This window comes from Cyrtonyx montezumae, unplaced genomic scaffold (genome assembly GCF_038088225.1).
Source record: "Cyrtonyx montezumae isolate F1298 unplaced genomic scaffold, pur_monq_1.0 scaffold_4, whole genome shotgun sequence".
Classification (NCBI taxonomy): Eukaryota; Metazoa; Chordata; class Aves; order Galliformes; family Odontophoridae; genus Cyrtonyx; species Cyrtonyx montezumae.
Genome location: NW_027072045.1, coordinates 19932979 through 20004324, shown reverse-complemented (window position 1 = coordinate 20004324; position 71346 = coordinate 19932979). Strand labels below are relative to the sequence as shown.

General features: G+C 40.3%; 4 protein-coding genes across 6 annotated transcripts in view; 1 reads left to right on the top strand and 3 right to left on the bottom strand.

The window, feature by feature from the left end:
* Positions 1 to 13842, bottom strand: part of BMS1 (BMS1 ribosome biogenesis factor) — a 20618-nt gene extending 6776 nt beyond the window's left edge. The window contains exons 1-15 of one of the 2 annotated variants that reach the window (XM_065746989.1): positions 13807 to 13842; positions 13336 to 13572; positions 12598 to 12788; positions 11486 to 11565; positions 10203 to 10391; positions 9571 to 9713; positions 8727 to 8848; positions 7856 to 8052; positions 7322 to 7458; positions 5963 to 6771; positions 5038 to 5139; positions 3927 to 4084; positions 3324 to 3405; positions 2333 to 2409; positions 1172 to 1351 (exon numbers count right to left, since the gene is read on the bottom strand). In XM_065746989.1, coding sequence (XP_065603061.1) covers positions 1172 to 1351; positions 2333 to 2409; positions 3324 to 3405; positions 3927 to 4084; positions 5038 to 5139; positions 5963 to 6771; positions 7322 to 7458; positions 7856 to 8052; positions 8727 to 8848; positions 9571 to 9713; positions 10203 to 10391; positions 11486 to 11565; positions 12598 to 12788; positions 13336 to 13517 — 2649 coding nt within the window. In that variant the 5' untranslated portion in view covers positions 13518 to 13572; positions 13807 to 13842. The remainder of the gene's footprint in view (positions 1 to 1171; positions 1352 to 2332; positions 2410 to 3323; positions 3406 to 3926; positions 4085 to 5037; positions 5140 to 5962; positions 6772 to 7321; positions 7459 to 7855; positions 8053 to 8726; positions 8849 to 9570; positions 9714 to 10202; positions 10392 to 11485; positions 11566 to 12597; positions 12789 to 13335; positions 13573 to 13806) is intronic. The other variant, XM_065746990.1, reaches the window with a different exon arrangement.
* A 1657-nt stretch (positions 13843 to 15499) lies between these two features.
* LOC136055066 (protein gooseberry-neuro-like) lies at positions 15500 to 16856 on the bottom strand. The gene is made up of 2 exons (XM_065746672.1): positions 16530 to 16856; positions 15500 to 16396 (listed from the first exon to the last, which is right to left on the bottom strand). Exons 1-2 carry the CDS (start codon positions 16854 to 16856, stop codon positions 15500 to 15502), a joined length of 1224 nt encoding a protein of 407 aa, XP_065602744.1.
* Positions 16857 to 27416: 10560 nt separating this feature from the next.
* On the top strand, positions 27417 to 32245 carry TMEM254 (transmembrane protein 254). Its single transcript, XM_065746203.1, has 4 exons — positions 27417 to 27570; positions 27762 to 27865; positions 28886 to 28945; positions 31346 to 32245. The coding sequence occupies exons 1-4, from the start codon at positions 27463 to 27465 to the stop codon at positions 31464 to 31466; spliced, it is 393 nt and encodes a 130-aa protein (XP_065602275.1). The 5' UTR covers positions 27417 to 27462; the 3' UTR covers positions 31467 to 32245.
* A 5525-nt stretch (positions 32246 to 37770) lies between these two features.
* On the bottom strand, positions 37771 to 70324 carry LOC136055270 (L-threonine ammonia-lyase-like). 2 transcript variants are annotated; one of them, XM_065746994.1, is made up of 13 exons: positions 70238 to 70324; positions 66689 to 67230; positions 63240 to 63266; positions 59769 to 60111; positions 57201 to 57317; positions 56152 to 56393; positions 51391 to 51556; positions 50101 to 50197; positions 49142 to 49217; positions 48411 to 48536; positions 47086 to 47253; positions 46726 to 46783; positions 37771 to 39631 (listed from the first exon to the last, which is right to left on the bottom strand). In XM_065746994.1, exons 2-13 carry the CDS (start codon positions 66787 to 66789, stop codon positions 39533 to 39535), a joined length of 1620 nt encoding a protein of 539 aa, XP_065603066.1. In that variant the 5' UTR covers positions 66790 to 67230; positions 70238 to 70324; the 3' UTR covers positions 37771 to 39532. The 2 variants fall into 2 exon arrangements, with proteins under 2 accessions (XP_065603066.1, XP_065603067.1); XM_065746995.1 differs by lacking the exon at positions 70238 to 70324 and having other exon boundaries at positions 66497 to 66781.
* Between the last annotated feature and the right edge of the window lie 1022 nt (positions 70325 to 71346).

The following is a 71346-nucleotide window of genomic DNA, read 5'->3' as shown; positions in this document are numbered from 1 at the left end:
ATCACTGTAAGGAGATCAGGCCCCTATCTTACTTAGCAGCTTTAAAATACTTCTGTGTCCTCAAATACTCTCTATCCTCAAAAGGGTCTTTTAAAACTCTTCCGTGGCATATAAATGCAGATATTATGTAAATATTTAACAAGATATCCTTGTGAATAAGACAAGCTTTACCCTTTGCACTCCTACTCTATCTCCTCATGTTCAGCTACTTGTGATGCAAGATGTCATGCTTAAGCAAACCAATTTCATTCGTCAAGGTATTAAGATGTGGAACAAATCTTGTGGTCCAAGTTTATTGTTCAAGAAGTGTTTACACATCCCCAGTCTGAGACACTCGCCTTTCCATCCTGCTGTAGGAACACAGCTGACTGCTGGCATGCGTTTCTGTAACAGACTGCTAGTAAAGCAATTGCAAATAATCTCATAATCTTTTACTGCTATGTTTTTGTTTACATTCTAAGTGTTCTTAGAAAGTGTATCTGTATGTTATGACCACTTATGACAGAGATTAATACAAGAGGGTAGCAATAAATTTAATAACAATTTGGGACAAGGTTTTGTCATACAAGAAGAGAATGAAATTATTAGTAGCATAAGGCTATATTCTTACAAGCCAGCCAAAGAAATAAGCCACAAAATCAGCATCAAGAATTTTAGATGCAGGTATGCTGAAGACTCCTACTAAACATACAGAAGAATCAATTAATATTCTAAAAATAACTTGACAGTCTGGGGAAAAGATCACCATGTAGAGTTTAATCCTGCATTTTTAACAATGCAAAAGCCACTCCAAAAATAATACCACAAAAACATGTGATGCAAGTTAATATGAGTTGCATTTTCTCCTTCTTCCACATAAAAGAATGCCTTGACGTCTTCACGAAGGGGGACAGACTCCTCTCTCATGTTTTATTGTTTTGCTTTTTTAAGACCTTCCATCCTAGTCTACCAGTAAACGATAACATTCCTAACAACTTCTGAATAGTTGAATAAACATCATGTAAGCCTTACCTATTCAGTGAATTGTAGTATCATTAACTGATGACAGTTTAAATCAAGCTTTCAGTTGTTGGGTTTCTCACGCATGTCTCCAGAAAAACCTTTGAGCAAACATTGTTGGGTATTTCTGAAGACACACAGTCAGATAAAATGATAAATTAACAGCTTATACCTGGGCTTGCTTATGCATTTCTTCTTTAAGATCATCAAAGTACGTGCCATCCCCTTCATCATATTCTGCATCAAACATCTCTTTCAGTTTCCGTTTCTTGTCCAGGCGCTCCTTTTTTGCTTCTTCCTCCTCAGCTTCTGGTTTGGACGTTTTTCCATCATTCTCTTCTTCCTTTTCAGACTGATCAATGATAATTTATCAAATATGTGATGTAGTAGTGTTCATTGAAAAACAGCCATTCTGATTAACATTTTTAATATATATTACTAAGCATTATTTTGTCATGGTTCCAGTTATAAGACGCTTACTCATTCTTATCTAAAATGGGAGTATTTCTTCAGTCATTCATACAAAAAGATACTACTTCAGTAAGAACTGCAACATCCCATGATCTAATCATATTCCTTCTCATTAAACACACTTCTTGACTAAATTTTATTTTTAATGTCAGGGAATAGGTCCTATGATTGGTCTACTCTTCTACACATAAAATAAGCACACAAAGTTAAAGAGGAAATAAAGTAATTAACCTTGGTTAATATTGCTTTGCAAGTCAGCACTCTGGAGGCCTAAGTTTATAAACAAACCGAACACTGCCAAAATGATGCTGTTACTCCCATTCTATAACCTAATGTAAAAAAGCCAAGTTCTTTAGTATAAAAAAATTTTGATGACTGCTTCATCAGCAGTAGTCATCAAGAACAGAGAACTCCTCTGTTCTTAGAAGATATCCAAGTCATGGCATTGAAGTGCTTCCAACAACATCTCTTATGTAGACATGTGGAATGTCAGTTTCTGCTGCTTATTATGTTAAAACAGAGCTCTATAGTCTACCACATCTAATGACATGGTATAGTTACAATCACACTTGGTTTTAATATATTTCTCTTAAAACTCCATATCCGGACATCTACTGTTTAACAGTGAGGCGTGCTGTCTTACCTAATTAATTTTAAACAACATTTGAGCCTGAGACAAAAAAATATATGTTATTCTAGATACTTAAAGGTTCCAAAGTCATATATCTTCTCTTCCGCATTGATTTATTTCTTCCATATTGATTTCTTTTTTTTACCAAATCACAGAAATGAGATTTATTACATGGGATGTCTATCATCTGATCAGAAATGTGCTGCTCTAGGACAAAGACAGAGGTCATACCTCATCTTCTTCAGGAGTAGGCCTTCCTTTGTGCACAACACCTGTTTCAAGATCTTCAAAATCTCCATACAATTCTTCTGCAACAAAACATCTGACGGTTACTGTTCTGTTATTCTCATTTTCAAAATTGTGTATTTCTTAGTACTACTTTATAGATTAGTTTCAGCCTGAACTTATTTCCTTCCTATCATTAGCTTTAGATGTCTGCTGTCTTCTCTATATTCTCAGATGAAGTTCATTGGGTCTCCCTTTTCCCTTTCAATATCTAAACTTTATGATTTTGGTTATGTAGATAAAACTTACTTAAATCTCTCAAAATGACCACACACTGCCTCAAAAAGTTAACTTAATGAAGAACGCTCCTGTTAAGACTAATGACAAGGCATCATCAGAGCAATAGTTCCTTCATTCAAAAATAAAAATAAAAATGTCAATATAACAGACATCATTAAAGCTAAAAAAAAATCTTAAATAGATCTATCAAACCTCAATCCATTTACACAAAAGACATAGCCACATTATTCAAATTTTCTAACTTTTCCCAAACATTTCTAAAAACATAAACAAAAAATCCTCCCAAAGATCTCATTTTTCAGCCAACTGCAAATGACCAGTTTGTCTTTCCATAAATAAATAGTTTCCACTTATCTCTACCCACGCTATTGAAAATAATAAAATACATATATGCGTAAGTAGATAAATTAATAAACACAATGTGAAGTTAACAGGGTCAAGTATCAGCTAAGGATTTCATTTCTTAATTTAAATTATATGCCCTGTATTTCAGAGAGTACATTTAAAAATATTCTACTTGTACATTTTTAACAGCAACATTTAACTGTGTTAACAACTGTGTAATACTTTGCAGTATTTTACAGTTAAAAAAAGGTTTATATAGCTAGTGTAGGACATTCTGAATATACAACTGTGGAGTAATTCCTAGAACTCCTACATCCATTGATATATTCTTATTAGAAAGTCTCATACATACCGTCGTCTTCCAACAATTTTGCTGCATCTTTATCTTCTTCCCATTTTCCTGTAACAAAGCAATCCCTAATACTGCTCATAACCTGCAAAATAAAGTGTTATTGATTTGTACAGTTAAAGCTTCTCAACCACACAAGCATTCTATTACTCATTCCCCATTCCTCAATCATCTTCAGAACTTAAGAGATGATTTTATCTTTTCGCACACAGACCCAAATCAAGGTACCATTACCAAAACTGTGTAATTCCTCACTCAAAAGCAGGAATAAGGAGCCACCTCAAACCTTGCCCGAACTTCTTTACACTAACAAAATTTCTACATAACTATTTTCACTCATACTTTTTACTTTTGTATAAACAGAAAACTACAATTTACTAGACATTGAGAGCTGAGCATTCAACAGACCTTATCTTATTTTCTGCTGAATCTCTTGGCTAGTAAATATTCCTCATGACCGTGAATAGCAGAAGATATAACAATGACTTGTAGCTCCCATAGGTCTATTCCAATGACACTTCTCCACAGTAAGTTCGTAGTACTTTTGAAAACAGCCAGGACACCAAGAGTATAGGATTTGCAAATGCAATTATCTGACTGAATTACCTCTTCTAAGTCCCAGTCTTGAGGCTTTTCTACCACAAATTTGGAACAGTCGAGACCATTAGCCTTCTGTTTGGATTCTTTGTCTGGACGGCTGACATGAAACAGACCTCCAAGTTCATCACTCACATCCTCACTTTCATGGTCCTCATCCTCGACAACTAAATGAAACAAACTGATTATTTTCCCACAGTACGTGAACTACATTTGTCAACAACCTCTCCCCTGTCCTATGTTTCACAATATCTGCAGTAGATACAGCCAGGAAGATACTACATGGTATCAATTGTGCAGCATACTGAAATGTGTCAGTCACTACAAAATTCTACACTGTTCTTTGAACAACCTGCAGTCCAGTTCCTACTTGCATACCTGGAATTATCTCAAAGAACACTGTCCATTAAGCAAACAGCGTTCATTCAATACCATAAGCAGATAAAACACTGAACTAGTTTGTAAATCAAGAACACTGGACTTGAGGATCTACTAGTAGTCTTTCCACTTCCGCACTATTAAGTTTCATAGAAGCCAAATATTTCTTGTATTCTATCTAGGTTCTGCATGAAGAGGTTTACACAATCAGATAAATACTGGAAAAAAATGCAAACTAAATAGGACTAATTGCAAAAAGAAAGCAATCTTATCATCCTTCTAAGCCAGAATCCTTTTTTCTTGATGAACACCTTTGATACAATTATGCACTAAAGATGTGCCTAAAAGAATATTCCGCTCTCAGTCACTGTGAGAAAGAAACTGTTGAAAACAGACAAAAAAAAAAAAGTAGTCGTTTATGGAACACATAAAATACCAAAATGGATTTTTGCAATTGCTACTATACAAGCATATAAGAGACCAAAATTCAAATATCTGGGGAAAATACACCATAGAACAGGTAACAACCCAGTAGTCTCCCAAAAAAGCTCTAGACATTTTTTTTTAATTGGAAAACTAACAACTGTCTTTATAACAACAGTAAGTATTACAAGGTGAATATTGGCAATTAAGAAATTCAATTCGCTCTCCTCAAGCCTCTCACTAAAAGATCTCAAAGCTTCTGAGTTACAAAGTTACTATCAGCTAAAAACCTACCATATATTACGACATAAATCCGTACCTGTTCCATATACGAGTTTACGAAGATTTGGGACTGCCTGCTGCTGTCTTAGAAAGGCCTGAGCTGCCTTCTGTGTGAGGTCCTCTTTCCACTTAAGTGCACCTGAAAAGGGAAAAAATTAGCATCCATCTTCAAAGAAGGGCAGAACTTGGGAACCACATAAACTATTCAAGCAAGGACATAACCACAACACGCATTTGATCCGTTTTTTATACTCCATTTACACATAGAAACAAACAGTGGCTAACAAGCTAGATTTCTGATTTGTTTCTTCCTAACAAATCCTGATGTTAGAAGGATAAAAGTGTAAGAGATGATTAGCAATAATAACAGATGTTACCGTTTTCAAATTTAGAATTAAACACTTCCTTCCTGTTCCAATAATCACAGAATGGTTGAAGCTGAACCTCTAGAAGTTAACTTTTCCAGCTCTGCTGCTCAAGCAAGGTCACTGACAGCAGGCTGCCTCAGACAATACTCAGATAGTTTTTAGTGTCTCCAAGGATAGAAATTCCACAGCCCCTTATGAGCAACTTAATCAAATGCTCAGTCAATAGTTAAAACATTTTAGTAACATTCCCCCCAGAGTGGTTTAATCTAAATGAAATTAAGCATATTAATCTCTTTTACACACACATCCATAAAGACTATTCATTAAAGAAAGACTGAAAAAGATATGCAGAAACAACGAAGTATATAAAATGAATAATCTTCATTTTCGAGCAAGGAAACCTGATACTACACTATAAATGAAAGGCTTAAAAGTAAATAGTATCAGGTTTCCAAAGAGGAAGTTTGTCACCCAACAATTATACAAAGTTACAACTCAAATATATATAATATTTACTTGTTATAGTATCCTTTAACAGTCAACAATGAATTCAACTAAAAACAGGCACTGAAAAAACTAACATTTACAGTCTACCTGCAGTGTCAGCAGAGAAATCAATTTGTTCTTCATACTCCTCTTCCTCTTTCAGTAGATTTTCAACATCATCTTCGGCTTCTACAGCTTCAAGTTCAGCTTGCCTAGTCCTATCAGCTTTCTTTGGCTGAGGGCGCTGAAATCCCTTCCTATCTGATACTTCAGCTTCTAATTCATCATGAGATTTTTCTTCATCTTCTCCTTCACTGAGGGATTCAACCTCAGATTCTGATGCCTCTTCTGCTGTGCAATTTCCTGAATCTGTTGTGAGCAATGATTTTTTTTTCGAACTGCAAACTAATAATTGTGATCTGGTTTCTTGATCTTCATTCACTGTTTCATTTTGCGCGGATTCAACAATTCCTTTGCTTACAGCTTCAAATTCACTATCTGAGCTGTCATTTCCATACGTCCTTCGCTCATCATCTTCATCATCATCTTCCTCTGTCTCATTTTCTTCAAAGGCAGTTTTTCCATCTTCCTCAGAACTCATCTCAAGATCATCCTCACTATCAGCAAATGCTGGCAGTTCGCTCACAGGTTCTTCTGTAGCCACCTCTGTTTTCAGGCGCTTGGAACTCCCAGGAGCCATCTCTGCCTCCAAGAGCTCTTCATCACTTTCTTCCTCTGCATCATCTTCATCATCACCATCACTTCCACCCTCAGACATTGCTTCTTCCTCTAGGTCATCTTCCTCATCGCTAACTGCATCATCATTTTCTTTCTTTTCTTCATCATAGAATAATGCTTTCCGGCGCACTCTTCCAGTCTTCAAATCAATCTGCCTCTCTTCCTTTGGCATCACAATCCTGTTTGTTTACAAAGATGATGTATGGGGGAAGACAGCGAAGTACAAAGACCTTTTAGCAAACAATTAGGTTTCATGTCAACATTTTAAAAACATTTTCATGGAAGGAACATCAAAAACAGAGAGAAGTTATGGAAAATACTAAAAAGTTAAACTGTGAAGTAAGAAAAGCTTTTTGGTTCAAGAACATAGTCCATACTGTAGATGCAAACTACTCTGTGAATTTCTTCATTTTCTGTGGTATGAAAATAGGTTATATAATGAATTTTAATGAAGATTATGACTGCCACTCTCTAAAAACTCCAAAAACAAATGTACTACTTAAAGCTGTATCATCCAGGAAATTCTGGATGGTAGGACTACACTGCTTACAAAACTTTCTTAATAGCAATTATTCCTAGATCAAAGCATATATTCGGCATGAGTAGTCTAACCAAAAGGACTAAGTAATAAGCCGTTATGTTAACTGTTCACTACAGAGACATTTTTCTAAATTAGAACCTAGAATCAGAGATTCATTGTTCAAACATTGCTCAGAACTCAAAACTTACTCTGGTCCTACGTCTTCAGAACCTAATGGTCTAGAGTCCATGAAGAGAGAAACTTTGCTTGATGCCATCTTAGTATCTATGGCTGAGTGAGTGGAGATAAGGCTCTGAACTAGCTCATGATTTGGTCTCACTTCCTCCTGAAAAGCCAAAGTTTGTGACATTTTAATCAAGATGAATAAACAAACATCCAACAGTTAATAAATCATTAGTCTGACAAAAATAATAGAAATACGCATTTGTAAAAAAAATAATCTTCATTTCCTGCAATTACCCTACTTTGCAAAATAAGAATGATACTATTCTAGAATCAGAAGCTTCTAAAAACCAATAAAGCTTCTGAAACTAACTTGGAATACTTACTAACTGATCCTTCAAACGTTTTACACTATTTTTTACAAAGAGAAGTCACTAGAAAAAATAATACACGGGGATTATTTTTAAGAAGCTTATTATTAAATACTTATTTTGACTCTAAAGGTGAAAGCTACATTTTTTTTAAGACACAAGAAATGAAATCACTAACAGTTCTACTACCTCTTCATTTTCATGAGCATGGCTTCCTCCAAGGTCAATATAAACAGCATCCTTATCATACACAATACCCCCAACTCCTGAGAGAGGGGCATAGATTAGTTTTTCTTTCTCACTTAAAGAACGCTTCTTCTGCTGCTCGGGTAGAGCACAGGGGTCTGGTAGGAAACTCACATCACTCACAGTGAAATCTCCTACACCTAGGGAGACATACAAGAGGACAAATAAGGTTTTCATCGAGTTTCAATTCTAAACTGTGTACAATTTATCATGAAGAGAGAAAAACAAATGCCGTAGCATTCAACAATTCATCAGCTCTGTATCAATGATTAGTTTCTCCTGTTAAACCAATGAACTTAGAGGAGTTCACTGAAGTTCACCAAAACCCAGCTGTGGGTTTGTCTGATTGCATTTAATGAGGGAACTATTAACTCACTTTTCTGAATAGGTCTGTATATTTAATATTAAATGCTTTGGATAAGCTTTTTAAATCATGTGCTTAAAATACTGAATTTATCCAAGGAGTATGAGAAATTCTACAGAAGTCAAGTTTACATTTCACTGTTAGAGCTGGTATGCTGTACACTTAGAGCATCTCATAAAATGAAACACTGCTGAAGATCCTCAGATGCTGCTAACTGTGTGTTTATTTCTGCAGTTCTCTTGCAGTGTTTAAAAAGCTAAACTATTTACAAAGATATATTTTATAGAAATTGTAACACAGAAAATAATTTCCAAAAGCTAAATGTGTTTTTACAAAGGTGAAAAATATATCTTTAAATTATGAACTGTAAAATAGAAATCAAACTGCTATTAAAATACCAACAGCAACACAGATCAGCACAAACACAATTTTAGGAATACAATAACTTACCTGGCATATGAATTTGGCTTTTGTTTTTCAGATATGCTCCTCTTAAGTAACCGTAAAGTGAAATCTTCCTGTCACACTTGGGATTGATTCGTATATCTTCTGGGTTTGTCAAGTCTTCCATTCTACCAAACGTTTTTAAATATATATATTCATATATATACACAATAAAAAAGGAAGGAAAAAAGAAAAAAAAGAAAGTCAGACCATCCAAAAAAATATAATTTACAGAAACACAACCACAGCAGCACTGAGTCATGCTCTGCAGACACTAAAAATCAAAACAGCCAATAATATGAAACCTTTCAAAATATTTTAGCACTGCATTTTAAAACTCGTTGTTGAACACAAATGTACATATCTCTAGAAGAATAATGGACATTTCACAAAACATGTTCCTCTTTCTTAACACTCTCCTTAAATGCTGTCCGCACTAAACACTCCTTTTGTCACTAAGAGGGAAAACAGGTTAACACCATAGGACAGCTGAAAGATGCATCCCCCCAGACACACAATACCTTCTTTTCTTTAAGAATGCTAGTAAGCAACACAGGAACTACCATAGGAAAGAGGAGAAGGAAAGACTGGCTGTTTTCAGGGCAATCAGATGAAAATCCCTTCTAGAACCACCTTCTGTACTGCACAAAGGGGACACAAATATCGAGCCATGAAGGTGACACACATTCTGTAACAGTTACAGTAACCTAAAACAATGATACTGAAAGACTACAAAGTATTTTTTATCTTTTCCTGAGTTTTGCATTCACAGACACTCAATTATTTCTAGCTTTTTAAACATTAAAGACATTTTCTACGTTGAGACTGAAGAACAGAGCAAGGCACATACCTGTCTGCAAGGACATATGGGTGAGATGTTTGCCAAGTAAGAGGTCGGAATTTCATAACAGAGATAAAACGCCCCAAGTTGTGAATTTCCTGTTTTTGATATTCTCCATGAACCATCCCAGACAGATAAAACAGCTTAGCACCCTAAACAAACAAACAAACAAATAAATAAATAAATAAAAAAAAATTAAACATCAATGCAATACTTGCAAAACTGGAAAAACCTAATGCAATTCTACTTTGTGAAGCATAATTGTAAATGGCAATTGACAGCTGATTCCTAAGGTTCAAACTAATCAGCATAATTTAACATGAAAATTCTCCTCTAAATCTTAGTGAAAAACCATTCACAATCAGAAAATCAGTTGTAAAGACTTGGTTTGTCTCCCAGGCCTACACACATAACCCATGTAATCGACCTTCTAACTAGTATCACACTTAGTAGCTACGCACGCTCAGATAGAGAGGTAAGCATGTTAATAAAGATTATATTATCTGATACAATACCAAAATTGTCCACAGATGGTAATATTAAAAAGATTTTATGAATGCAATAAATATTAAGTGTTGCCACAGATTTTATTTAGCTTCTACAATGCAAAACACAAGGAAAATGAATGTTGGATGCCATACCGGATATACTTCAGTCCAGAATCTGTGCTTTAACCTCTTTTTCGTCTTCTTTAATTGTTTGTTGTTCTTGAAAGTATCCAGGTGGGTAAGAATTCCCATAATTTTGGGAAAGCCATGTACTTGACAAATGTTCAGGAATTCAAATGTTTCCATCTCAAATCCAAAGCTGGCATCAATGAGCATCAGAACCTGAAAACACAACATCAGCACTTCAACACCTCACAATAAACCAGTATGAAGTCCATACAAGCTAAATTCAAAGACTAAACCTTTAAAGTCATAAGCTTCTTAGAAACTAAAACCTTGCAGAAGTTCCGTTATTTATTTTCAAATAATTAAAAAGCCTAAGTTAATGTTCAGGTTATAACTTTCAGAAGTTAGTACGACTTGGGAAATCACATCTAATTTTCCACTCAATCACATCTCCTTTACACAGATCTTCCACCCATTCCCTCCAAAGGAACAGCAGAGAATATAACAATACAGAGTAACATACTAAAGCCTGAATGGGTATTTACTCAGTTAATTTTAAAACTGAAAAATTAATATCACCAGATTTTAGTATTTTTAATACATCTTACTTCCTCAAAAAGGAAGCATGCAGGTACAACAGGATCCTGGACTACTGCATGCATTTTAGCTTAGCTGACATTTAGCTAGGGATCCCAAGCCTGAATGAACATTCTACCCTAAGTCCATACACAAAGTAGAATTGCCAATAGATTCACAGATTAGACCCTCAAGACAAATAAATTTAATAAACAATAGTTAAAATTCAAAACAGAGATCACATTTCACTGAATATAGTAACCTTCAAAGAGACAGCAAAGTGTCAAACAAAACCAATCCAGTCTTCCACTTCACTATTTGAAATATTACTGAGCTAAATACTATTTTCAGATTTTACAAGGTTTGATCAAATCCCAAAATAAAAAGTCACTTTATTATTTTGGCTTGTTATAAAGTCTCCTGCTAACATCTGACCAATTCTATTATTAGCAGTAAAGTTGTTTAATTTCTCTTCATCCCTCCAAACCATCAAACCCACATTTCCCTTCCCCCTTCCCACCCCCGCCCCCCCCAGTTTAGAAAAGTCCTAGAGGTTGTTACAGGATATTAATTGTAGAGCTTAGACCTGTTATTTTGGAAAACAATGACAGCGTTGACTTGAACAGCAATGGGCAGAGAAAACAGACTACTTCTGCAGTCTGCTTCTGGTACTTGCAGGAAGAAGTACTTTCAACATAAATTATAGTAGAAGTCAAATGCTATTTGTAACTTACCAGATCAGCAACTTTAGCCAGGTCAATCATTGTATTAACATCGCATCCACATTCAATAATAGTTAGCCTGCGTTTTTTACCTGAAAACAAAATTAAGGAGCAAAAACTCAAAGAGGAAGCAAAGTAATTACACCACTGATTTCTTTTCAGGTTATATTCCAGAAGTCTAGCAAATGGGCTGTCAACAATGTGCAACTGTAGAAGTACTCATTTTCAAATGCTTGCAATTCTGTGAAATTTTAAACTCTTGATTTAAAATTACCAGGCTGAGCACCTGGCTTCCAAGAAGCTGCTCTGTCTTTTCCAAAAACAATGCAATAGCAAAAGATATGTTGTATTTTGAAGGAAACCTCTGTTGTGCCTTTTGTATCCCAGAATTGAGGACTTCATTTTACTACAAACTTTTTTTCTTCTTTTGACAATACACTCTGCTGCAGCTTCTCAAAAAGTACAATTAAAAAACACTATGTAGATAGTAAAGGAGATTTCTTAACACACAACTGAATTAGAACAAAGTACCCACAGTTAAGTTTGACTAACCTGAGCCAGATGACAAAACTTCACACAACAACAAGGACAACTTTACATAACTGTTGCCTAAAAGTTTTTTATTTTTTTTCCTTCACGCTAACAACTGCAAAGTTCAGTCCCCAAGTTCCAGGAGACCAAATAGGAAATCCAATTTAGCACATTTTTCCTTTTTTTGCTTTTCCATATTTGTCAATTACTCTTGACAAAAAGCAGATTTACTAGTTTAAACCTCTGGGTCCAAGCAAGATTTCGCTTACAATTTTTTTTCCTTTTGATGCTGTGAGCTGGGCTCCTCCTAGGACCTCAATGATCCAAGCAGTAATATGCAAGAAAAGTTAAAAAGGCAATGGCCAAGTGGAAACTGGGACTGAAAACATAACAGACAAAGGAACAAGTTTCCAAGGACAAAAGCCCAAACCTAACAATACTTTTGCAGTTAATAAGCATTCCTGATAACACAGCCAAATATCTTCTTAAACGTGACCAAGAATCAGGAAAACATGAACACGTCCTAGTTCTAAAAGCAAGACAACACAGGAGTGTAAAAGAGGCATTTATATTTCTCATATCTTCGTTCTCACCTGAAACAATAGTAACAGGGCCCCGGATTTCAACCAATTTTTGTCTTGTGAAGTTCTTGATGAGACATTTTATTAAGGTGCTCTTCCCAACCTTGGGAGGGCCAACTACAACCACCACCACTGGAGGTGGCTCCAAAGGAGTACGGTCAACCACAGGAATGTGATGTTTTTTAGTCTTCAAATCCTGAGTTCTGAGAAGAAATTAAAAAGCAATAACTTTTCTTTCAGAAAACCTTCAGTATCTGCAAACATTCAGATGCAAAGGCTCACCAAGTGCCCAGATGCTATCACACACAAGGAACTCTAACAAAACCTAAAGAGATCTACACTTTTTTTTTCCAAGGTAAGCCTAGCATAGTAGCACCAAGTAATACAGATGCAGGATGCACCACACTGCTGACACACACGGAAATTACAACACAGCCTTACAAACGATGAAAGTTCTGTGAAAGTTACACTGTGTACATTTACATACAAAATAACAAAGAAACAGCAGACAACATCTATTACAATGGAATGACAAAAGAGTTTGGGTTGGAAGAGACCTTAAAGTCCACCTGGTTCCAACCCCATGCTGTGGGCTGGCTGGCACACAGCAAAGCAGGACCCCAGGGCCCCATCCAGCCTGGCCTTGTGTGCTTGCAGGGACGGGGCACCCACAGCTGCAGGCAGCTATGCCAGGGCTTCACCTATTCACCCAACTGATTGCGTGCTCTGCAACTAATTCCTGCCGCTCACCTATGGAACGTCCTGGCCATCCGCACAGCAGACTGCACGGTGAAGGCTTTGGGGTTTCTCTTCCGTGCATCTTCCTCCTCTCCTATACCCAGATCATTGAGATAACGTTTCCTTTTTCTCTCTGCTTTTGGCCCACTGTGCTTGGCACGGTGCTTCTTCTTCTCCTTCTCCTTTTCCTCCATCTTACTCCTTCAACAGCCGACTACAACCAGCGTGGCATGGAAGACCTCCGTGTGACTGCGCACAACAGAGAAAAGACAAAACGCAGTGAGCCCGGGTGGCACACGCGTAACACCGCGACCACGCGAGACGGCGGCGCCGGGCCCGGGGAAGGCCGGGCCGCCCAGCGTCAGGCCTGGCGGCTTCCAGCCGGCCCGCACAGAGCTGTCGGGCCCTGCGCTGCCGAGAGGAGGATGCTCAGCCCAGCGCTGTGCCCTCCGCACCGCCACGACCCCGCGCCGCAGCACCCACCTGTCCGCCGCGTGGACCCGTCCCGCACCGCGGCCTCCCCCGGAAACAAGCGGCCGCTCCCAGCGTTCCGGGGGACGCGCTGCGGCGGAGCACTATGGCCGGCACACCGCCACAGGGCGAGGCGGTCCCGCCTCCCGGCTGCCTCAGTGCGCTGCCCCGTCTATGCTGGGGTCTTTTTAACACTTCGGCCTAACCTGTTCTTGTGAAGCAGTCACGTCCTGCAGTCTTCAGCTCCACATTCTTATCGTCACATATCTTTCTCATGGGGAAAACTTGTTGTTCTCCTTGTGCCTGGGAACAAGTCTCCCTTCTCACTAAGTCTATCTTAGGAAAGAGAGGGTTGATAGAAATTAGCCAATCTTACTACACAGCTTTAAATAACTGTGCTCACAGTGCCCGTAGCTGTTGTTGGGAATTATGTTTTTTTCCTAGTAAACAGGAGTCCCAGCTCTCCAGGCCAGGGTAGAAAAGTTCAGTGACTTCAATGGTCTGTGTTTAAGTTTCATTTTATTGTATTTATTTCATTCTATATAAAAGTAGTAAACAGTGTGTGTAATAGAATCTAGGTATATGCAAAATATTTCAGAGTCATATTTTAAGCATACAAACCCAGCAGGATTTGCGTGTATAGATTTCAGTATCCAAGGCCTGATAATGCTTTAACAATCCACCATGGAAGCGCCCTAGAGCTACACACCCCTCCAGCCCCACAGGCGTTTCATCAGAACATTGTCAAGATAGCACTGCTCTTCCAGGTGGCTGTGGAGCTCAAAAAAAGGCTAAAAAAAGGGCCCATGTGTCAAATGCAAAAAGGGAATACAATTATGCTTCACCACAACTGCAGTTCTACAAGTTCATTATCACCTTCCTTTTGTAAATTGAAAATTGCTAGTTTAGAGATGGTTTGTGTTTGTTTGTTTTTAATTAAATTAAATCTACACAATTCCTTTAAAATATTACCAAATATTTTTGGAAAGAAAAAAAAATAAAATAAACACAGGAAATCACAAAAAGTAAGCCTTCTAAAAGGCTATACATTTGGTCATTTTTAAATAAAGCACTATACATTAAATACCTAAGAAGACAACAGGAGTGTCCTTTATCAGGAGCACACCTAAAACACAAATACACCCAGTTGAGCCAGCCTGCTGCCACCATGGCTGCATTTCCCACGCTCCGACCAGCTTGCATTCATGCTTTCTCCGCTAGAGGCTCTAAATATAATGTCTGTTTTCTACATGCTTCTTAAGTTAAAGAAAGTGAATTCAGGCCTAAATACAATCAAAAATCTTGTGCAGTACGACTACAAAATCAGTTCCACAGTCCCAAGCTTCCTGGTAGAATTTAACACAATGCGAGCAACAGAAGGCAAAGTCTTTGGTACTGAGGTATCTGTACATGCAGGTTAATGTGAAGCTACTGAAAGCCAAATGCTCGCAGGAATACTGCAGACAGGTTGGTGACAATCCCAGTGGGGATGAGGATTGAAGGATGGGCAACACACCTTCAGTAGGTTACTCTCTTATACACCTTGCTGGCTTTGCTCATCTTCCTTTCCCTTCCACACACTGCAAGAAGCTCACAGCAAGCGCTCCATCCTTCCACCTGCAAAACTTCTAACCACTTTGAGATAACGCTGCCAATCGAACAAAATAAAACATGATTTTTTCATCAAGCAGCCTCACTGTCAGTTTCATGTATGACCCAAATGACAGGCTGAATTCTGGCCACCCAAAGGAAAAAGGTAGCTTTGAGGCCCACCCTGCTCCCCAGTTTGCTCCAACAGTGAGTCTAAACCACTTCCCAAAATCTCATTTCTCATACCCAGCCAATGAGGGTCATAGTCACCCACTGACCCCAGCAGCTGCTGTCCATACAGTGGGTCTGGAGCAGCACACATCCCCTGGTACCTCCCTTCGTGTTTTGCAGGTACTGAAGGAGGACTTGGCTCACAAGCTGCAAACTGAGGAGAGCTGTGCCTCATCTGCTTCACCTCAAGCATAGGCTCCCCCTCACCACAGCTCGGAATGGAACTGTTACTGAAGGGAGAGCTGTTTGGCTTGGTATATGAATAGGTCTCATCGACCAGTCCTTGGTCAGCATTTAAGTAGTTTAAGACAGGCTTGCTATACGTGTTCTCTTTAGCTGCTAGATAGAGGTAATCTTCTGTACATTGCTGGAAGACATCTGCATAGTAGTTTTCAGGGTAAGACTTCTTCAGGTACGGGTAGTCCTGCGCTTGCTGCACAGGGAGCGAGCGCTGAGGAGCACTCCCTACGGCTCCAGCGCCGAACTGCTCCCCTTTGCCCGCATAGTCCACGCCGAAGTGAGACGGGGCGTGACTGGGGACTCCAAAGCTCCTGAAATGAGTATCGAGCCTCGCGTACTGCGGCCCGGACCAGGGCAGCGGCTGGCCGGAGCAGCTCTGGTTCCCTCCCGGCTGCAGGTTGAGCTCGGAAGCCAGGAGCCGTGGCTGGCAGCCCCCGCCGCAGTGCCCCCGCTGCTCCTTGGCGGCCGCCGGCTGCGTGGGGAGCGCGCCTTCGCTCTTCTTGCGGTTCAGCTGCCGGGCCCTCCTGTTTTGAAACCAGACCTGCGAAGGGAAGCAGAGTTAAACACGACGTCCCGCTGCCAGTAAAGGCACTTTGATTTGGTCCTTCCAAAACGCGCTGACAAGGACAGGCAGCCCGACGAGGGACGCCCGTGGGGTCCGCCGCCGCTCCTACCTGGATCCTGGACTCGGGGATGTCAGTGAGGCCGGAGAGCTGCTCGCGCAGGGCGATGCCGGGGTACGGCTGCTTCTCGAAGGTGCGCACCAGCAGCTCCAGCTGCGCCTTGCTGAAGGACGTGCGCTTCCTCCGGCCGCCGTCCCGCGGGACCTGTCCCGGTGGGACCTGTGCTGTGGGGACGCTGCGGGGCTCCATGAGGGCTCTGACGGCCGCGGCCACTCCACACCTTATGAGCCCTCCGCCCGGCTCTCGGCGACCCCCACCCGCCCGGGCCTGCCCCGCCGATAGGGCCGGGTGACTCACAGCTGTCTCCCACACCTCCATTGTCATCCCATCACCAAAATACACACGGGCAGGTCTCGCCCCGCTGCAGGAGCCAAAGCGTCTCACGGCGAAGCGCCCGCCGCCGCCACCAACCCACCCAAATGGAGGGTCAGTAATTTAATGAGGGCTGCTCATTAAATTACTTCGGCCTTCTGAAAAACTGCCTCCACTCTCGGGCACCAACGCCGGTAAGAGCAAGGTTCTGTCCTACGTCACCCCTTCTCCAGAAGGGAAACCAACCCACTTCTTGCACATTACCGACCAGGTTACAGGTCCTTGTCTTCCCTGCCCAGTTACACAGCTACACTCCTATTCCCATTAGTGGGAGATTTCTCGCTGACTTTACCTGGATGAGCAAAACACTGGTGCCTTGGGCAGACACTGCATCAAAACCCACCATAGAACCCTGAAGCCTCCCTAAGCGTTCTCTGTGGTGAGCTGGGGGAAGTTTTCTCCCCTTTCTCAGCATAACCTATGCTTCAAGTGCTTCTTTTTCTCCTCCAGACAGCTATACTCACCAAGTCATGTATAGAACAAGAAAGCTCTGTTTCGTTTCAAGGTGAGATCATGAGTGATTAATTCAAAGCATTAATTCAAAAGGCAGGCCAGGAATATTCTTTCATGGAGCCAGGAGTGACATAAGGACTTAGAGGGAGCAACGGCTGCAATGCCAAAAGGGATTAGATGTTAAAAACAGGATTAGAACAGCAACAAATCAATTAGTTCATGTAATAATTTGTCACATTAGGCCATTAGAAGCTATCGCTGAAGGTGTTCAAGAACAGCAGCATCATTACTTCATGTGTCTTTTGCCTCAGCACATCTCATTTTCAGCCTTGGAACCTCTTACAGCTTGCTGTGAAACTTAAGGGTCCAAGAACAGTCTGTGCACTATTACATATCTGCATTCTACAGGGATCGTTGTGTCTGTGATCCAAGCAGACCCTTCTGGGTTGAGCAGGAAAAGGGTTTTAATGTTCCACGCTCCACCACACAAATTCACAATAAAGAGGAATGCAGTTCCAGATAGACATAACTGCCAGTCCCTGTGAGTCTGGTATTCCAGAGGCTGGATTTTTTCAGAAGCTGTGTCCCATAAGGCAAGGTAAATGCTGTCTGAAGCTGCTTCGCAATAATATAAATGTAAAAATTTAAGAGTTTAAATTTAGACATTTTTGAATTTAAAAACATTTCATTTTTAGTAATATATTCCAGCAGAAACGTATATGATGGCATTGAGATTTTCAGAGGGATGACTGCAGTCCAGAACATCTGGGAGCAACTGCTTGAAACAGTTTCTCACTTCTCTTTCCCATTCTTCTACCATATCACTCTTGACAGTCTGGGCTATCATAGCTCAGATTCATCCCACAAAAATTCTTTTCTCTCTCCAGTTTTAGGATGGTTTGGAGATTTTTCATTTCCATTTAAGCCGTACAGTCAAGAATTTTCATATGGGAGAAAGGGAAAGAACAATCAGGTAGCAAATGGTTCATCAATTCTAGGTACGGTCAAGCTAAGCTTTCGGTTTTAATTTGCCTATATTATTCAGATGCAGATGTAAGGATGACTCGATTAAGGTTCAGACACAATAAGCAAGTTTACAGAGCTTAATGGCACGGTTTTGTCGATGGCCTTCTCCACATCAAATCCAGCTTTAGCTACTCCTCATTCCAGTCACACAGGATGCAATTCTGTTCACATTTAAGCCCCTGAAAGGCTTTACACACAGTCCTGCACATACCAGTTCCAATGCACGAGAAAATGAGCCAAATCACAGATCTACTCCCTCCAAAAACTGATCGTTTGTTGCCCGGGTTAGTTCTTGGCCAGCTTAATTCAGGCACCAGCATGGGATAGGGGATGCATAGGCACAGAAAGAAGAAGAGCTGGGGAGCCCTGATTTAAATTGGCCCAAGAAAACATTAAATTGCGTACGACTTTTCCATCTCTGCATCAGCAATACAACCGTCCTTGGAGTGCACAGTAAACCAGGTCCAGGAAACCCATTTGCAGGTTACAAAGAGAGCTAACTCACTCAGTCTGGCCACAGTGAAAGTGATACCGAAGAAGGCTAGAAAAAGAAAAACAATAGAAAAGCTGTCATTTTTCCTTCGTAGCTTTCCAGTTTTCATGGCAGAAAAAAATATGAAACATCATGTCATGGGAATGACTGCAGCACAAAACCAACCCTTCATGCAGCTTGCAATATTGGTCCCAGAATGAGAGGGAACCCCCTCACCCTCAGAACACACATGCACGCCTTACAAACACAGCCTGCTCAGAAGAGATAAGGAAGGAGTCAGCAAAGGAGAACCTCTGGGGCTTGCAGAGACTTGCACTGCTTGCTAATAGCGAGTGTCCATCACTGCTGGCTAGGTCAAATAGACAGGCTTTTGTTAACATCCTCTGGCTATGGAGAGAGCAGTTCACACTTCCTGGAGTTATTGTTTCAGGCATTCTGCCAGGCAGCCTCTTTACACCCTTCATTTTGAGAGATTTTCTTTGCAATGCTAATTGATAGAGACTTAGATTGTGAGTTTGTTTTTAAGTGAGATTCCAGGAAACAAGATGGCAATCTTGTCCTCCCCCTCTTCTCCTCCCTCTTCTGCTGAGGCGTTTGGACTTGGCCTAACTTAAGAGCTAACCTCTGCTGCAGCTTGATCACACCTAGGGTGCAGGCATTGACCTGCCCTTGCTGACCACATTCCCTCAGCTGTTTTGCATCAGTCATAATTAAAGCAGCTTTCTGTGAGCCTCCTGATATCTTTAGTAAACCGTACCTGAGGGAATAGTCTTTTTTTTTTTCCCCATGTATTTTTTATTCATTTCATGAAGCACCATAAAATGAATGTCACCAGAAGTGAAACAAGGGAGCCTGGGCAGCCTGATCTAGTGGGTGGCAACCCTGCCCAATGCAGAGGTAGTGGAATTGGATGATTTTTAAGGTCACCTCCAACCTAAGCCATTCTGTGATTCTATGAGTGGGAGAAATGTGGAGGAAAAAAAATCAGAAATACTGAAAGCAGTTTACTTAAGAAAAAGAGTATCTCTTCATATCACAGGTTGTCTTCAGGTTCCCACCAAAATCCATGGAATTTTGCTGCAGATTTCAATAAGGTCCAAAAGTGTAAACTTCCTGTGTCTTTTGCCAATGTCCCTTTAAGTCAGGGAAATGGTATAAGTGCTTCTACGGAAGAATCCGAATTACATATGGAATATACTGAAGATGCAGGAAGAAAAAAAGGAAAAAAATAAAAAGAGAAGATATGTATGTAATGGACATTTAGAAGAGGCAGCAAAGTTGTTAGAAAAGGACTAGCCACAGTGTGCATTAAAATGGCTCTGAAAAAGGTTTGCATCTAGCGTAGTCCAGATCAGGGCATCAGGAACTCTTCTCCTCTCTCCCTCCTGAGCAGCCCCAGCATTAAGATATGCAGAGAATCATGCTAGCATGGATGGGATGCCAAATTACTCAGTGCCTCATGGCTCTGTTACCAGGCGCCTGCCTGGGGAGTCTGTGCTCAAGCACAGACCTCTAGAAATCCCCACATCAAACATTTTCTAAGGCAGCACAGCATTATTGATGTTTGACCAGATCTTTCATCCTGATGGAGGCAAGATCAATTTCACTAGTTGGTCTTCAGACATTAACACCTCATAAAAAGAATGTTCATGCCCCCTTATCTAGAGTGCATCTTTAATTATCTTCTGGTACACCTTTTGCAGCCCATTACTTACAAGTCAACACCACTTTAATTATGGGCTTGGCAGTAAAAGACAGCCCTTACATCACTGAAATAAAAACACAACAAAACAACCCTGGAGAACAACTGAGATGTCATGACCAAACATCGTGGAATTCAGCAGAATAGCATGAATTGTCTTCTACAAAGATTGCCCCGTGTGCTATCGTGTCATAGAAAACATGCCTAGGAACATCCCAAGGAACACACACAGCCAGGTAATGCTTGTGTTCCTGCCTGCTCTGCAGGGTACAATGCACTCACAATGGCATCTCTTATTTTGAAAATAGTTCAGTGGGCAGATGTGCACTTCCATAATGGGCCAAGGCAACCAGGGTGGTGACACATTTTGCACCTCGAGCAAAAAAAAAGATGAAATCATACAATCTAAGAATCATAGAATCATTAAGGTTGGAAAAGACCTCCAAGATCATCTAGACCAACAGCTCACCTACCACCAATATTGCCCACTAAACCAGGTTCCTTAGTACCACATCTGCAAAACTCTTGAACACCTCTTGTCCTATCACTATTACCTGGGAGAAGAGGCCAACCCCCACCTCACCACAATCCTCTTTCAGGGAGTTTTGTGTAGCATTTCCTTTGCCTCAGCTGTCACCTCCAACACAGAACTCTTAGCAATGGCAAACACCTTTCTTATGCCAGAATCTTGTTCTAAACTCTCCTCCTACCTGAAATGAATGTTGTTTCTAACAGCTGTAGTGGTGCAAAACAATACTACTGAGAACAAATGAAGTACTGAGGTATAGGGTGGTATCTGAAATCTAGGGTCACCCTTCAGAGACCAAATAAGTGTCTAGCCTGACATTTAGCTCTTCAGCAACGGCCAGAAATGGATACTTGGTTGAAGATTACAGGTACACATAACCAGCCCGCCCAACTACATAATGGTACTTTTATCCCATCCTTTGTCATTTTCAAATCATAGTCTTCCTAAAGTGGATTGCAGTTTCTAAGGGTACAGAAAACGTATTATACTTCTTTTTTGTGCATTTACCTAACTTTTTTTTTTTTTTCATCTATTTAAGGTTTTTAGCATCTGAAGTGTCCTCTGACTAAGGTTCCCACAGATTAACTGCTTGTTATATGAAATAACACTTTCATTTGTTCTTAATGTGTTACCCACTAGAATCATTTGGTCGCCTGTTGCCTGCCATACAAGAACTTAGAAAGCTGTACACTGCCTCCAGTGGTGCCTGCCCACTATTTCATCAGCTCCCATTACTTTCTCCCTTCATCACTCTTTTCCATTCTGAAGAATCCCTCCTCACTCACTGCAGCTGATCCACTATTACTCACCTTATGCTCCATGCCTCTGATAATTCATGTTGTCCTTTCATTTAAAGTACAGATAAATCATGGTGTTTTATGTATTAAGATTTAAACGTTTCTTCTCCATTGCTTTTCTAATAACTGTTAACATTTGTGGGGATTTTGTTGTTGCTGTTGTTTGTTTTGTTTGTTTTGTTGTGGTGGGTTTTTTTGGACGTCAGTGAGATAGCATTCTCATAGAACTGTTTCTGTTGAACTTCAAGACCTCATTTCTGAGTTACAATAATCATCTGTTGTCTGAACCTTAGACTGGTTCCTTAGTTGTACTGACATTATGTTGAGTTTTCAAGTCCTGTCTCAATGCTGAAAGAAATTGTCACCCTTTTCAAAGTGAAGACCGCATGAACTTCTAAGAGAAAGTAGACCCAAGTTAAATTTGAAAGAAAGCATTTGCAGACTTTGTGACTTACATTAAATAGAAGTATAGAATGGTTTTGGTTGGAAGGGACCTTTAAGAACATCTAGTTCAAATGCCCCTGCTATAGGCAGGGACACCTGCTCAGGTGGCTCAAAGCTTCATCCAGGTTGGCCTTAAAGGCTTTGAGGGAGGGGGCATTCACAGCATGCCCCCTCATGCCCACTTCATGCAGCCATGCAGAACGGTGATGTGGACTGAGCCTGAGTTTGCATAGAGTTAGGATGGCTACAACCTAATGATGGTGAATTGGTAGAGAAGAGTGGTTAGCAGTGCAGGATGGGCTGCTGGATTCCTACTTGTAAGAAGCCAAATGCTCAGAACATCACACACCTCGTGCATCTCTGAGTAGAAAAAACCTCACAGTAACCTCTGCAGTTGCAAATGTGGTTCACTAAAATCCTGGCTTGTGAATCATAAAAAAAAATTGTGCATATCCTCCCAAATCCAAAGCAGATCTTCAGAGCATTACCAGGCACAGTTATGCCTGGCAGGCCCTCACTTGCCCCATCTCCACCCAGTACCCCAGCTCCACCCAGACATGTACCATTTCATTTAAATGGCAGGTCTATTTGCACCCATCAGAGTCAAGCCTGCAGTCTGTATTACTGTATTGCAATCTTTTCCCTCATTGTCTCCTTCCCTGTCTCCTTCCCCTTTGTAAGGGAGGCTCCAGCAGCCTCCTCACCGTCTGTGTGACCAGCTGATGCCTTGAGACTGATCTGCTTCAGAAACACCTGTGGACTCATTGCATCTGAAGAGGCTCAGAGTTCTGAACTGCAGATCTTTTGGGATGGTATCTTTTTGAGTGTACGTGTGTTGACAGAAGTACACCTAGCACACCTACATGATGCTATAGGAATACTACAAATCACAACATCATAGTCTACCAAGCTTGATGACGATAACTAGTCCCCTAAAGATGAGTGAATGTGGCCTTAAGGCTAGTCTGCTGGGCCTGGAGACAAGCTGTCTGCAGTCTTCTCCTCCCTGTTCAAACAACTATCTTCTTACCTTCCCTTGTCAGCCCTATTCCTTCTCATCTCCTAAACACCATCCCCACCCATGTGGATGTCCTGAAGTGTGCTTCCCACCCACCTCACCCATAGTGACACTAGATCTTTGCTAGATTGGTGCTGGCTTCTTGTAGTGCAGCCAGTTTTTTCTTCACGAGACTCCCATCTCAGGCAGAAAGAAAAAAAAATATTGTCAATTGACGTGATGTTTTCATTAACTGAGGAGCACATTAAAATGCATTAGCTGGTCCCAGCAGACCCTCAAGATAACACACAAATTAGAAAACTTTCCTTTTCCCAACACTGCACTCCCTCATTTACTATCAGGCATGTGAAGAACTTGGAAACCAAAGGCTGTGGCTTTCAAAGTTGGAAATAGAAATGAAAAGATAGGAATTCCTCATGAAAGAAACAAGAACAGATACAAGATACCAACTAGTGTGTATTAAAATACTCCACCAGTGTCATCAGGTGGTTAAGGGACAGAACAAGGCACCAGAATGCTGGCGGTTTGTTGGAGATTTACTGCTTTGGACTGTTTCAATTGCTCAGCACATAACACTGCAGGATGCTGATGTGCACTCACAGCCCACTTTTTGAATAGTTTAAACTGGTCATGTTCAACACAACAATGTGAAGAGGGCTTCCTGGACACAAGTAATTCATCCTGGCAAGGTAGGTTCAGTATTAGCCTCTCCAGATGGTGTAAAATACTCTTTTTGTTCATTCACTTTTACAAATTCCAGTCAAATACTTCAGCATAAATCTAACCTAGAAGAATCCCATCAAACTATTCCACATTTTAAAGCTACGCCACATAATGAAAGAAATCCATCAGAACTGTTTGCAAAATATTTTAATAGGACTCAAGTTACTGACTTCCAACAGACACCAATAGAAGCAGCCATAGATCTGCAAAGTGCACACATGTGATCAAAACTGAAGCTATTTTTGCAACCAGCACTTCAAACTGGAGAGCTTTAGCTGGCTGTTTAGAAAGCCTACTAATGCAATGTTGGCTGGGGCAGGTCATGATAAAGAAGTCTGTTTCTTTTTAATAACAAAAAGCGGAGTGAAAGTATTACGATGGGCACACGGAACTTAATGTCAGTTGATCTTTAAAATGCACAAACCAAATCTGTTGTGTAATTCATAAGAAACACAATCCTCTACAGCTGAAAAGTAATACTTAGTTCTTAATGTTTGCAAAGACTAAAGAAGTAGGCTGGGGCCTTTACAGCCGGCAATTTCCGAGACTTGCATTATGCTCCTGGTTATATTCAAACTACAACAGGAGAGACCTAGCTTTATCAAGCACACACTGAATCTAATTACCTGTGAGAGGGATACATCAGGGACACATGTATTTACTTACAAGACAAAAAGAATTACAACCAGCAAAATGACCACACCTCATTGTTTCTCCTTATGTACTTCTCACTACTCTTTAAAAATTATTTGTAAGTATGTGAATCTGGTATAAATTTTGGCTATGAGCTGTGAAACTGCCGGGCTTGTCAAACAGCAACAGACAATATTTTAAAGACTGTACATTTTCTTAGATTCTTTAGTCCTAGACCTTAAAGAGTAAAGTGACATAATGGTCAGTACTCCACTAAAAATTAAGAATGACAGCGGAGCAATGTATGTTAATTGGTTAAATTCGCAATCAGACATTGCTTCCAGTAGCTTCATTACAGTACTGTGTCTTCTATTGATAATTTCATCTCCTTAGGTAACTTTCACTGTCCGCATCTCATCTCCTTTATACAAGCTCCAAATCCATTTTAAAATTGTCTGTGTGTCATTTTTATGTAACTTCCTAAAAGGAGCCCAATTCTGAAATCCTTACTAATACAGAATGTGGTTGTCACATCCCTGACTCCAGTAGGATGACTCAAGCAATAAATGTTGGTCTGGATTAGAGTAACCCCCCCCTCCCTCCTTCCACCTCCTCCCTCCTTTTCTTTTTTTTTTTTTTTCCATTTGGAAAGAATTTTAAAAGACACAGAAGAGCCAACATGTCTCTATCTAGTCTCCTCCGGCATCTACCAGGAACACAAAACAAAAGAGGCAGACTAGCTGGCAAATACCCTTTGTACTTCCCGATGAAAGTGAGATAGTCAATATCTCTAAGTTAGAGATAGCAAATGTTTCTAAACTGGGGGGGGTGGGGGAGAATGACAAGTTTTCTCCACTATTAGATACAACAAAAACTTCAGCATTTGAAAATCTAAGAAAGTGATATGCTGCTATAAACAATGTGTGAAATGAGCCAGATGCATCTTAGGGATTAGTCAGAAAGAATTCACTACTCCATTTTATTGTTTTCAGCAGAGCTGACCCATTCCAGTTACATACTCAGTCTCTGTGGAGACATCAGGACCCTCCAGACATAATTTCAGTGGGAAAAAAAAAACAAAACAAAACAAAAAACCCATCACATTACTTTTTTTTTTTTTTTTAAGTAGTGCATCTGTCTTTGAGATCTATGGGATAATCATTCTGCCATCATTTTCATGCTACTGTTCTGTTAGTAACCATCCTGTGCATGTGAAAGAGAAAAGCTTGTGCACAGTTATGAGAGTGCACACCTTTTTCCCCCTAACTTGTTTTTAAGACTGTGATTTCTCCCTCTTTCCTATGGCATTTACTACTGGAAAATAAAGGTCTTTTCCAACCTTACTGATTCTATGATTTCATGAAAATAGTTTCAGTGAGCAATTTGCATAGCCTGCCATATTGCTCAAGCTATACTGCTCACCTTTGAATACCTACAGAGCCCCATCATAGCTGATAGTTAGCTACAGCATCTGCATGTGCTCCAGCACGGGAAGCTGTTGTGTCATGACACACAGAGACACGTGTTACCAAGTGTGTACTAACCGTGTGACATGTGAGTGAGTGACATGCTGCTGGGAGCTGCCAGATCTCGTTCCATCATCGTGTGGTATGGGTTAGAGGAAGCAGTTGCAATCTCAGAGCTGGTGAAGCAAAGCAAGAAGAAATAACTGTTTCCTCTAACCTTGGCAAAGTGAGCTGGTTCATCATTTTTCATTACTTCACATAGTGCTGTTTGCATCTACACTTTCTAGTTCAGATTACATTTGCCAATAAATGCAGTTCACTGACAAATAAAACTTCCAGCACTGGAACTAGAAAGGTAGCTAAATATGAAAGCATACATACAAATCTTCTGCCAAAATATGACAGAATACATTTTTTCAGCTAGACTCAAAAAAACAACTACCCCTGTGTTATTTGACTGGGATGCTCTAACAAGTTCTAAGAAACAGCGAGAAGGACTGATCAGATCAACAGTCTTTTGACTTCAAAATCTGTCCTCAAAATAAGATGAAATGCCCCCTGAAGAGCATGCTTTGCATCAGCGCAAGTTACCAAGCTCAGTCCAAGAGAGACCCAGTAAACGGGGCTGTGATAGCTGAGCTGGGTGATGGTGGGACCCCTGGCAGAAGGAGTGGCCACCCCACACGGGCACATCAGTGCCTGGCATGCCGTTTGGCTCCCACCCCATGCACAGCAAACTCGATGCAGTGCTTAAGAACACCACCTTCGGGCCCACAGACAGAGAGAAACTGTGCGTTTGCCAGTAGCAAGAAGTTAAGCGATGAGCACAGCCATACACTAATTATCAGAGAGTTCTTCCAGCCAGCAGGGCCTGGCAGGTGGTGTGGGCAGCACTTCCCACACAGCAGCCAGCAGCCAGGGCTGCCACCCGTGGCCGTGGGGCTGCCAGCGGTGGAACGGTCTGCATTGGGGTGGAGGCAGACCTCCCCACAGCCGTGGCTGCAGACCGAGATTTCCCGCAGACCTTCTGGGGCCGCTGCTGCACCGCTGGTGTAGGGGGCGCCGCCAGGGGGCGCCGCGGGCTCAGCAGCGACATCCCGGCGGGCGGGCGCGAGGGCGGCCGAGCGGCGGGGAAGTGACGCGGCACAGCACCCGCCGTCACGGGGCGGCCCACGGGGGAACCTGCGGCCGCTCCGCCCCCGCCCCGCCCATCCCCGCTCCGCACCTTAGCTCCGGCGGCGGCTCCCGGCGCGGCGGTTGGCGGCGCGATGACGGCGGCGACGGGCGCGGAGAGGGTGCGCGATGGCAGCTGCCACTTTCAGCGCTCGCGGCTCATCTGGATGATCGCCATCATCTTCGGCATGATCCTGCTGGGCGTAAGGGCGGCGGGGCGCGGGCGGCCGGAGGGGACGGGAGTGGGGCGACCCCGAGTCACGCAGCCCTGTCGGTGTGGCTGCTGTGCCGTTGGACAGCCGGGCTCGGGCGGCACGCGTACGGGGCTGGGGGGATGAGGCTGCGGACACGAAGGTTACCCTGAACCCTAATCATACTTCTTTTCTTTTCACAGTGGGTCACGCTGTCCCCTTCAACTATCCCTTATAGCTATTTGGGACTGTTTGGTAACTTTCTTCGTTATTTAGTGGATAACCACCACAAATGGGTGTGCTATGGGTGAGTGCCATCTGGCTGTACGGAGCTGTCTGTCTGTCCCTGATGCCTCGTTAATAAGCTCTCCTGTAACCTAGCAGCTAATTATGCTTGCAGCTCTGCTGTCAGGATCATTGCAGCTAAGGGTGTGGGGCAGTGAGCATGTGGGAGATGAGGCAGGCTGTAAGGCCAGGCTGGAAGCATAAGAACTCAGCTTACAGCTCGGCAACTTTCTTACTATAGTGAGAAAGGAAAACATACAGGTAATACTTCAGGAGACAATTACCGGTCCATATGTAAACTCACATTTGGTTTATCTTCTAAAAACAGTGATTTTTGCACTTTCTTACTCAAATAGCCTAATCCTCAGAGCTGGAAAACACTTTTCTATAACCCAGCCTCTCACTTGCTGACTTCCCCTTAAGGGAAACCTCAGATTGCCTTGTTTATTTTACAACACATCACGTAGAGGATGGCCTTCATCTTCGCACAGAGCATCCCATGCTTTAGCAAGGTAATGAATTGATCCTAATTGGATATCTGCACAGCCTTCATATGAAAGTTAATAGATCAAGTTGAAGTAATTCTCACATTATATATTCTCAGTCTGTATACACAGTTGAACTATACCTATACATGTAGAAGTGTATCCTTAAAAGTTTCCTTAACACTGTAGGACCATTAAAATTACTTCTGTAGGTAAAATGACAGGTTTTGCACACTTAACTGTAACCCACTGCTTTCAGTAAGCACTTGGCTTAACCAAGTACTGAAACTTCTGGAAATGTGCAGTGGGTACTCAAGAGTGGCAAGTTCAGGTATATTGTATGAGTTTCAGTTATATTTTCTAGCTTTCAGGGCTCTAGGTTCTTTTAAGACAACAGTCTATTTTTCCTCTCTATGATAAGCAGTGCCTTGCTTTCCAGCTTAAAGTGTTGTGACTTTGCAGTGCTTACAGTTTGTCATTGTTTGCATAGTAGATCTTGAATACAATAGTCTTTCCTCTAATGTAAAAAAAAATAAAATGTGTTTTCTTTTTATTAGGTTCTATGTATCCTGGTTGATTCACATAGTAGAAGCCTTGTATGGTATAAAATTATGCCAGTAAGTTGATCTCTCCCCTACTTCTTACCTTAAATTCTCTGGAAAGGATTTTTGGTGCAAGTGACATAAGTTATAAACTGATTTTGGTGACTGTCAGGAGCAACATTAGTTCTGAGGGTGCTGATAAAATTATTGCTGGAGCGATACTTTGCTGTCTTCCACAAGTGGTTACTGCTGTGCTGGACAGCAAAAATAGGGAGTGGCAGCTTGCCAAACTGGTGGCAAGGTCTGCCGAAGCTTGTCTGGCTGCATCCAAATATGCTGTTCTGTGCAATTGTTTTTTGAGAATTGCTCTTTGCATAATGGGCATAGTTTCTTTTTCTTATTGTTGGTTCAGATGCTGGATGTCATAGCACTTCAGATAGTGGGGGAAAAAATAGGTAGGTGTTTAATCAGGTCTTACCTCATCAGCATTTTGAGACTCCTAGTTAGCTGTTGAAATAGATTGCATTTGTATTGTGAAAATACACTTGGATACCACCACTCGGGATTGCTTAAGATCTAGTTATATATGCAGGTCTGTGGAAGAGAGTATCTAATGCCTACCAAATCATAAGTTGGGATAACAGGTCATTTGGGAATCCTATTCCTTCTATTTTTGTTTGTAATTCAGAAGAATGCAGATATTAGTTTGCATGCTCATATTTTGTGTTGATTCTTGTCACTCTGCGGAGGAATGTCAAGAAGTTTTCACAGTGGCAAACTGACAACTTTTTCCAACTATAATTAAGACCCTCTCCCTGGCTTCTCAGATAACACCTCTTATTAGAAGCAAAGGGATTTTGTTCCACTAAAAGCTAGTTGAAGTGGTTCTCAAGCATAATTTCTGCCTTCTGAACGGTATCTAATGATTAACTGTTTACCAAAATCCAGTTTTAAGCTATAGCTTTAAATTAAAGCTTTAACTCTGGTTCTGCAGAAAGCTTTTTGATGTATTCACTTAAGGTCATGTTAAGAGTGAGGGAATTTCATTACTGTTGATAATACCAAGTGAATGTATTGCAAAAAAGCTAAGTAATGAAGTTTCTGTGGACAAGTGTTAAAGGTCGTAAGAAAGAGAACATGGATATCCTGCCCACGTCCTGTTGAGGCATGCTTCTGTAGGTAACTAAGTAGTTGTGGTTCTATTAGCACTAAACACTGTTTACTGATGAAAGAGATAATATCTACACATGAGCATCACAAAGAAGATGTGAGGAAGAACTAGAGAGCGAGGAGGTATAAATTCATTAATTAGCAGTAGTACTTTCATTGCGTTTTGGCCTATGTTTCTTCACACAGTCTCTTCATGCAAGCTTGCTTTATATACAAGCATGTAAAGTTCTTGAGACCTAGTTTTTCAGTTTCTGCACTCATTTGGAAACACTGTGTTAGGATTATAGAATTTTCCTACAGCTGGTAAGAAAAAAATCAAGAACTAAAATTGAGAAGTGCTGTGTTAATCAGTACTTACTACACATTCAGTTTGTCTGTGTAGGGACAACAGATAAATTGTTGCAGCAAAAGTCAGTAGAGGGAGCTCCCTTCTAAAATTATGCTTATGCTTGACATAATTCTCTGGAAGTGTGAAATCAGTTTTATCAGCTTTCATGTTTTTACTTTTTTCCTGTGAAAAATAATTCCCAACAACAACAAAATGCAAGGAAAAAAAGAAGTGTGACATTCTTGAGAATGACCTTACTAAAGGTATTTGTCTACGTGATTCGATTTTTAAGAGGTAAAATTATGGTACTGTGGGCTGAAGTTACTATTGCTTCACATCCCTAATGTACTTAGTGGAGCATAAGTCAGCTTGCAGACAGGTTCTTTATAGCACTACTAGTCCTTTCTCTATAACAAAGAAAACATTTGCATATACTAATTTAAAACTGACATAAATCAAGTCAGGCACCTGGAGTCCCCCCTTTTTCTAGCCACAAATTCAGGCAACAGCACTCTGCCATCCTATATTGCACAGTCCCACCTGAGCAGTTTTCAGCTTTGCCTTGGTAGTGCACAGACTACCTTTAGAATCTGTAGCTAGATGATACACATGGACTTGTGATAAAGAGCAAAGGTAGTATTAAGCTTGTCTAATTTATTGATTTTTGAGTTATGTAAACTTGTCTTCCAAAGTAACTTATTTCAAACAGCACAGACTGAAGCTGCAGACTGAATATTATTGAGGAAGTTTTATGCACAAGATCTCTAAAAGTTTGTTCTGTTGACAGCTCATACTCCATCAAAATCACAAGAACTAGCACTGTCTTTTAGGAAATAAGTTTCAGTTTGAAATGCATCTGAGATTAAATGTTCTAATCAAGTCTGAAGTATCAAGGTTAGGTAGAAATACCTTACCTCTTTAATTAGCATGCAAGACTAAGCTTTCTGATACATTTTATGCTTGTGTTATTGTTGCAGATCTAAAGGCATCACTGACCCAGCAGTTCAGTTTCACTGGTTCATTCAGACACTTCTGTTTGGGTATGCCTCCTTTGGTCTCCTGGTGTCTTACAAACCTCCAACCAAGAAGTACTACTAGAAGCCTGTGACAGAGGTCTCTCCTGACATTCTTCATCCTTACTTTTCAGGAAAGAACCTCATATGTTTAGAAGCTGTAATTAGCTAAGTTACATTCCTGCTACATGATGCAGTGCCCTTCTACCAAAGTAACTCTGTCTTACTAAAGAAACTCTGCTGTAATTTGCAGGGCCCTGTGGATGGTTTGGTAGAAATTCAGCCTGTCAGTCTTGGCACTGCCAAAGTTTAATTCTCTCTATTATGCAAGAGACAAAGGTTGCTCCCTTGCACTGTTTGACATAGATTGTATACTCCAGTTGTCATTGGTGAGAAAAGTCCCAGACATTAGTTAGTAGTGGTTCACACATGCCCTTTTCGTGGGGAGAATTTTTCTTCTACAACAGAAATAGTTATTTACAGCCACAAAGCAACTTACACCTCTTCTGAGGCAGGATATAAGCTTACCCTGCAGTTTTTCTACAGGACCTTTTACAAGCTTTTTCTGGATTTGTTGGATTCTGGTCTGTGAAATTTGTTTTGTCAGCTTACTTAAACAGTGGACAGACTACTTTATTGCTGCAGGCACATTAAAAAGACCAAGTCTTTTAAAAGACCAAGTTCAGGTTGAGGTGCAGCGATGAGCTGAGATACATAAAGCACTTTAACTTGGTTTAATACATGTGCCTTAGACTTCATGCAGCATGACCTCATCTTTCAAATGTAGATTTTAATCTTTGAGTTAGTGTAGTGTATACTCTCTGTAGAGCATAGTGAGAATCCTGCAGCTTTTATGAGAACTAATTTATTATAAAAAAAACATTCCAAAACGTAAATGTTTCAGATGATTGAATAAGAAGTAAACATAACAAGTCAGCACTCACTCTGTCTGCCAGATGTTCAGGTTCTGAAATCTTTGGTTTGTAGGCCATCTGAAGCATCTCTCGAAGTATTTTCAGTATGTCTTATGAGCCCTTTTATCTTACTGTCTGTTTCACACCTCTCAGTATTTAACCAGAATTGGCTTTTCTCCTTTTTAACACTTTTAGAAGTAATTAATATTTTAAATACTGTGATTTGGGGAGAGGTTTTACCACACTACCCATGGTGCTACTGTTCTGGAAAAAAAAGGACAAGAAAACATGGACTTTGTTCAAAAGAAAAGCTCCTTGAGGCAGTAAAGCAAGCATGTACCTTGTGTAGTATGTATGGACTGTGCTATACTATAAGAAGTCTGATACAGAAGTCTTAGTAAGTACAGGAGGTACTTGAGGTTTTTGCTTTTTAGCTTGTACTAAAAGCATAAAGAAATGAAGAGCATTAAATGGTGGAGCAGCTTTCATCTTTTTTTTTTTTTGCCCAATGACCATCTGATTCCAGTAACAGTTTTTAGAAAAGCAAAAGGTATATTTAGTGGTTAGTTAACCACAGGAATATTAATAACCTAAGTTTGATTTCCCTGTGTAACTTTTATTCTTATTCTGTGATCCTTTAATAAAGATGTAAAAAATATTGTTCTCTTTTTAGTCTATTGTGGAAGTATACGTATAAAGTACATTTCACGTAACTAGTCATTATCTTTACACTAATCTCAATACTTGGAGTACATAACATCAGCTTTTTCTTAACAGACAACTTTGTCTGTTTTTGTTTCCCATTACTCACTTTCCATCAGTAAAGCTATAAAGTTAGAACTATTCCTCTACCTTGCCCTGCCAGCAGCAGTCTGCAGAGCAAGCACTTGTGTTGCCAGCTGCCACAGCTGTCAGATCCTTTCAGGTGCGTTCTGGAATAAAAAGTGATCACAGCTTTGAGCAATTAGCAGCCTACTGTGGACTCCACTCAATTAGAAGGGCTTCCCTTTACAGAGAGGATGGGAAAAGCTTTCTCAATACAATGCAAGCTATAAAATAGGTAGTCGACAGACCACTGCCTCTATTACAAGCTATTTCCAAGCTGGAACAAATTTTTAGCAAAACAACAGCATCAGCTACGACCAGGGAGAAGCATTTCTCCAGGCTATCCTGATGAAGTATTACTCTTGATCATCCAGAGTAATTCTTTCCAATGCGATCAAAATACACTTTCTATAACAAATGGGAAAAGCAACAGAAATGTATGAAATGGATCCTTCTTTTCTTACAGCAGCACAAAGTTTAGGCTGCCACATCTGCAGTCAACCCATCCAGCCTTCCAGGAGGAAACACTTGCAAATGTTAGTCCTTTGTAAAGTCTCAAAGTGTTACTTCCTACCAAAAGGAAAACCATATGAAGCTTACAGGAAGGCACCACTAAAAGGGTAAACCACCAAGAAAATTAAGCTGACATTATGAAAGATTTTCAGGATGGATATTTCTGCCAAGCAAATGGATAATACTGCTGAATAGAAGTAAATGGACTTTAACCATTCCTTTACAATTGAAACTATAAGAAAAAATCCTTCCTATGAAAACCAGTGTGTGAAGCTATGTATACTTACACTAATAATACAGAGCAGAAAGAAAACACAAGGTAACAGTAACAGCTATTTGTAAGCATTTACTGAAATATTATTTATTTTACTTGCATGTTAAAAAAAACATTCACACAATCTACAACTAACATCACTTATAACAATGATCTTATGCTGTGATTGCTTAGTAACTTCACCTCAGAATAAAACTCTGAAACTACCCAGATTCTTTTTTCACCTTCTAAACATAACACGTGGAAGCATAGGGATATGAGTGCAATGCGCTTCTTAAAATACAGAGAGTAATCTCCAGGTCAGTATGCTTAAGAAATCACTGTTTAAAGTCTCATTCAATTGATGACACTAGGTAGGAGCTGCACTTTCTGCATGAGGACCCAGCTCAGACCTTTTCTTTAACCCGAAGACAGGACGGTGAGATCTGATCACAAGAGCTATTGCTGAAGTCTTCAGGGCTGTCGCTCATTTTGCAAGGAAGTTATGAAAAAAGCCTCAGAATCACAGGGTGTTTCCTTGGTCTGCTTCTCTTTCATACTGACCTAGATTCTTCTAAAGACAATGGAGGCAACTTTGGAAATCACCAAGTGGCAGTTCATTAAACACATTTAATTTGCCTGGGACTGTATAGCTGGTTTCCTGCATGGTAACATAGCCCAGTTAACACAGGGGAAGCAAGCAGCTGTAGAGAACAGGAAATCTGACTGCTGCAGTCAGGGTCTTCGAAGTGTTAGCACCTGTGATCACTGTGGCATACTCTTGGCTATGAGCTGCAGGGGTTGCAGACCCTCTGCAGACATACAGGAGATTTTAGAGGAACACCGTTTTAAAAAGCATCACCTCACTGATTTCAAGGCTTTCGTACATCTGAGATTGTCAAAGAAAGATGTAACAAATGCAGAAGTGTTTTTACAAGAGAGAATTCAAATTATGCATTCCTTCTTTATTTATACCTCCTGTGTGAATAATGAGAGGGAAACATCCATTCACACTTATTAATTACGTTGCCGTTGTAAACAAGCACTCATTAACGAGGCCATCAGTCTCACTTCACTGCTTACAACTAAGTAGCTTAAAAATACATATCACTTTTTTACTTCTTAAATACTGGGCTATAAATTTTTATCCTACTGCCTTCCAACAAACGAACTTCATCCTTAAAGTAAAGAGGTTTTTCTCCACGTGTATGCGACTCAGCTTGTTTCAAGACTTAATGAAATACTGACACATGGCCATAGGTCCATACATTCAGTTCATCTTGTCAGTAGGGTGCTTGTTCAGACCAGTGCCTGCAAGAACAGGTCAAGAGACTGCCATGGCTTGTTTTAAAAAACAGGAGAAAAAACCAAAACCCTCAGCGTTTCCTTTACTAGTGGTCATCAGAGAAGAGGCAGTTACAGCACAAACTGCTGCTGTACAAGAGCACACAGCCTGGCAAGTCCCCTGCAACACCAAATGTAATTACAGCACAGGAATGACGAGGGACAAGGAAGGGAGAGGCAAAAGAAATGTGGTTGTATCTTTTATCATAGTGTTCACAAACTTCTCTTTAAGAAAAGCCTCTTAGGTGTCTCTTGAGAAAGCAGACAGGGACACCAACTTACTGACTTCAGAAACAACACAAGTCAAAGTCTCTTTCTAAAGACACTCTAGACACAAAGAAAACAAAAAAGGAAAACTAACACTCACCTGCACAAAAGGTTTTAAACGTTCAGAGTTGCCACAAAACAAAGAATAATAATAACACACAACTTCACCAGAAATTCCTTTTTCCTCCTATGGGCAGGGCAGGCCCCTCATATCCTTTCTGTGGATGCACTCAGGTGTGCTTGATTCACCTCTGCCCTGCCCTCAGCTCTTCTTTAAAGAGACACAGATGAGTTGGGCATAGGGATCTTGTTATATATGTTTAATACTGAATTATTTCATTACATTCATATTTTATTAGGATGCTTCCAATCACTGGAAACTTTTTATTGCTGTAACTTTATTTACCTATGACAAAATAATAAAAATAAAAGTGTGTTTGACCAAAGAGAAAAAGACACGCCCAGGAGCGTGTGACATTCAGCAGAATTCGACTTCCACTGGAAGAAATAAGTTAGGAGCATGTGAAAGAAAGGTTTGTAGTCGAAAAAATCTGCAGACTTCAATATCCCATACGTAGCAATCCATTTATAGTTAAACTCATGGCAAAGAAGGTGACTGAAGATTCCAAGGCCATCAAATAAACGACAGTAATTTAAGCCCAACCCAGGAGTCTTGTTTGTTTTCTGATCACTAAATCACATGCCTACCTTTGGATCTGGCAAAAGTTTGATGTAGCATTTTGAATACAATTAGTGCATTTTGGAATGAGAAGACAACATGTTTCCAAATCTTCCATAAATAGGTTGAATGCAAGAGACTGCTTGTGAGGATACATGGGGTAATGGTTCCTCATGCTATGTGAACACGTACTGGCAAAGTTTTAGATATTAATGCTCAGAGGCCTTGGCTGAAGAAATTAGGAATCCATGTGGGAAGAGAGACTTCCAAGGGAAGATACACCTTGTTTGCCTCAGTCCTTGGAAGAAATTATGCTTTGGCCCTAACCAATCTTGCATCACAGAGCTGCTCCCAGCATTAAGCAGCTTAGCTCCAGCAGAATTAACCAGGTCAAGGCATTCCTCTCCGTTGGAGACCGGAACACATATTCTACCTGGCAGCATTTGCTACATCCTAAAACAGAAGGCCTGGTTTAGTTCAGTTGCAATACTTACGATGAGTATCTCTGAAGCCTGATTCACCTAAGAAACCAGATGACTTTTACAATTTCCTTCCAACTTGACAGATTCTATGATTCTAAACCAGATGTCATGGGCTTAATTCACCCACACAAGCTCAGCCCAGGGTACCTCTGCACATAGCCCAGGAATACAGACTGATAAAAGCAAGGCAGCAGTTGCAGCTGGCCAGCAGGTGAAGCAGAGATGCTCTCCAAGCCTGCCATGAGAGATGCTTGTGCAGCCATGCTCTCATGTAGGGCAGGAGGAGCCCTGCCCAACAGTCCTGCCAGGCTGGGCTCACCTCCCTGCAACCCTCAGCCTGCCTGAGATGCAGATCTCATGCCGATGTCAACAGCAGAGAAAGGGGAAAAAGGAGCCCTGACATTTTATGGCAATGCTGCTATCAGTACCATCTGATGAGAGGATGGCAAACGTTTCACTGCTGAGATGGCATAGTTTTATTTTACTAACTTTTCAAATAAATACAGTGCTTAAATTTTGTGGATTTAAGATCTCGCAGGTATTTTTACATAATCATAATCATTTGGCTTTTTTGGTTTATTTTTGTTTTTTGTTTTCCAAGGCATAGGAACACTCTCTATAAAAATTGTTTTTGAAATGAAACATTTTTAAATATATAAATAGATCTTTCATCACACTCCAGTTATATTTCATAATGCCAAAAGGTTAGCAGCAGATAATTCATTATCATTTCCAATTGCATACAGTTCTTTAAATGTTTGGTGGTTTGTTCATTTTTTGTTGTTGCTGTCGTTCCTTTGTTGTTGTTTTTTTTTTATTCCTTGGAAGTATTTCGTCTTAGCTTTAAAACCAATGGGCCTGCCGAGCAGCAGCATAGAATGGAGATCACTTCTGGTATCATTCTTTTAACGAGTTTGCTGCTGAAGAATAAGCTACAATTTATGGTCGTACCTAATACAAAAAAAAAAAAAAAAGGAAGAAAGAAAAAAAGAAAACAAAACTGTGTGTGTCACATGGGGCATATTAAATGACCTACAGATATTGCTTTCATTTTTTTTTACAAAGCAAAGTTTTGAGAACATGCAGGAATTCTCAAGTGCACTGAGTTTTGGTTGTGAATCTCTTATCTCTCTCATCCCAGTTAAGTGAATGTAGGAGAAATGCAGTTACCTGTGATTAGAAATGAGATCACTAATACTGAGTTTGTAGACAAGTAAAATCCAGGATGATGCATGAGAACAAACCAAGAATTCAGACAGCAAAAGCTGTTGGCCACTGTTGAGAACTTTGGTTATAAAGTCTCATTTTCTTCTTGTGTAGATACCCAGGACATCCTTGTAATTTTCCAGAGAAGATAAATGGGTAATTTGACCCTTATTTCTAGTGCTTGTATCTCCCCAATACTGTTCTTTCGGGACATGGTCCATCACCTGCTTCAATGGTAACAATGGTACACAATATGTATTCTGTCATCATGTGTTTCTATACAGATTTCTTAAACTCTTGTGACTAAAAGCAAGGACTTACCCTCTCTCTCACAGGCTGTAATTTACAGAACTTGTTCTGGTGGCCAAACACTGTACTTGCTGCTGGCAAGAAGGCAAAGAAAATAACCACTGGGGTATCAATAATTTCTTAGTTACGTGTACAAGTCAACATGATTCTTCCAAAAATAAACCTGAGCAGTGAATTTCTTTTAATTATCCACGAGCCACAATAAAAAAGGTCAAATAGTCTCTCATTCCTTAGAAAAAACGTCACTGGTTATAGACTAGAAAGGTGGCTGTAGTACACACACTTGGAGATGGGCATTCTAATGAATTTCACTTACATCTCTTGCCATCCCGTTATGTTACAGTATTAGTAGGTCTTGGTCTCTAGCAATAAAAATGGTATTTAGGTCAATGTGTTCTTTCTTAATTGCATTAGCCACATGCCTAAGACTAGGGCTTCCTCTACTTCCTAAGCTGCCTTTGCTTAGTAACATGTAGTCCTTAAATATATTTCACTCTTAACAGGGCACTTAATCTGTCAGGTGAGAAGGATCAAGTCTGCTTTAGGAAGACTAAGATGATCAGTGGGATTCTAATTATACAACTCAAAAGGGTGGAGAGATCCCTTTTTATAACGAAACATCACCATTTTATTGTCGAGTTTTAACAGTGAGTCTCCAAAAAGCAGGGAGGAGAACTCTTTCTGTATAGGTAGTCTCATTATATTCACAATTTTTTCTTTTTTCATTTTTTTTTTTTTTTAACTCTTGCAACATGTTCTGGAACTTTATAAATAAGGAAAAAGTACAGTATTGGCTTTTATCTTTCAAGAATTTCTTCATATTGCATTTTATTAGCATATTATTTTTCCATAATAGCAGAGTTCTTATGCAAACTTAAATACATTCGCACGCCCACACACATGTCCTCCCTGAAGCAGATTCAGCAAATAAAGAACTGCTTCTGGCTTGGAAATGGAAAAGATCATACTAGTAACATAGGAAAACCCAGCAGAAGGAGTTACATAACTTTAAGTGGTGGCATCATTATCAAAAGATCACCGAAGAGTTTGCATTCAAGTATCAAGAAAAATGCCTTCTGTTTATTTACTGGATGCCATAGGATTCTAGATTCTAACCAAAAAACAGTGAGCCAGCTGAGAATTCCAACACTAGCAGAAACTATTACGTGTTCTTCAGCAAAGCTAGATTTTCAAGTTTATTTCCAAGGACATGTGCTATATTTTGAGTAGGAAATAGATATCCTGAAACTATTTGCTAAGCATTCAGCCTTGAAATGTAATATTTGTTCTGAATGCCTCAAGATTAGTGCTCCACAAAATAGCTGTGTGAGGACCTCAGCCCTGTCCGTGTGCTGCTCGTCATCGCTCTGTCCATGTGGCTGTGGGGTAGCGTTCCAGCAGTGCGTTCCGCAGCTGAGCTGTGTGGATCTTGTCTCTGGTTTCCACAGTGCAGGTGACCTGCAAAAGGAATTAGGAGCATTCCTGATGACAGCATTCTCAGACAAAGGCATTTCCAACTAAGTCCTAAAATGCACACGTAAAAGCAAAAATGATCAGTTTGACATAGGGAATGCAAAACTCCGGAGTTTCTATCTACACATGTGAGAAAACTAACATTACAGAAACTCTGGAACTCTTTGAGCTCCAATGCATGATCTCAAAACCTTCCCGTTGCCCTATTCTGTTGCCTTCCAAGTTTGAAGTAGACAGGCTGATCTCCTCTGCTGGCTCCCAGGCAAATACTTCAGTATTCTTGGTCTCCATGAGGCAGAGGTTAACAGCAACTCTTGTCCATTCCCTGGGGTAGGCACCTGGTGCTACTGCTGCCTCCCACACCTCTGATGATTGCTTCCGTTATTGCCACGTTTCTAGGCAGCATCTGTTCCAGCACCTCTGTCTTTCACACTTTCCATATTCTCCTCTTCTTCTCTTGTGATCTTATCCCCAAATAATTCATCCCTGCAGCATTTTGACTGGTTTCTTCTATTCACACTTGTTGTTACTGTTTCATTCCAATTTTCTTTGCTTGCTTATTGCATCGTTTCTAGTTTTCTGTTACAGTTACTCTGCCATTAAATCAAACTAAACCCTAGTAAACTAGAACTTAAGAGGTCTCTCTTCTCCACTTTCCTCCACAGTGACAATCCACTCACACAACCACTGAGGACAAAAACTTCAATATCGTTTTTTTTCCTATCCTTCTTTGACCCCTTTCATCTGTTTTTCTACATGCTTACTTTCCTATTACATCAGTCTAGAATTGGGGCTTTTATCACAGGTAAGACACCAACGTGAAGGTGCAGAATGAGCACTCCAGATGACTAACTTAAGCTGCCTCCAACCCTGCTGCCATTGTCACTGATGCAAAAAGTGCCACAAAGACCCCACAGAGCAATGGAAGGGATGCAAGATGAGTTGCAGCAAGATGATCAACAAGGCCAATCTACAGAGCACAGAAGAATCACTAGTCATGATAAAGTCAACAGAGGACTGCTCGAGGAAAATGCCATGTGTAACGTTCCTGTCAGAACCGCATCCTTTAAAGAAAGCAACAAGGCAATGAAAAACATCGTCTCAACTTGAATGTGTTTATGAGGACACTTCTAAATAAGAACTTTGTGAATTCATGTTTCCTGGAATGTGTTTAAAATAACAATAAGCCTTTAGCAGAACTATTGAATGAGAACCAGCTGTGAGCTCAATTAATTAGGAAACCAAGTCTAAAAAGTCTAACATGAAATAAACCATGCTACTGTTTCTGTAATTCTTCGCCTCCTTTTTTCTGAACATAGTTCTATTACTTTGCCATTCTTTGGAACAATGGAGAAGCTAATTTCTGTCTCTGAAAAAAGTGGGATTTTGTCTCAAGAAAAGGACAGCCACTGAGGACAGGATTAATAATGTGGGAAGAAGACAGAACACAAAGACTGGGAAAAGGATCTACAGGATATCTTGGCACCACAGTTCCAGATACTCAATATCCACTCCACATTTCATACAAAATACCTAAAGCTATTCAACCATATCTTTAAGAGAACTGTAAATAATAATAATAACCCCAATCTCAGCCATCCTGCTTCTTTGGTCCTGAGCAAATCAATTGTTGCACTAGGAACCAGAATGAACTTGTGAGGTTTGGCTCTGATTATCTGGTAGAAGGCAACTGTCCTGCCCTGGGAGAAGGCATGGGAAAAAAAATTGATTTATCATGCTAACTCTAATCCTCTCTGCCTTAGTTTCTGTTAATGACTGAAACCAGGAAGTGTTTGAGAGATGGAGCCAGACTTCTTGTAAATATTTTGGATAAATAATGCCTTTTTGGTCTGTGTATGAACAGTGTCCAGCAAATGGCAATGGCTATCAAAATGGTGTAGTGTATTGTAAATGTACCATCACCACCAAACAGCTCCAGGTATTCATTCACCTGATCTTTTCCATGTGCCTATTAAAGGAACAGAAAACATTTGCTCCCAATAGGAACAAAGATGTGATTGCTTTATAACAGCTACAAAGCTAAGCATCAGTGAAGGCGAGTACATGGAGTATGAGTATTTGCTTTTCCTGTGTGGATTATGCCAATTTACTCTGCAGATTTTATCTTCACAGAACTCCTCACTCTTCACCTAACCTGGGAAGGTTAATTTACATGGGTGTCCGAGAGGGCAGTCCTCATACTTGTGAGTAGGTGTAAGAGGAGTCTTCTCATTATTTTAGTGTATGTACTCACCTAGGTGCTGCTAGCTACAGGAGGCTACCAACCTACTGATGAGCTACGAGTAAGTGCTACAAAATGGCCTTATTTAACCTAATGCCTGTTATTTCTTATACTACAGACAAGATAACCCATGACAGCTAAGAAAAACTTGTCTGGGCGTCTGTGACTTTAAATCAATTTCAAAAACCTAAGTAGTAGACAGGCATTTGATTCAACAGAGCTCTCACTGCAAGAGCATACTTGTGAAGAGACTTTCTTTTGTGTATTAAAAAGAATAATTCAGTGCATTTTATGAATATCTCTTCTTGCAGATTGCACTCTTGCTGAACTTAAAGAAGAAAATAATAAAGGCTTTAAAAAGTAGAGACTTAAAACAACAGCCTAAGAATTGAACTAACCTGATTTTTCTCGCAGCAGGTCTACAAATAATGGACGATGGGGTGGGAATCTGGACTTACTGACTGCAACTTTGTATTTCATTGCTTTAATTCTAGAAAGGATATTCACATTCCTCTAAGGTGCTAGTCCTGGGCAATTCGTGTAACATATTATTCATTACACACCATGCTTAGCAAAAGCCTAAGCCGTTTGTAGGCGAATCATTGGAGCTGCAAACGATAATGTCATTTACTGATGTTAGGTTTCAGTTTTATAAGTAAAGCAGGGCTTTACAATTGCATTAAGATGATCAACAACTGGATAAGTTTCTGAAATATTCAATAAAATCCTACTGGAGATTACTGCCCACTGAAGAGTATTTGGCAGCAATACTTATATTTATGATGTGATTATCAGCCTCCAGGAGCTCACTGTTGGTGCAATGTAAGACTTGAGAAAGAGCATAACAACTGGGGTGTACAACTTGAGCCCTTATCTTTGTCATACACTCGTGTTTGGGCCTGTGAGTACTAGCAGAAACAAATCATCTCAGCATTTAACAAGTTAGAAAATAATCAGGCAGGTCTACTTTTGGCCTCCTCAAACTGCATTTCTAATTTTTAAAGTTGCATTAAGATATTCTCTGAAGTGTTGTGCTGTGGAATGCTATTAAACAAAATGGCTGAATTCTTTTGGAGTGCCTCAGAAGAAATACACTGTCAGACTTCCCATTCCAAATGTCTCCATTTTGTAAATGGGGAACTGAAACAAGGAAGCATTGAATTGCCCCAGGTTATGCAGGATATGCTCTATGAATTGTGGCATCCTTCTTGTAGCTGAACAGCTGCATGCTTGGCTATATTCTCCCAAGAGGCCAATAACATGGAATATGTTGGCAACAAGGGACTCCTCCTCTGCTCTTTTACAAAAAGCAGGTTAGCCTAAAGGAATTTACTCAAATTGATCTGAACAGCCCAAAATAACTGAATGACTTCTGACCTGAGGAGAATAAACTACGCAAAACCAAATATTACACTCCACAAACTGAGCCAGGAAACCACACACCACTGGGAAAAGTGCAATGTTATCAAACAAAAAAGCACCATTTGATTTATGAATTCATATACTGTTGCAGTCAGAGGGAGGAGTAAGGTGATGGATGTTCTTTTTATGACTCGTCTCTTCTGAGTTATTTATAACCAGAGCTGGGAAGAGGCCAGACAGTCACACAACTTCAAGCAGGACTTGGGCAGAAGGAAAACTACACTGCTCCACTGTGGCTGCTTCTTTGCAAGACTGCTGGAGCACCTCACTACCTTGCAAATGCTTGCTGCTCCACTCCAGAAACACTCCTGTGTACATGCAGGTCACAGTGGTGAGAAGACTTTCCTAGAAACGTCATGAGCTTAAAGCATTTTTTTTTGTTTCAGATGAGTTTCCTGAGCCCAAATATGAGACACTCATTAAGCAAACCAACTGATAAACTATAGCAGAGCCTTGTGCAGTTTCAGAACAAAGGTATATCTCACCTTATCAAGTCACTTATAAATTTTGCTCATTAACTCCTAAGTCAGTGAATATGGAAGTATTTATTTAAACAATGTATTTTCCCCACACTGGGTATGAAAGATGTTAAATGAAGACTGATTTCACAGAGGTAAGCAGTGATTTCCTCACACCAACCGGGTAATCCATTAGATCACTATTCCCAGTTAGCTGGTGATGTTCAATGATTTTATTCCTTAGCTCTGACTTTTATTACTGTTTCTATATTCCTGGCCACCTAACTTGCTTCAATAGCTGTAAAAACAAAATTTGTTATTTGTAGATTTTCTAAGAGTTTCCTGTCTGTTTCAGTATTGGGACTTTGAAAGCCTTTTTTTTTTTATCTGCTCAGGTAAGTTAGGGTATAGTCCTCTGCAAGACAGAAACATAGCATAAGCCATAGGATAAGAGATCTAAACTAGGGATGCAAAGACGCAGTATCCAAAAGAAAATCACGGAATTGTAGGGGTTGGAAGAGACCTCTAGAGATCACCTAGTCCAACCCCTCTACCAAAGCAGCTCCCTAGCCCAGGTTGCACAGGTAGGCATCCAGGTGGGTCTTGAATATCTCCAGAGAAGGAGACTCCACCACCTCTCTGGGCAGCCTGTGCCAGTGCTCTGTAACCTGTCTTCCAAAGAATGTGACCTGCCAGTTCCATTGCTCACAGCACACAGCACAGTGGCAGCTGAACTCTGGTGTGACCATAGAACAGATATTGAAAGATTTGTTTCTCTTCATCTTCTGCGTTTGTGGATTTTTTTTTTTAATGTCTGTTATTTTTGCTAATGAAATATTCCAAAAGCAAAAAAAAAAAAAAAGTAGTTTGAACACAAAGCTTCCTTTTAGAAAGCCATTACTACTTTGACCATGGATTTTCTCACAGCCCATACCAGGTGAATAAAAACTCATCCATGAAGGCATTTTTCCAGAAATATCCCTGATAAACTGTGACTTTGAAGGCCAGTTTCCTTCTTTTGAAGATGAAGGAGTAAATCCATAAGGATGATTAAATACAGAGATGACAATCCTGACAGGATTGATTTAGTGCTTCACATAAGCCACTATACTTCTGCACTGCTCTGTCAAACACAATCTATATCCACAGTTGAAAGTGTGCATTAAAGTCAGAGTGGATATAACTGTAAAGCCTTTCTTATTAATGCCACTAGTCCAACGCACAATGATTTTGGTTTCTGATCCAGATTTAAATGCACTTTAAATTTTATGTTTTTTGATGTATACTGACCAAAATGATTCTAAATTCTATGTGGGTCTGTTTTAGAAGCAAGTGCTCAAAAAGCTTTGCAAGCATGGGGCTTTGAATCTTACAAGCAACAAGGGAAACAAGCAAAAATTCCCCTACATGAGTTAGCTTTACTAAGAAAATACACGCATTTTTCTACTCCAGCTTAGAGCAAATTAATTTCAATACTTAAAAGTAGATTCAATATTCAACTTTTCCTGATCACCCTGTTTTAGTTTTCAGATGATTTCAGATGAAAGCTCCACAATTCACTAGGTCTCATCAGACTGAACTACCTGCACAGACATGGAACTCCATAAATCTGGATGAGTACTTTGTATTTCATATCTCATTATCCAATAGCCTATCCCAGACTGGTTAACAGCCATCATGCAAATCCAAAATCCAATTAAATTATTCTGGGACACAAGTTGCTCCCTTTAACCCTCTTGCAGTACTGCTCGAAGTGGACAGTCAGTGAAAACGCACTGCGTCTGAAATGCAGACAAGAATACTGCCAACACTTTTCTCATTCACAGGCTGCAGACTGATAAAAGCAGAAGGAAGTCAGAGGGACTTTTCTACCTCAGGCAGTGTCACATTATCAAGCTACACAAAACAGGGAGCAGGCCTATCTTAGTGGAACAGCACAGAACAATGCAGATTTATGCTGACATCTCAGAATACTGGTAATAGCCTGTCTTGGAAGGTGTCCATGATTTTCATTGCAGTCTTTCACTATAATCTTCTATTCTTTGTTTTTCTATATTCCCTTTTCAACCTACTCCTTATGCCTGTAAGCAGATCTTACTTAGCCTGCTTATTCTTTACATCTCTAAGCAAATATACCAATCAGATTTAGGTGAATTCATACCCAATACAGGACTCAATATGGCCTTCTTCCAGCTGGGAAATTTTATCATCTTAGATTTAAATGTGAAAATGGAAGAATTTTCTTACCAAATAGCATAACTGAATTCCACTTATAAGCCACTTTAGCAAAATTTCCAAACTTCCACCTGTGATTTCACAAACTAAGTCGGATTAACCTTGGATGGCAGCACGAAACCAGTGGAACCACACCTTTGCTAAACCAGTTGAACTAAGAGATATGTCAGGAGGTGAACGATCCTTTTAAGAGGTGACATTAATTGATAACACCTCCTCTCCATTACCATATCAAATACTCAGCAAAGGAGTAAAGACTTGGTTCTGTACTCTTTGAAGTTAAGGTACAAAACTGACATCCTGGTTAAAAATGTGGATTCCTTAAGAGTAATGGATGCTCTCTACATGGCTGCATGGCAAAGTGATCTTTGATAATTACAGCCAGCCTACACAGCTGGCTCTTCAGGTTCTAGATGTGTGCTGCAGCTTGCTCATCACTTCCGGCACGAAATTATTTAAGTAATGAGGGTTTGCAATGAGTATTTCACAGGCTGTGTTGCAATAGCAGGTAAAACAGGTCTTGTAGTATGTGTATGCCTTGTTGAGTGCTTGGTGAGGCAAGATGCTGTATAACACAGGCAAAATTATCTATCACACTGCTCTGAAAGTCACTGTGCATGCTCTACTGGACTTCTTCAGAATTCTCCATAGTCATATAGAGATACCTAGAATAAGCATGAGGATGTCAGCACTGCAAGAGAGCCTGGAATTGTGCATCTTACCTCAACAGTGAAGAGCTCAGATGTCACATATGTGCGTTCTTGTCTGATATCCAAAACTCTAAATCAAATAAGGGATTAAAATAAGAAATAAATCACAAATTACAAACATCTGTTATTACAGAATTACTTTTGTGTTTAGACAATAACTATGCAGCTTTCTGTGTGAGACACATTTCATGCTCCAGGAGTTATTTTACACTGGAATTAAAATGAAGGAAAAACACTTTTTTTCTGAAATGGAACACAGAAAACATGGATTAAATTAGTAACCTATACACTTGCCTTCAGAGGACATTTGGAAAAATTACCAAGTTTCGAATCACCTTTGTGCTCCGTTTCACATTTATCAGTCTGATTTACCTTGTTTCCTCCCGAGCCAAAACCTCCAGTAACTTTGAAACATCTGCTGGGCAGTCAGAAATCACCAGGGAAAATCTGCACACTCTGCTCTCAAGGGTCAGGGCACGAGCAATGCATTGTTGCAGCAAATGTAAGTCCACATTTCCACTGCATATAGCAATTGCCACTCTGAAAGAGGAGAGAAAGTAGGATTTTCCATTAGCTTTTCTCTGCAGAAGAGTCACAAATCACAGAGACTGTATTCCATGTCAGCTTAGCATCTGCAAGGACCACTCTTTCCTAAACATACACTGCATTTCAGAGGGGCTGTTAGCCCTCAGCATCAGCTGTGAGCAGGGCACAGGACCCTTTGGAGCTGGCTGAACTCAATCTGAAATCATCTTTGCTTCACATTGTGTTTGTTGATTTATTTATTTTTTATTTTTATTTTTTGCAATAATTAGATGCAGAATTCCAGATCTGTTTCAAATTTAAGAAACAACAGCACTTTCCCTCACAAAGGGTGTCTCAGATTCTTAAAGATTCTTAACAGTTAGCTATCATACACACTCTACGCTTTCTGTAAGCATTAATTAAATTCATCTCAACCTTGTAAAATGAATACTGTTTGAAGAGCAAGTGAAGAGCCACATGGTTAGCTCCTGATAACCTGCAGAGCCAGTCCTGTGCATGTCCCTTTTATTTCAGCTGTGGTGAACTGAACTTCATTGCCAGATCACATCATCTTTTTCTGGGAAACCGCCTCAGTGGTATTTCAACATACCATGCTGTGCACTGGAAATTTTATTTTGTCTTGAGTGCATGTACATTTAAATACACTCCAAACTATGCCCAGAGCTGGGGCTCAAGCTGCTTAAGTCTTAAGTGCTGAAGCCCAGATGTAAGAAAGGAGTTTTATCTAATGCTGAGCACAAGGGTAATCCCAGTGACCGTCTGGGCAGGAGTTCCTGGCTCTGGAAGGCAGGTGTCACCCAGTGACCGCAGATGACAGCCTGGTTTGCTTACTCTCACGGCAAAGCCACACTGCAAACTGTTGACTTCCATGAGTGGGCTGAGAAGAGGCAACAAGTTGACAAGTCAACGGGGTCGTGCCTTTTTCCCAGTCAATTGAGAATACAGGCAAGTGAATTGTCCAGTGTCCAGACTGACTTCTGCTTCATTCAGCAGTCTTATGACCAGTGAGTGCTATCTTCAGCCTGAAGCAGGTATCATGGATGAGAGCGTTGGCAGCTCAGGAGCAGGGGATATCATTCCTCCATTTCCCATCACGACAGCACTGAGCCCCACAGCTCCCCATAAAGCCCTGTTTGCAATAGCTGCTGTACCTTTTTCCCTTCAACTCAGGCAACTTCCCAGCAACCAGTGCTGCAAGTCCAATGGCCCCTTCTGCATCAACTGTGGCTCGTTCATACTCCAGCAATCTCAGCATTGAAATGAGAACATCCTCCTCTCTGAGAGCCAAAGAGTGGTGTCAAAACAAAACAGACAAAACAAAAAGCAACCAAAAATGAAGACAGTACATTTATGTATCAAGGGACTCCTTTAGTCCTGCTGAGAACATAATGATCTCACTGTGGTGTCATAGAAAGCTGTGTCGCTGGAGATGAATAAAGAGTCTTATTATTAACTGTGATTATTTTTATTACTATAATTAACAGTAATATTAATAAATAATAACTGCTGTTATACAATTAATATAAATATAGAAATAAATATATAAATAATAATTATTAATCATTAAAGGACAGGGATGGGTTTTTGTTGTTGTTTTTTGTTATTTACTGGATTCACTGTACTAGATAAACCCCAATAGGTAAATGTAGTCTTCAAACATGCAAAGCTTGAGCAGACTTCTACCAAAGGCTGCTTTCAAGTGGTGTAGAACACAACAAGAACAAGTCCTACCCAGAGCACAAGGGGTTACTAGCAACAAGTCAAGTGTTTTGCCCAAAGGGATCAGAAATGTGAAATCAGGCTCCCTATCTGTGGTGTCAGGAACAGCATATACTGCAACGTTCCCATAATATTACTTATTTCACTGTTTTTCTTCACCTACCTCACAGAAACAACCTTATCCACAAGTTTCCCAGTCAGCTGCAAAGAATTGCTGCCAAAGCAAAGTCCACTCACATCTGCAAATTTCAAAATACAAAAATATGAAGCTGTCTGCTCTAGAAAAATTTAACATACTTTAGAGTCCAGACATTGTTTTATTTCCTTGATGAGAGCAGCACATTGCTATTCTACGATCTCAGGTTGCTTGACATTTATATTTGACAAAAATGAATTTAGTACCAAAAGGCCAAAAATCTCCCAGGAAGATTTTGCATTTGGGGTCTCATTATGAAAATTCTGACTCTTCACTGACACGGCCTCACACTGAGATGCTCTCAGTGTGAGGCTGTCAATGAAGAATCAGAGCACCTCAGTGTGCAGTGAGGCCTTATAGAAGAACCACTGAGAGTGACAGTGGGTTTGCAACCACATCAGGTCAGCCAACTAAGGGAGCACAGGGACTTGTGTGCTTTGTTTACAAAACCCCCATCTAACCTACAGCTTCAGGGTATTTGAACTGGGTAAACAGGATATGCTTAATTTGCTCAGCACCTGAAGGTTTCTCATGTAAATTATAAGGAAGCAACTGAATTGTTTATAAACACTGTTATTCTGACAACAGCTCTGCTAGTCTAAATATTTAAACAATACTTTCTGCCATTTTTATAAATTAGTCTTCTACACAAGAGCTTCTCAATTAACGTCACTGGCTAAGACACTGCATGTGAGCAGAGCAAAAAGATGAGAGTACTTATCTGACTAAATGTACCCCAAACATTACTGTAGTACTAGAGCTCAGAGAGGGCACAGAAGCTTCTTTTACACCATGAATGAAACTGTGACTCTTCAGACAAGATTTTATTTAAATGTGTTTAAACCGACTGGTAAAGATCATGATGAGGTTGGTGAAATCAGTTACAGCCCTTATTTTACATCCAAAGTAAGAACCCATTTTCTCACCTCCATAAAAGTGGTGGTTGTTGCAAGCCTGGTCTTCAGCTGGATGGCCAGCCTTCAGGGACTGCTGCAATACAGGAAAGCTTTCAGACTCAACCCCCTGGGGAAGGCAAATGACAGTTTGTTACTGTTCAAGTTATGACAGAAGTCACTGTTAAAGTCAACTCCAAAAAAACTACATCATGTTTCTTCTTAGAATCAGAAGTAATAACGATTTGAAATTCACTCACATTCTAAATGTACTTAGCTTTTCCATTTTAAATTTAAAAAAGGATGGGGAACATTTTTAGAAAAATTTCCATACAAATTTCAGAATTGAAAATGAATACCAAATGCAAAAAGCTTTTCAACTTCATAAGCATATCGTTTTTCAATAGTACAAAACATGCAGAAGATGATAATGTGAAAGCCAAACTCATTCGCACGTATGGGATGAGTGGGAGGTGGAATTGGTTACAGTATTTTAAGAATTCCCACACAGAAAATATTGATTGAAAAATAAATCTTGGACAAGCATCTCTCTGCTATTTCACAGCCATGAAATATCCATTTTGTAATTAGTAAAAAGCACCTCATTTATTTTTTATCCCGTTCCTCATCACTTTTGAAGCAGGAGAATTGTGTTTGAAAAGAATATATGGAAAAGTCTGATGATTAAATAAATTACTGTCACTTCCCACAAAGGGAGATTCCCTTACATCAGCAACGTCAAATACATCCATTAACTACAGCAGCAGAATTTTCTAGATGCAAGTCCACAGCACTGTCATAACCAAGATGGCAATGCTGCATTATGGGTCTTTATATCTCTCTCGAGCACATCAAAACCAGCCCAGCTAGCCTGGATCACAAATAATTCAATTTCTTTAAGCATCCATGATAAAAGAGAAAAAAATTGCACTCAAGTTGGGTTACCTGGCCATAATAAAAAACAAAACAATAAAAAACAGTTTAAGTCAAGGACTTAAAGAAATTTTTCCTACAACAGTTGTGCGGTCACTGAACTGTGGTAACTTAAGGGTCAAACTTTTCCAGGAAAAGATCAATCCAAAACACAGAACTGGATTTCATTTCCTTCAGAAGAGCCTTCCAAGACTTCTTAAATCCAGACAGAAGGCAGGAGGCTGCCCAGGCTCTCAAGTCCATTCTGCAGGGAAAGGCCATGGCCACAGGGAGTCCCCATCCCCTGCATAGGAAGCCCGTGCCAGCAGATCACTGAACTCCTGTCTTTGAAATAAAATCTGTGTTGAAAGCTGTCTAAATGCGACTCTTTCTAGGTGAGAGGGAACTTACAATAACAGAAATACGTGGGTTGAGGTGCTTGAGTGCAGCAGCTGAGCCTGCTAACAAGCCACAGTGGCCTCCTGCTGGGAAAATCACTGCGTCCAACTTGGGTACCTGCTCATACATCTCCAGCCCCACAGTGCCCAGGCCTGACAAGTACACAGCACTGTCCTCCCTGTGGGAAGAAAAGACACAGATCAGCAGGGCTCACAGCTCTCAACACAACAGAAGCTCGATCTTAAAGATATCATTCATCAGGAAAAACACATCAGTAAATGCACAGTGAGGCCAGGAGTTGACATGGCTATATTATGCTCTGTGAAAGTGACATTCACTACTGGATGAAAGTGTTGTGCCATTGACAAACATTGATAACAGACCAAAAACCCTATGAAATACAGAGGCACAAGTCCTGTAGGTTCAGCCAGGCCAGTGAGTGTTTCATGACACCTGAATCTCTGTGCATCTGGTCTTAAGAGGAGTGCTAGTTTTCACATAGGAGTGAGTCCCAGAATTGAAGCAGTAAAGAGCAATCAGTGCGAATGTGTAGAGTAGTCTGTCCCCAGGTAGGCCCTCCAAATAGCCTCTAGGCTGAAGAGCCCATCTCTCTGTTGTTATCAATATCATGGATTTACAGAGCTGGTAAAGATAAATCATTCTTTCATCACCATCTTGTCCTTAAACTTTATAAATTCTGAATATCATGGCCAAAAGTAAAAGCAAAGACTTAAGAGGAGGTATCGTCCTCTTTACTTCTAAGTGGAAGATAGCATTCATGACAAATGGCAATTTTTATGAAATTCAAGCAATTTTTTTTGCCAGTACCAAACAGACTGCTCCAGAGTTGTCTTTTCAGAGGCCAGGGTCAGTACACAATGCTCTCATGTTGCCCTGGAATACCTAATGAAAAGATAAGCCATGCATTTGTCTGCCAAAATTCTCACTAGGGTTTAACAAGCAAGAGTAAGGACAGAGACAAAAGACTGAAAGAAAGCCCACTGTGCAGTCATATGATTTACTTGGCCCTATTCCTAAAAGATGTTTTGGATTTTATTTAGATGTTGGCAATGCTGTATATGTAGGATGATATATGAATGGAAGACATGAGACCCCTACGTGCCTGTATAACCTGCTTTTTCTTGCCAAACAGGATTACAGATCCAGTGCTGTCACTTAATCTACTTTACCCAATACATGCATGTACTGAAACTATGCTCTTTATTACTGCTAAGACAAGCACAGGAGTGCAGAATGCTGCCAGTGGATACCAAGGCCCTCTTGAGAAATGACTTCATGTGTAGAACAACATGTGTAGAACACAGCAAATCCTTCAGGACAAGAGTCAATATAGCTACACAAAAGAAAAGAAGATAATGACCTCTCACTGCTGTACCAGACATACAGAGACAAGAAATTTCAGAGTAACCAGTAACTGAACTCTTGAATTCAGTTATTATCAAAATACCGAAGGAGATCTCTCCTCCTTTCTATATGTAATAAAATATATTGCTGCACTCCTGTTTATTTACTTATTTCGGAGTCTTATTCACAAGTAAGATTCAGATCTTAGTTTGCAGAGCTGGTCCTGCAACTCTGGGACCCATTGAGACTTGTAAAGACGAGCAAAGATGCGGAATACTCAATTTACAAGCAGAACTGCTCCAACACAAAATTGCTTCCAAAGAAGAAGGCACTGTGCATAAAGACTTAGTAGATATTAGTGTTTCAGATAATAATGCTTTTTTTTTTTTGGCTAGTATCTAGTTAGAACACCAGTTCACTAATCAGTCTTCAGCTCCTTGTAGTATAATGAGTGATTTTATTTGCATTGTGATTGATAACTTGCTTTGTCAGTATCATATTGAAGGAAGAGCAATGAAAAAGGGCAGATAATTCTGAAGACTGTACATTCAAAGATGCATCTTTGAGTGACAGCTAGAAATCTGTCCCTTTGCTGTCTGAAATATGTGACATATCTGTAACCAAAATGGGCTGCAAGGCTGCAAGGCTGCAGGCTCACAACAAAATTCTGACTTGGCAATTAGCAGGCTCTGGTCCACTGTTCTTCAGATATAGGGCTCCAAAGCTACCTGGTGCTCTTAGAGAGGTAGACTAACCAAGCCAGAAATGAACTAGGAGGACTGGTCAGTATTTGATACAAATTCACACAAGAAAAAATTGGACTCTCAAGGAAGGAAGATAAATAATTCATTGTGGCACCCTAATATCACACAAAACAATCATTCTCACATCATCGAAGAGGTACTCTGTGATTTACTGGCAATCTTTGGATTATGTTTATATTCAGGTCCTGACTCAGCATGTATAGAAACTGGAAATCCAGTGTAACCTGAGCAGCAATTACGTAGACTTCATTACTGAATTCCATCTTGGAAAATCACATTTCCTTCCTGGAATTTCACAGGAAGTTACAACTGGATAAAAAATCCCCTCTCCTATTTGAACACTTGCAGGCTCATTTTCATAACATGGTATTTTAATTGCACTGAAGAAATGGGATGAACTGACACTGACACACCCAGCTACAGGACATTACATGCACAGGTGAGACTTAAAGTCATGTAATGCTTACTTCAGTAAGGAAAGAAGGAATTGTTGGTTAAGGAGATCAGAGAACCCACAATGGCACTTTTTTCTATCCCAGCAGTGTTGCAACAAGTTTGATTAATAAATGTGTTTCATCTCTTGAACCTCACCTGTGCTATCCTAGAAGAGGACAGGGTCCTAGATGGTTGCTGTTGTTTTCACTGATCACTTCTTAATTTTATTTTTTTCTCTCCAATATTCAGTGAGCAATAATAAAAAAAAACCCAACCCACAAGATTGCATTGTGTGGGAATACTTCTAATGTGTGAAAAAGCATTACAGTGATGTTTTAGGGATCAAAGGATAGTGGTGCTGGTGATTCTAGGCAAAGTAGAATAAAAAAATTCCATTTCAGAAGTTCCATTCTAAAGTAGAAGAACAGCTGGTCTTTTACAGGCAGCTTTGGCAAGTGGTGGTGAATGTGTGGCAGAAACACTGAAGATGACTTCTATCCATACATACTCTCCTCTCTCTGGGAACACGTTCCCAGCCTAAACCTAACAAAATGTGTTCTGAAGAGGCTCACAACTTCAGTGTTTGGGTTTTTTTTGTTGCTATTTTTCAAGTTGTTTTTTTTTCCCCCATCAAATTGCAAAAAACTGTGACGAGAAAGGTTTTAAAATTAAACATAGTGATAGATTGGATAACTGCTTCCTACTACTTAAATACAATAAATCAGAGTGCTCTGACGTTCTGAAAGATAATGTCATTTAGAACTCATCGATGCCAAATGCTGAAACCTTTTACTCACGCTGTCCCTGGAGCTTCACGTGCCCAGAGAATACTGACCTTACCTAACACAAGTAATTATTTGAGTAGGAGGTGAAGACTAAACATGAAATTACAATACACCAATTTAGTTATTACATGCAAATGCAATAGCTGATGCAAGCCAGCTAGGAATTAACACACTGATTGAAAAACATCTGTCAGAAATTTGGAAATCACAAGGTTATGGAAAGCTGTGGTTTTTCAAAAAGAACATAACTGGGTTTTAAATTCAGCGGAGTCTAGGGTATCTTCCTTGCAAGTCTCAGTCTGAGGAAAGGCTGTGCCCATGGCAACAGTTGATTCACACCAACCAGTCCTGTGGCCTCCAGCTGTTAGCAGAGCTCACAGTGCAGCTGTATAGTTTTTAATATTGCTTCCCCAATGAACCAGTTGGGAAAGGATTAAGGACTTTCTCCATCGCTTGTTATCACTGTTATAGCAGTAGGGCCAAAAGCCCAGGGAAGCAGGCTCTCACTGCACAGGAGCTGTACATACACATAGTGGTGGGTAAAGCCTTGTAGCCTACATAGAGGCAGCAAAGGCCAGGGAGTGTGAGATTCCAGCTCAGTACATCAGAGGGAGCTATGTCATGATAATGATCCACCCCCTTGCCCTTTCAGTGATCTTACTTCAAAAAAGGCCAGAAGAAAGAAAAATGGAAGCAAAGGCAGCAGAGATTGCTAAGGAAAAAAAGGGACATCTAATTAGTTCTAAATAATTTTACCTACTTAATCTTGTTCTAATTGTGTTTTTATTACACCCGGCTTATTCCATGACCTCAAAGAGCTCACTAACTCCTATTAATAATTGTTTTAACTACTTCAACTTATAATCATGCTTAGCTACTTTAAATACATGTGTGAAGTAGCTTCCTAATGAGCTTCTATCAAGGCAAAATCAATGTTGTGAGTCGTACAAGATACTCTGCAGCATGAATCTCTTGCTCTTCCCTACAATCCTAGCTGCTTTGCATTAACGGTAAACTTCTACCCACCTTACCCCTGAGAGAGAGAAGAAAAATGAATGCAAGCCTCAGTGCATACTGACACATTTCATAAAGATTTAACATATATCCATAAACTTATATATACTCAAACACATACGTATGCACACATACACAATAGTTATATTGATATATTCATCCCATGAAGTTCTTGATCAGGAAGTTTGCCTAACTTGGGGAAAATGGAAGGTGTCCCATTTTGGTTTTCATTCCCAAGTGTTACAGAAAGGTTTACTGTTTGTACCTTAGAAAATAAAATTGTCTGTACTTCAGCTACAGGAGATTTTTGATGACATATGAGCAAATTTCAAGTTACTGACAACTAAGCAAACTACTTGCTCTTATCTAATGTGTTACAATCTTTCCAAATAATCTGACTTTCCACTTACTCTTCGAGGTAGAGATAACCATTCTCCTGTGCCAACCTTCTTGCATGCATCTGGGAGTCCTTAGCTGTAGTGCCATAGGATATAACCATGGCACCGTACTCGCGGCACGTTTTCACTCTGGCAGGGGAAGTGCTGGTTGACATGATGACAAATACTGGAATACGAAGTTCTGAGGCATGGTAAGCAACAGCCATGGAAAAGTTCCCATCTGAAGCCACGATCACCCCTTTCCTTTGCTGATCCTAAAACACAAAAGTTTAATACGCACTATGTAGTGTCACAAACTTGTTCCATGTAATTCTTGATCAGTCTAATAGTCTGACTTTAATTTTCCTTTTTTAAATTAGGAAGCTTGTCTAACTGTGTTATAATATTATAAAACACATCTGGGGCAGTTTTGAGACACAGAACTAAGTATAAGATCAGTCCCTGTTCCTGTCAGTTCTTGCTCCATTACCATCAGCTGTAAAACTCCAGCTGATCACCACAGTATCTGGCCCCTCAGATCTGTTCCCTTTTCCTTGCCTGCAGGAATTTATTTTATTTCAGGTTTCTCTTCAACAAAAAAAAATTATTCATGACCACTGTTTCTGGTCTAAGGCATCGTGCCAATTGTTCGTACTGCAGAGATTCAACAGTCTCCTACAACAGGAAAGCAGGCAATTCATGTAAACATACTGACATTCAGCACAAAAATCAACTGGCAATCTAGATCCTTCTCATCATCCATTGCCACTTGATTTCACCATCACTTCAAATTTGGTAGTTTCAGTGTATCAAAACAACTACACATACAAAATTCCATCTAAATGTCACAGGGAAACACTAAGTTTACATTTTGCCAATTATTCAAATATTATTAAGCACTTCACCAGTGGATTGGTCATGCATAAAAAAGATATTCTACATTCAGACATTTGCAGATCTATCTATGTTGTTTGATACAGTGGTTCAAAAGACAAGAAACTCCCCAAGTACAATCTAATTGTGTTCGACTGCTGTAAAACAAAACTAATCTATTTATTTTTATATTTGACTCTTTGTTATACCTGAGGCAGTGATGTCAGAAGATAAAGTACACCACGCTCCTTCACAGATCCTGTGTACTGGAGGAACTCTTTCTTTAGGTAGATGTCAACTCCATACAGCTTGGATAGCCTGGAGTACTGGAGTACAGAAACATGATTATTGTGGTGATGGACCTAAAATTAAGAAAAACCTTACATACCCCATTGAGGCAGATATATGTCTGCTATATAGGACCTCTAACAAGTAAAATTACAAAATCCTTTGCTAGGAGCTCCCACTTGCTGCTCCATGTGAAAATCTGTCTGTAGAACTGAAGGAAAGTGCTTAGGAAACCAAGAGGATAGCAGGTTCCTAACTTGATCAACCCAAACTATGGAGAAGGTTTATACAAAACAGAAGAGTACTGGACATAAAATGCTGTGTTACTGGACCTTCACATACTAGTTCCACCGATTCTGTTTTTTAGAGCATCTTAGATTCTACAGTGGACAATAAGGAAAAGGATTTGAGGAGACAAACCTGTGACTTTGTGAAATTGCTGCATCCTACATTTTAAAATGCACATTATTCACAGAAGTGGCATACTTCAGATATGTCTTTTTTTAAGTGTTGATAGTCAACATTTTAACTCGTCAGGTTATCTTTTTCTAGTTCTTTTAAATGAGGCTTTTTTACATATCATAAATACAACAGTTACTTCCAGCAATAGAAGTGTCAATCTATATTCACCTGTAGGGACCCAATGCGTGACCTTGTAAGACTCTGACCCACACTCTGACTTTTCCCTTTTGTAACCTTGCTCTTACCTAGGGACTACAGATACCATGTCTGAGGTACAACACACAACAGCGCAGCCTCTGCCTGGCATCCATAAAGCCAACACAAAACAGTAGAGAAGTTCCAATATCAGCACCCAATTCAGTGCCCAATTAAAATCTCAGTCCTTGCTTCCCTTTACTTACTACCTCTGTAACAGCTGTTATGATCATGTATCACAGCATATCTCAGCTTTAGGCAAACTGCTGCTTAAGGTTCCAAGAGGATGCTTCGCTCATGATACTGCCTGGAGATTAGGAACTAGGACTCAAAGTGTTTGTCTGTTCAGTTAATGGGGTGAGTTTTAGTCATACTTGCTTCTTTATCCAAAATGAGAGCTCTAAAAGTGGCTCTTAGCTCCCACTCAGGAGTTCAAATAAAGGTTTTCTGTATTATTCTTGACACCACTTGATGCTTTCAATACTTTCCTTTTGAATCAGTGCATGGAACAGACACTAATGACTTCCGTATGAAGATTACTTTGACTAGCAACAGTCAGAGTCAGTTTGTTTGTATTAACAAACAAGCAGACATTTAGATTTTCCACTGTTCTGATCATCTTAAAGGCACAGGTCATAAAAAGAGGCTTGTTTAGCTTGGGACAGCAAATGCAGAAAGAGGATACAACTGTGCAGCATAAACCTGCCAGAGACACCCAGGAAAAAAAGGGCTATTTAAGTTAAGGGGCAGAGTGGCCTGAGAATAAATGTGAATTGGCCCAAGAGAACTTAACAGCTTGTGAGCAGGAGCTCTGTCAGTAGACGAGGAGTTCCACTTCACACAGGTATCTCCTGCAGTGACCACGTGAACAAGGCTACACTAGTTTTGAAAACTGAGCTAAACCAAAAGCAACAACAACAAAAAACCCCAAACATTTAAAATCATGATATCTCTGGATCAGGCACCACCTGGTAACCAGCAGAACTGCTGTGCACTGCAGACCCAATCGACCTGTTCCACAGACTGCCAGCCCTAGGTAAGGGTTCACACATCACATTCCCTTTCCCATGAAAGTTGTCCCAGAAAGACAACTGACAGCCAGTGAGGTCAGCAGCAGGGAGACATCCCTGGTGACTTGGGGCTGCTTTGCTCAGCTGCCCCTTGGCAAAGAATCTCCTTTTCCACTGCAGGGAAAAGAGGGCATCAGCCACACAGTGCCTACAGCTGCCTTCCTGAGGAGCTCACAACAGCAGAATAACACCTTGAATCCAATAGCTGAAACCACTGCACCTCTCTTAGGCTTTAACAAATGCTTCTTGCTTCTACAATCAGAGTGCTCCCACATGTGTGTTTCTCAATGTCCTTGCTTTGTTGAAGAGACACATGACAGCGTCACCTGGTCACAGAACAGACCCAGCTTTAACAGGCTTGTCAGGCCTGGAAGCAATATCTGATCCTTCACACTGCCCAGATCCATGGGCTGATTCCAAACCAGACCCTCTTGCATGCCTCCTTAGACAGACACTAACATGGACTCCTTGTCACAAGAGTTTTTCACCAGGAGCATAATACCACACTGCATTAAGTCTATGCCTAATGTGCTTTATCCTTTGTTTACATGTCTCTGCAATCTTTGAGGATTACACTTTGCAGTTAGTGTAAACAGGTAAGTAGAAAATTATTACTGACAGTTCACAACAGCTAACATGAACAAATCATCTTACACAAATCTATCTGCTACAACTAACACTCTTCATTCATTTCTGACCAAGTTCTATTAAAAAAAAATAAAAACACGATTGAAAGATTTGAAAGCCATAAGAATCCCCTACCATGCAAGGGGTTTTCTGAACACCAGACTGGATTTTGAAAGCTGCTGCACTAATGTCTTCAAATCGAATCAGCTTGTTGTGGCTGGGCAGGTTGGTCCTCTTGCTTGACTGAGGGACGAGGGAAAGGGCATCCCCAAGTAACTCCTCGTTACGGCTGACTACCTTCATTTCCCACGTCTTCACATCTCCATTGAGGTAGTCCTCCTCCACAAAATCTTTCAGTCTTTCAGGGTTGATTGGGGGTGGCCTCTGCCCAATGTGTCCATTTCTTATTGGCCCATCCTTACAAAGGCGAAGATCACAAAGTGCTGGGGCATCTTGTTTCTTTATTTTACTGTCATCCCTGGAAGCAAGTAGGAAAGCTTAGATGATTACAAGCTTGAATTTATCATTTAAGTTACTCAGATCAACTGCACATCTCTGTCACTCTTTGCAAGCCTCAGACAGACAGACTAAATTATTAACAACATCTTAACTATCTCATAGATTAATTGAAAGCTACTGTGAGCAGTCAGTTTTCACTACAGCCGTAGGTGACCTGACATGCAGACGAACTGAGAAACTGCCACAGCCAACAAAATAGATAAAATATCAGGCATGCTGTCTGGGCAGGCAGACCTTATTAAATACTTGGTCTTGGTGATGGTTCAAGGTTGCAGCAGTGTTTGAGTATATGAATACGCGAAACCACAGTAGGCAGTTTCACTTTCTTTTTTCCTTTCCAAAAAAGGTGAATTGAAGAGTATCCCCTACCATTTAATAGCAATATTGTCTGACTACCTTGTACATGTGGCTACTTATCAGAGGTCAGCTTCTCTGCTCTTACATACACACAGAGCATACTCTTTGCAGTTGTCAGCTGCCTTGTGACAGGAAGGGAATTATTCTGACAACGGATAACAATGATATGCTACTATGGAGCTATAGAACTTGGACTGCAGATATGTGAGCTAACTCTTCACAGATGAAGGTGCCTCTAGGTGATAAGACACTGTTATGCCATGAAAAATTCCTTCCCCAAGGAACCCTGGAGACACAACAATTTGCAACAAAAAATTTCAGTAGTTCTTCCATAGCCTGTCTTACTGTGAGGTCTGCAGTATTCAGGAGTTGATAAGAGATAACGTAGATTTTGCAGCCTCGCTGAAAGATAAAGGCAAAACTTCCAGAAATTCTCAGAATTTGGAAAGCAACAAGGAGGAAAAGAAGCATTTAGCAGAAGGCTGGTGATTTGGATAAAAGCTGATACCACGCCTGGCCTGTAGGCCACACAGATAATATAAGTCTCTCTACATACATTACTCAGTATTAATATATTTGGAAGAGATTTTTTTCTAAAAAATAAGCATGCTAAATTATGTCAGAGATTTCAGTGTCACCTTAGTCAAAAAACATTTACCAATTCTGCAAAATACTCTGGATTTAAGCTATTCAGTTATTCATCAGCAGAATGGGTCAAAGCAAATGTTATCCTAATTTTAGAGCAGCGATCATGGTAACGTGCATTCTAATGAGTTCATAAAATAACTTTACGAACATTTAGAAACAGCTGCTTTTTGCTCATTTGCCCTACTTTTAATGGTTCATTTTCTACGTGGTCCCATAAGCTATGCCTGAAGCCCTGCTTTCTGTTACACCTCCAGTTGTCCCATCAAGGAGTTCACGTAACAATACAAGCAGTAAAAGAGGTTCTAATATTTGACTCAAGTACTATACTAGTGGAATCAGTCACTAAGCCTTCTCTCTCCAAAATTTCAGGTGCTGATAGTTATTTTCTAAAACATACAACAAATAAAAATTTATGTTGACACTTACGATTCAAAACATTGTCCCAGGATCATACCATCTTAAAGCTGATACACCCAAAGAGCAGACCTTGTGCTTTCAAATCAAGCAGTTTATCAAGCAGATCTATTCTACACTTTTCTGCCCATTTCTTCTCCTTTGGGGTTAAAGCGTTGGAACATTTCATAAAGATGTTTGACTTGAAGTGTTAGCTCTCATGCATGTTAGTGAGCTGAATGCAAATATGAGAATCAGATCAAACTGACCCCATTGTGAACTTGTTATGGCACAGTCCATGGATCTGGGAACCACATGGGACTACTGAATAAGCAACATCTGTCATGATGTAAGAGACCACATCTCTGCCACCCTCAACACCCTCCAAAAAAGTAAAACCATTTTCTATACCGCAGTAGCTGATGACCACTCCAGAAAGAGTAGAGCATATGCATCTTATCTCTAAATCTCTAACCATGTTATCTAAAGTATTTAGCAAGCATTAGCAATGAATGATGTACTGGGTTTATGTACAAAGTGAAATACAAACATAAAATATAACTTGAGCAAAATCCTGTGATTTTTCTAGCTTTTTTTTTTTTTTACTGACTGGAATTTGAGATAGGAAACACACACTCACTTCTTCGCAGTGCCTGTTGTAATAAACTACAAGAAGTCTGTTAAATAACAAAGGCAAATGTGACCACAATGATGCGTTAGGGTTCTGCTAGAAAGTACAAATTACAGGGTAACATCCTCTATTCTAGCACCATCAGATGTTTTCCTATCAGTCAATATAAAAAATGGGATACTAATTTTTGGCCCTATTCTGAGCTTCCCCCCCCCTTTTTTTGTCAGAACAAAGGAGGACTTTGCAGCAGAGCTGTCATGAGCAGTGAGTATCTACCAAGATCCCTAATGAAGACAATGTCTTATAACCATGAAAAAAAATGTCACACAAAAAATGTATAACTGTTACACACTTGAGAGAGTTTTAAAGCACATCTGAAACAAACATCTCAGCACATAATGTGGAAACAATCATCTGTTTGCATCTGAAAGGTCAGCAGCCTGGTTAACAAAGGAACTTTATCATGCTACTTTATATAATATTTTCTTCAGATTAATATTTTTTTATCCTTCTACTTATATATTTTTCAGTTACATCGGTGAATGATATTTTCCCGTGTTGAACCCATAATGCTTTCAAACCTCCAAGGCAAGCAGTAGTTTTAATTGTGACAATCACAAACTGGCAACTAATATATTGTTGGGTTAGATATGAGTCTCCCCTCAAACACTGCCCACAAGCTTTGCACAAGCCACCTCAGTATTCATTTCCTTTCCAGGAGCAGTCAATACCAGCAGTGAGGCATGCAAACACCAACCAGTGACTTCCCATGCACAACACCAGAACATGGCTCCTTATCCAGTGGGCATGCCCACCAGATGAAAGTGCAGAGCCAATGTAAATACAAACTCTGGCACTAGAAAACAATGCTCCTTTCAAATGAATTACTTCTCCTTTTTTGGAGTTGGTTTAGGAAAGTTTTCACAAGAAAGTCTGTTTATCTCCAACATAAAACAAATATTCAGCTGGAAAGTTTCGTGACATGGTTATAAAATAATCCATTTTACCTTTAACGTGATTAGTAAAAGCGAACATGAAAAAACAATTTATAAACCTACTTTCTCAAGAACAGCTGCTCAGCATAACTGTAAAAAATAAAAGAGAAGATCCACATGCAGACATTCCACAAATAATTAAGGAAATGGAAGAATTATCATATTTATCAACAGCTTTAAACAGTTTAAAGTCTCAAAGCCAACACAAAGACAATCTATGCTGAAATGTACTCCTATAATGATAGAACACAACAACTCAGAACAAAGTTGTTTCTAGGCTGCTTTCTTGAACACACTGATTTTTTTCATCGTCACAACATTGGTGAAAACAAGTTCGGAAAAATAGTAATATTAATAAAACAATAAATTACTAAAAGCAATAAAAATAATGTTTGGAAGATATAGAAGTGATATCACAGGGCTATATCTGACACTGTGACAGCTGTCTTTGTTACAGGGAGAAATAAAGGCCCATGCTGCTATCCTGTGATGACAGGACAATTGGAAGTCCCAGTATGAAGCACACTGCATTCTGTGGGAACAGATTGGACAGGTTAAACTCATTGCCACAGGATACTATGAGGGGCAGCCTCATAAACAGGTTCCTGAAATACAGTGCAGCTATATGGAGTTTGGTCTAACAGTGACAGTTACATACATTGTTCAAGAAGCTGCCTGAGACACAGGAAGACCATAAGTACTTTTTTTGGCAGACTCCAAAAGAGAAAATGAGAGAAAGTGCCATTATTGAGCATCTTATTCTTGTTTCCAAGCTCCTGTTATAGCTGCTACTACAGAAAAAATACAGCCAGATGGCCCTTTGCTTTGACCGAGTGGTGCCTCTCCTACAGCATTTTGATTTGCTGACATACCTAAGGCAGCGCTGGCATGTTCAGCAACATGTGTCATGACAGTTCATTTTAAGGCAGAAAAGAACATTCTCATTGATAACTCAGCATTTCTTCGTGATTTCCACAGCAGTTTTTATCACCTACATTCACAGTGATACAGACTCACTGTGTGGAGGGGCTGGCTGACAGCACAGTAGAAGCTCCATATTGTATTTTAGCATCCTTAAAGCTCTATGCCATGACAAGAATTTCAAACTCCAGTACATCGGTCAGACTGATCAGGAGCACAGTGCAAAGAGGCTGGTACCAAGCCTGAGCACCACATCAAACACATCAAATCCCGAATCAGGATTGACCTGTAACTCAACATAGCACTACACGCACTCACAGACATACATACATATATGCACACACACTCTATATGAGGATTTTTTTAATTTCATTCCTTTTTAATGTTATTTTGAGGAAGAAGTTTCCTCTACGTTCATATCTATACATTGCCATCATCTTCATACTCCCCCATCTCTTTCTCTTCTGTTTCAGTCCTCCACACACCCCCGTAACACTCCTGATTTATTGCCATCCCTTTCCTCAGAACCTCTTAAACCTTCCAATTCCACCTCAGCTCCTTTTGGCAATATAACCACGAGCTCTCCTGCTTTCACAAAATCTTCATCGACACTCCCAGTACATTTGTTTGCTTGTCGATGGGTTTTTTGATTTTCCCCGAACACAACCATATGTCACAATAGCAGCTGTTCTTAAATGCCTCTCAGAAGCCCATTCAGGTTGGTCTTGATGAAAGAGAAAAGATGGAAGAACAAAAAATTGCTTTAGATAGCCAAATGTCATACAAAGGTTACCAAATCATGCAGAAATCACTAATATCCTGCCCTACACAGAAATACAAAATAAGTGAATAGGAGCTCACCTTTGATGACAGAAATTGGCGCATAGACAGCGTGACTTGCCTAAGACTCCTGCAGGAAGTTTGAAGCAGGTCTACTTATTAGAGTGTCTTAAAGATGAGGAGATCATGGCTTAGCTCCTACCGTGCATGACACAAATGCTAGAGGATGTATGCACATGTGGCCACCCACCACAGACAGGTACAAAACAGCAAAGCCTTGATACCAAGCCTACTGCAAGCACTGGTAAATCCACTCTCCCTGTGCAGCAGTTCGACAAAATTATGTACTATTACAATGAGTCCAAAGAAAGCTGACACTCATGCAGGGAATAACCAGTCCTTGTTGTTCATTTCAAAAAAAAATGTACCATTAGTTTCAGTAATTCAGAGTAACTGCAGCTGGAGCCCAGCAATGTATCCGCTGTCACTGATGTTTATAACCCATCTCCAGTCTTCTGTACCCACTACAAAATGTCATTGCTTGCTTCTGGCACTAGCAAGTAGGTGCCAACTGCAAAAAAAAATAACATAAGAAAAAATAACCAAAAACAAAAGGAACTCAGAAGGTCACCACTCGTGGTTACCTCTGCTCCAGCACCTCCCAAGCATCCCTCATACAAACTCTTCTGAGCACCCTGCAGAAAACTCTCATGTTTTGATGGTCAAATGGTCAGTGCAGAATGCTGCACACAGCTTGGCATTTAAAACTCCTAGAAGTTGACTCTTCCCCTTTAACAGATTTCATAATTTACCTGCACTACAGAATGAATAACAAAAACCAAATCAGAGGAAAATAACAGTTCTGTGATTAGATGACTGGTTTAAGTTTCTCAATTTGCCGCAGACATGCAGTGTGACTTTGGGCAAGCCATTCTTCAGGTGTAAGAGTGGGAACTTCTCATCCCCTCTAGTGCCCTTTCTCTCAAGCAGTCGGGATCTGTAGGGGCTTATGTGAATTGGAAAACTATGCTTTTAATGTTACAAACTTATGCAACAATTTGTAGGAAGCAGGACATTATAATTACTCCTTTTTTTTATCCAACATCTGGAAACAACAGATCTTGCTAGCACCACCCAGATAATAAAACAGGGGGAGAAGACTAGGGAAAACGTTAAGAGTGAGGTTGTGCCAACACAGCTATGTCACACGGGTGCAATCCCATGGCCAGAGCCATACAATGGCTCTGGACATCTCCTAAATTTCCCCCTTCCCCGAGCACAGTAATATAAGCAGATTATAAGCACCAAAACAAAGGTAATGTCTACTAAATTCTACAGAATGTCTACTAAAGCAGAATAATGTATGAGCTGTTCCAAGGTACATTTCTGGCAATCAACAGGCCTGCCTGAGATTTTCCTAACACAGAGCTCAAAGAGAAGTCAGAGCTCTGAACATCAGCTTAAAGTACTCACAGCTCCACTGCTTCCAGTGGATGACTCCAGGAGCACCTCACAGCCAGAGAACCCTGGGAGACACTGGAAATTTACAAACAATCCCTTTTTTTTTTTTTTTTTTTTAACTTTTTTAAAAGAAAGGAAAGGAAAATAGAAATCATTACCTATACAGCACAGCGACTAGATAAACAACGAGGCGAAGCAAAACTCCAACTATGACACAGTAAGGAGGCAGGAGGGGTCCAGGGGGGGTCATGTCTGCAGGCCTGGCCCTGGGCAGACCCAAAGGGCTGGCCAAGGCCCCTGCAGGGGAGAAAGAAGCTCTAGTTCTAAGTCAGACAGCAATACTCTCCAACCTTTGCCAGAAAGGATCGTAGTCTTCATCTTCCCTGTAGCGGTCCCTGGGAGTTCTGTTTTTTAACACCCTGGAGTAGATAAACTGTGCTGCAAAATTCATTGTAATTCCAGGTGCAAATGCAGAGATGAGACTGTGGGCAGGACACACTTGCCTGCCAGCAGTGCCAGCCCTGCACTGCCTGGGTGGGAAGAGCGGGCAACTTGTTGGGAGCAGCAATCTGGCAGGAATGGGGGAGGGGAAATGACTTTGAGAGACCGCTGCTGCTATTTAAAGAGATTACTTTGGAGGCCAACCTGTCCTTGTCAGTTTGAGTCAGGGCCTGGATTATGCTGGGTGACGTTCTGTTAGCAGGACACTTGAAGCTTTACTTACTTACCGCTTAGCTGCAAAGCATGATCTGGGCTTACCACAGGGCCCGTGATTTAACAACATGCGCTAGGGTTGACACAAGAAGTGAGGAAGGCCCAGCTTCTTTTTGTGAGGTTTGAGTAACGTGCAGAGATCCTTTAGGATACCACCAGGGGACACAGGCTTTTGTGACTGACCGGCCACCTCATCTGTGTCTTCTGGCCAGGTCAGGCAGATGGACAGAAAGGAGAAGTTCATTCAGAGAAAAGACCGATGGCAATTATAAAAAAAAAAACAAAAAAAAACCCAATTAAGCATCCAAATCTATTGCCCTAAGGAGATGTGACCAAAGGCAGTGAAGGACTTTCAAACACCAGACGGTTGGCTAGTGGATGGGGATGGGAGTCCTGCAGTTCTCTCCTGGAATACAGCCCCTTGTGCACAGGCTGCTTGGGGACTGAGCAGGCATCCCTTCCCAGGTGTTGAGGTCCCTCAATACCCTCTCTGCTTTCTGCTAATGGCATACAGAAGTTTAATGTTTAAGATAGAGAGCTAGTACACTCATCTAAACCAAGTTGTGACCGAACCCTCTCCACAGAATATTCCGACCAATATAATAAACTGCTTTATAAGGACGAATCATTATAAGTGATTTAATAGTTTTCTGGGAGCCCTAGGAAGCTCTGACCCATGTTGTTGGAGCCTTCCCTACAGAGGTATGACACACAGGTACATACTCCCTGGACTTCCATACAGAAAATGCTCTAGATTCATCACTTCTCTCTGAGTCTCCCATTTTTAAACCTTTTGCCCTTTGCTTTACAGTGGTGAATGTGCAGGCTGTGGAGCTGCTTGCGATGCACATGGTCATAACTCCACAGCATGCTGCTGCCAGAAGCAAGGAGATGAAAGGGCAGTCAGCTGCTGCCAGCAGCACAGCCCTAACAGTCAAGTTTGAGATGGCTACACTGATGCCTTGAAGCAAAGAGAGAAAGGTGGGTGGAGTTGCCACTTCACTCAAAACACATCTGAAGTGAAATGGTGGACAGGAAAAGGAACATAAAATAGCAAAAACTTCAAAAACTAGCTTTAGGATGGCTGGGAGTCCTGACTGATGTATTGGACTCCTAATCTCCTAGCAGTAAACTATGCAGATGAACCAGATTTTGAAGAGGATGAGTAGGGAGCCATTAAAAATACACATTCATGTGATAAACATTGTATCTGTATCTTATCATTATCTACATATTATCTCATATATTATATCTTATCTATCATTATATTATATTTATAAATATCTAAGGTGCAGAAGGCAAAGGGTTGAGGCTTGACTCTTCTCAGCAGTGTGTGTGATAGGACAAAGGGAAACTGCCACAAACTGATGCGTAGGAAGTTCTGCACAAACATGTGTGGGAACTTCTTCATAGTGAGCACTGGCACAGGCTGCACAGAGAGGTGGTGGAGCCTCCTTCTCTGGAGATGTTCAAGGCCTGCCTGGATGCCTACCTGTGCAACCCGGGCTAGGGAGCTGCTTTGGTGGGGGGGTGGACTAGGTGTTCTCTAGAGGTCCCTTACAACCCCTACAATTCTGTGATTAACATCTGGAGCTTGACAGTATGCCCCTTTCTAGCATATAGGAGAAAAGGAGGCATCACCTTTTCTCCTGCCTTTTCCCCTCATGCCCAGTAATACAAATAGGTACACATTACCTTTTTCATGTTCTGCTTAAGGTAAATCTGTACCCCAGCCACATCACATTAAGTGCATAACGTACCTTTAAGGAAAGGGGCATACTTCCCTTCCTCCTCTTGCACAAGTGGACTCATGTAGTGAGGAACACAACAACTTGCATAAAAATAAAAAAAAGGAGTCAGGTTCAACATTGTATGTTGGTGGTTTTCCCTGAAGAAATTCTAACACACAAGAAAGTTGCTACTCCAAGCACTGCTCAAGTATTTTTCCTGAAGAATAATGAACACAAAATGTACACAAAACTTACTGCAAAAGCTAAACAGAGGCTTACTTTACCATTTTTAACAGAAGAATGAAGTCAGAAGGAACAACATATCACCTTCATGGACAGAGTCAGTGATAAACAAACCCATAACTAACTAATGCTTGAGACTACACAAATTCACCAAATGAGGCCCAGATTGGCAATTAAAAAACAAGCAAAAATTGTAAAGGTATTTTGAAGACAATTTGGTCAAGCCATCAAAGAAACACCAAGGATTTTTCAGGACAGAAGCACATGAAGCACTAAATCAGCATCCTTCAAAAATACTACCAAACAAGCAGCTCATCAGGGGAAAAGGGTACATGGAAACTTATGCTGTGGATTTAGGCCCACGTCAAACATTCTCTTAAAATCCTTACCTAAGCATGTGCTGGAAGTGCTGACTGTGCATTGCAGTAATTGCTGTAAGTTAACTATGACTGTTTTCTGAGCTGCTTATTTCCTTAATGAGAGATAAACAGTTAAATACACTATTATTAGATGTGTCTTCCTTTCATTCTTGCCTGTCAAACTTCATTGTCCTTACAAGATCCTTAAGCTTTGTCTGCCACTTTACGTATACCAGTCTCACTTTCCCTTTCTCAAAGTGCTGGGTTTTTTCACCCTGAACAGGCAGTGTCTACTGAGCATCTGTGGGCTTTCTCTGGGCAGGACACTTATTTTTGTTATTTAAAATTTTCCAATAACCTCAACAGCCTTTATATGGAAATCCAATCTGATTTTCTTCTTCCTAATATATTTAACTAGGAAATTCCTTTTTATTTAATTTGTCTTTACCAATGCAATTATTATCAGTCATTGCCATATCTGCTGCTGCCTAAAACCCAGACTTCTCCAGCAGAAGGCAATACCCTGACAATGACATTTTTCAGGGGCACAGTCTCACATCAGAACACCTATGGTGCAGTATGCCTTTGAATTGAAACTAAAGGCCACCAAAATAAGATTTACTGCTTAATCTTGCCATTATTTTCCTGCTTATTAACAATTTAATGTACATTCAAATGTAAGATTTCATTCACTTACAGTAAACCTTTTTTTTTATTAAAACTTTCTTGGCAATGGCCAGGGCTTTAAAGTCCAAGATTAATAAAGTAAAAAATTATCCCCAAATCCTTAAAATAAGTTATTCTGGACTTCCTTAAAGAACCCCAGTCTTCGATCACATGAAGTAGGAGTTACCTTCAGCTGTAACACCACTACATCCTCAGTGAAGGCAAAAGCACCAGAGCATGGAGGATGGTTTCTTTCCAATGTAGCACTCAGCACTGCACACAACACAAGTGAAGTATTTGGTTACTGCTTCAAAAATTCCTGTAGAAATATGTTTCATGAGGCTTTTCTTAGAGAGAAACATCCACCTGTCTACATCTTAATATTGTTTAGGTCTTCTTATAAAGGATTTTATCTTAACAATTTTTACAGCACCAGCAAACAGTTAAGGCAAACACTTAGTAAAGAATTGTAAGCAGAAATCAAGTTAAAGAAAAACCTCAGGTGTTATCATGTTGTTGAAAGGAGATAACTAAATCTTGAGAAGCATCTCTAATGAATTTTGAAGATTCTAGCCCATAACTCTCTGCAACCTGAAGGCTGAATTTTACCCTTGTGTACATACATATACAAACAGCCGATTCAGCATTTGATTTTTCTCTAGTGTTTGTTTTATTTTTAACAGAATGCACAAAATCTATGTCTACTTTTGTGGTAAGAAGTAGGCTGTCCAGAATGGACAGTTTCCTAATTTTGTGCTCCAGTATCAAGACAATTAAAAATACAGCTGAAGGGCAATGTTTCTGCAAAGTTCACAAAAGCATATGTCTAAAAGCATGTTTAGCAAAGGATCACCTCAAGTACAGATTTTACACTTTTTGATTCCAAGTTTAACATATGTGAACCAAAGTAATCCATGGTTCAGAAGCAGTTACAAAAATGTCATGATGGACTTCACAGCTCCTTCTTGATTTCATAGCCTTCTCAGGCTGCAGTTGTCAGGGGAGCTTTACAGCTGGTACAGTGGATGACAACAGTGAAAGTCATGACAGCAGGATGTCATGCAGCCTCCTTCCCATTGCCATCAAGAACATTCAGTCAGGCACTGGGAGGGAATTCAACCTTTATGTGCCGTGCTGACTACTGCATCTACATCAAAAAGCACACTGATCACAGTGGATTATGATATGGCTTTGAACTAGATGTCCAAGAGGTGTTAAATTCTGTTGCACTCGTAAAATCCAGGATGTCCCTGTTTCATTTCGGTTTTGTGCTTAACTGGCAAGTTTCCTCCATCA

Coding starts and splice junctions, on each gene's coding strand:
- LOC136055066 (XM_065746672.1), bottom strand. CDS start 16,856: ATGGAGGTGTGGGAGACAGCTGTGAGTCACCCGGCCCTATCGGCGGGG. Junction 16,397..16,529: donor TCCCCGAGTCCAGGATCCAG/GTAGGAGCGGCG, acceptor TTCCCTTCGCAG/GTCTGGTTTCAAAACAGGAG.
- TMEM254 (XM_065746203.1), top strand. CDS start 27,463: ATGACGGCGGCGACGGGCGCGGAGAGGGTGCGCGATGGCAGCTGCCAC. Junction 27,571..27,761: donor TCGGCATGATCCTGCTGGGC/GTAAGGGCGGCG, acceptor TTCTTTTCACAG/TGGGTCACGCTGTCCCCTTC. Junction 28,946..31,345: donor TATGGTATAAAATTATGCCA/GTAAGTTGATCT, acceptor TTATTGTTGCAG/ATCTAAAGGCATCACTGACC.
- LOC136055270 (XM_065746994.1), bottom strand. CDS start 66,789: ATGAATTTTGCAGCACAGTTTATCTACTCCAGGGTGTTAAAAAACAGA. Junction 63,267..66,688: donor TACGATCCTTTCTGGCAAAG/GTTGGAGAGTAT, acceptor TATTTTTTACAG/TTATGCTGAGCAGCTGTTCT. Junction 56,394..57,200: donor TTCTGACATCACTGCCTCAG/GTATAACAAAGA, acceptor TTTGTGTTTTAG/GATCAGCAAAGGAAAGGGGT.